The following is a 72,089-nucleotide window of genomic DNA, read 5'->3' on the forward strand; positions in this document are numbered from 1 at the left end:
GTCATCATATGTTCCGGTGCACATACATTTATTCTGCCCTACCAACGCGCCCAAGGTTCCCCCCTTGATAGCTCGGTGAAGCAATTCGTGTTTTGCCAACAGATGCCATCCGACCCTGCAAAGCGAAAAATGTGAATTCGTGGATCGCGAGATATTTTTTTCAGCTCACTCGTATTAAAGCTCGTATTTCCTCGATGCGCACATGCCTGTGTTTGCAGCATCTGGATATTGTGGATGGAGCGTCTTCGTACAATGGTACGAACCACCATGACGGCGAATTATGGTGGTGTAAAATATCTCTTTGTGCTGATACTTCTGAACCTTTTCTTACCGCTTCTGTACATAGGAGTGGAAAGTACCGAAGAGTTTGAAATTATAAGCGCACCCGCCGGCAGAATGCGGGGTGCTAGACGCATCGCACCAGAAGGCAAAAGCGTTTACGCCTTCACTGGCGTAAGGTACGCGAAACCGCCCATTGGTGAACTTCGATACCGCAAACCCCAGCCCGAACCGCCGTGGGGTAATGTCCTTCGCGACGCAACGCAGATACCTCCGTCTTGCAGTCAAGCGAGCGTCTACTCAACAAGTCATCTAATCTGGGTTCCATACCGTAAGTTTGTTTTGCGACCAGCCACACTCTCTCTACAATACTGCCTCTGATGAAAAAAAAACAGTGCAATTGTCTTAGATCATATCAACTTATATAACATGTCAGACTTATAACGGCAACATTTAAGCAAACGAAGAGACAGTTTAAAAATGAAACTGTCTGAGCACAGTGGCGTAGCTCCGCTTTTTCTTCATTAATAGGCATTGGTGGGTAATTATTTCGATCAGGCGTTCTGAGAAAAATACGGACAATTGTAAACCCTCTTCTGATTCGTCATTCCTTCCAGGCAAATAGTCATCCTTGATTACATAAAGAATCGTTAGTCCGATAGTTTGCAAAAGAGAACAACAAATAACGTAAGTCAGCCTTTCTGTTCACCAAGTGTGGACTATGCATGACATGTTGCGCGACTGCAATTACAGACCTCATTTCATGATGCCAGGAGGTCACCGTAATGTACCGCCTCATCCTTCCGATTATATGTATGTGTTAGCAATCTGATTGGTGCTGTGAGTGATATTTCAAGTCGTTTTACGGATAGATAAAATCGATAGATATAGTCCTTTCTTCATGTGTGTGCACGCGTTTATATGCCTTCAGATATATACACGCACAAAATGCTCTGGTGGTCGGCTTTGGACCACTGAAACGACCACTCTGGCTACGCCACTGATCACTGGCGGCAGCGCAGCTCTCCACGTCCCTGCCCTTAGAGTGTCATTGTACCAATCCCCAATGTATGTCAGCTTCATGTCAAAAGGGTTCTTTTAGGTCGGTCAGTAAAGCCGCATTCCCTTGTGGAATTTACAGCTACGTTGGGCCAGCAAGCAATTGAATTTGCCATTCGCTGATGAACGCGACAATGACGATGACGTTGCTGTAAGAAAAGACCACAGCATATCAGGTCGACTTAAGGTATTTTACACCGTCATCAGTGAGAGGTGCAAATTTCATGTCGAGAGAAATTTGTCACTTTTATATTCCCTCGCTGGATTTTTAAAATTGGCACATAAACTTCTGAAGTAACTTCAGTCAAACAGCTTCAACAGGTGAATGATGCTATTTATTCCCAAAGGGAAGGCTATGCTGATGGTTTTCTTACGTGTGTCGCAACTATGCAGATGTAAGTACAAGCGAAGACTGCGTCTATTTGAACGTTTGGACACCGACCTTGAATAACACGGCAAGCCTTCCAGTCATGGCTTGGCTACATGGAGGCAGATTTCTTGTTGGCTCAGCAGCGATGCACTTGGACGATGGAGGAAACCTGGCTGCCCTTGGAAACGTTGTGGTCGTCACCATTGGCTACAGGTACCGTGATTTGGGTGGATAGAGTTGAAGGACTTGCTGTAGAACTATGTATCCTGACTTGACACAATACACGAAAAGCATTCCTCTAGAACAAAGGAAGTGCTTATAACTCGAGCACAGCTAGACAAAGTGCCAGAGTCAGAGCGGTAAATTGGAATGATCAACACATTTCAAGGTATAGGTCTGTTTTACATCTGTCTAGCTGTCCGAGATTCGGGTAACGTGCCCATATAAAATATTTGTGCTAGGAAAGGTATGGCGTAAGTTTCCACGACTTTAATGTTCGATTAACCAGATATCTACCTATTTCATTCGAGGTAGGTTATTAAGCACTCATTTTCGGGTACATTTCAAGTCACAAGAAGAATTTCCCTGACATCTTGTCATGGGACCATGGTATGAGTTGCATGTCACGTTTCTACGAAGTTTAAATGCCACGTCAACGTGCAGGCAAAGACTACCTGGAAGCAAGAAGCAACTTGGCCACATTAAGCACGACACTCACTTAGCCGGAACCACAAGCGGGCTCGCCAAAGGTTCTACAAGATCAGCGAGCGAGTTCCGCAGCAGAAATAACCAGCGTTGAAACAGATACGAACGGCATAAGGTACACAAAAGTGAACCTAGTACTATTCAGGCAGGCGGAAAATACCCAGGGCCCTGATATTCGTCTCGCTCTGAACGGAGTACACCCTAACCTCTCAAGTGTTGAAATAATTTGCAGTAACATCAAGTATTGAATCAGGAATGAATGTAAACGAACGCAGCCAACAACACACTGTAACGGAACGTCCCACGAACCAGCACAACACGCTTCACATGCTACAACCACTAGATGCAGCACACAACCCACCGTAGTGACAGCACAAAAGCGTCTACTCAGCCTGTGGACGTGGAATTAACACCGGCGACAGAACACACACAACAAGCAGAGGCAACAGCTACACGCACTTCCCTCACGGAGATACCTACAAACACTAACAGACAAACAGGTAGACTGTCAAGCTGTTTATTGGACGGCACTCAGCGACAATGCGCAATGTCGACAGTCAAGCCAAAAGCATGGACTCTGAGCGCGAGCGGCGTTCAGAAGAGGACGACCCACTAGAAGCCGCTGGGCAACGCAACCGTTAAACAGTATCAAGGCTTCGCCACAATTACTCCGGGTACGACAGGGAACCGTCCGGCGACCTAACAGCTCGTCACGATGAATGGATGATAGTAGGCCTTGAAGCACTCCACGTTGAATATGTCACGCCCTCGACGGCGCATGTCCGAAGATGGTTCGATACGTTCGATCAGGTAGTTGACAGGGGATGTCGGTCGACGACCCGGTAGGGGCCTTCGTATTTCGGCAGTAGTTTTCAAGAGAGGCCAGTTCCTGTGGTAGGGACCGAGAGCCACACGAGCGCTCCAGTGGGGAACGTGGACTCAGAAGTGGTGGTGCCACCGCGAATGCTGTTCTGCCGCTCTTGTTCGTGCGTTGTAAAGGTCTTTGCAAGCTCGCGACACTCTTCAGCAAGCCTGGCTCTCTCAGAAATAGGCGCACATTCAGATGGATCCGGCATGTAGAGAAGTATCGTGTCAGTGGTGTGCGACAGGTGCCTTCCGTACAATAGGAAGAAGGGTGAAAAACCAGTAGTGCTCTGAGGGGCGGTATTATAGGCTTAGGTGAAGAAGGGCAGAATGGCGTCCCAATTTGTGTAATCGGCGGCGACGTACATTGAGAGCTTGTCGCCGAGCGTGCGGTTCAAGCGTTCAGTTACGCCATTCGTCTGCGGGTGGTAAGCAGTAGTTTCGCGGTGAGCAGCATGACACTCTTTGAAAATAGCTTCGACGACTTCTGACAAGAAGACACGGCCTCGATCGCTGAGAAGTTCCTGGGGTGGACCATGACGCAGCATGAATCGGTTTAGCAGGAAGGAGGCAACATCACGCGCTGTAGCCTCTGGGAGGGCGGCGGTTGCGGCGTATCGCGTTAGGTGGTACAGCGACGATGGCCCTGCGGTTACCAGCCGACGTCATATGAAGTGGTCCATACAAATCGAGGCCCATGCGCCAGAACGGACGGTCAGGGTAAGGTACCGATTGTAGATCGAGCGGTGACGCGTGCGTTGAAGGTTTTCGGCGTCGGCAATCGAGGCAGGAGCGGACGAACTTCTGCACGTAGCGGTACATCCCTCGCCAGAAGTATCGTTGTCGAATGCGGTGGTAAGTTTCGGATACCCCAGAGTGCAGGCATTGCGGATCAGAGTGGAAGGACTCGCATATTTCAGAACGCAGACATCTGGGTATCACAAGTAGCAACTAGCGGCCGTCGGCTTTGTAATTGCGTCGGTGCAGTAGGTCGTCACGAATGGCGATGTGGTGGGCTTGACGACGCAAGGCGCGAATGGTTGTTGTTGCCGGCGGATCAGTGAGAAAGTCTACCAGCGAGGCGATCCATTTATCTTCGCGCTTCTAGGTAGCAATGGTGTGAACGTCGATGCAAGAAACAGCAATGTGAGATACTGAGCAGGGGGCATTGTCGTCAGGCAAGGTGGAGCGCGAGAGGGCGTCGGCGTCAGCATGCTGGCGTCCGTTCCGGTAGAGCACGTGGATGTCGTAGTCTTTCAGGCAAAGTGCCCAGCGGGCGAGACGGCCGGAGTGATCCTTCAGTGACGACAGCCAGCATAGTACATGATGGTCGGTGACGACATCAAATGGGCGACCATACAAATACACGAACACACATTGGGCGCAATATGTGTTCACGAAGATTACTTCCCTGAAGACGAAGTCTGAGCAGTTCCTGAATCCCAGTCCATACCTAATCCCGAATAATGACACAAGCACTTCGTCAGACGCCCGGTGGCACATCTTAATCGCAACTAACGTCCATGATCGTGATTAATCCTTTGTGGTAGCTGAAGTAGTTATCCTACACATGATAGCATATGGTGAATCACTCACGAAGATGCCTTCAACAAGTACATAATGATCACTGGTGCTCTATGTGCACTCGTCAAAGGGGTTGTCATTTGAGGAGGGAAATGGCGAGGTCTGCGCTCCCAATAATTAGGGAAACTACGTCTCTGCTCATGGGATTTTCTCATGCATACACTGCCACACAGTACTTCAGGAACGCAAGGGGCAGAGTTGGTAGCTTGAGCCGCGAACGCATCAAGTCGTTCGGCTTCCCGCTGGCGTGTCGCCCTCTCTGCACCGAAACACTTACACCGCGACCTTTGCCTGCCCACGTGATATCATTTCTGCGGCACCTAATCCAGCACTCTTCTCAGCCAGTGCCGTCGAACTCGAAGCAGCCCTATCGGAAAAAACAGCGTTTCCAGTGCCTCCCAGTGCCTTTCAGTGCACTGGGTGGCACTGGAAACGCTGTACAGTGTGGCCCAGTGTACTACAGCGCGCTGGGAGGCACTGGGACAAACTGTACAGCGTGGCCAGTGCCGCCCAGTGCGCTGAAAGACGCTAGGAACACTGTACAGTGTGGCCCAGTGTCTTACAGCGCACTGGGAGGCACTGGCCACGCTGTACAGTGTCTGCTCGCGCACTGGGAACACTGCCAGCACATTGGAAAAAACTGGACGCACTAAGTGGAATTCATATAAGATTTGGTATTGGGTTGCGAGAAGTCAAAAGAAAAACTTACGGAATATCTTGAAAATATTCTATTGTGTGTCCTGTACATATCTAGCTTTAGTTTTAGTTAAGCGACGGAGGTTTGTATACGCTGAAGCAATCATCTGTCGAGCGCTCGCGTGCGCGCTTTCTCTGAAGTGTGCGATCAAGTGTCGTAAATGTAGTTCATATAACTGCATCGAAACAACTTATCATTCCCAACACAATATGACATTATAGTATTAGTCTGATAATAACATCAACCTACGCTAACAGCTAGTCCTTCCATATGGGCTCGTACCGCTGAAAGTCGCACGTCACCGGCAACAGTGAGCCTATGTAACGCTCAATCTCGGAGTTTTTAGCTTCTGATTCATGTAGTCGAAGGTGCTAATATGACCTCGCTTGAGTCGAGTATGATCGAAACTACATTCTAACGTTTATTAGATTCTTCGTAATTGAATATCCACGTTCTTCACAGCGATCGCGGCGCACGGAGTACAGCTCTAAGCCTAACGGCCGGTTCGGCTAGGACTGCGGCTGTATAGTACGCGGAACGTAAACAAAAAGAACAGAAAATGTGTTCAAACGGGTGACGAAAACTAAAGCCTTCAGTATGCAGGTCAGATGCACATTATTGTTTACGTAGGTATGACTGACTGCTTAGCGAGCCAGCGCGATTGCCGCAACACATCTGCGGTTACGCTAATATATCTTGCGGCAGAACGGGCCAGACAGACGTTCCGATCCTAGGCAGCACACAAAAAGCAAATTAACTACCTTCCCTTAGGTTCTCGCGAACACGAAGAAACTGAAATCTGCGTTTGTAAACGAGAAAAATGAAAATACTGGCTAACGGAGGTAGTTATAAGATGAAGAAAATAGTCGGTGTCCCGTCTTCCAGGTGTGGTGCAGCGGTAACGTGTCAGACTCAGGATGTATGGTGCATCGAGGTGGTGGGTTCGACTCCCGCGCAGTGTCATTTTTTTTCGAGGGTTATCTTTTTTTTTGTCGCGGTGCTCGCGTATTAGCCCTAATTACGATCGGGGTATGACCACTGCTTCTAGAAACAATTTAAAAGCCCGATTTCGGCCCGTAACGGGTGGCCCAGTGTGCAGTGCGCCAGCGTCCAGTGTGCCGCGTGCAGCGTGCCAGCGTCCCAGTATCCAGCGCCACACTGGTCCAATAATCAGGTATGGCACTGGGACAGTGCCACTGGGTTTTCCGATAGGGAGTAGATGACGGAGAAACATCATTGCTACATCTGGAAGTGTCCTGCAATATTGTACCAAAAGCCACCACTGCGCTGACACTAAGAAAGTGCTCCCTGTCATCGCGCGTTATTGTCATGATGCAGTACTTCACTTCACCCCTCCTGGATTGCAACACTTCCCCCACCACCGAAGAGCGCTGAGACAGGCAGAAGCTGTGGTAGATATAACGTGCGTTTGGGCAGCGCCTTGCATGGGGGTCGGTAGCGTAGTGGGCAGATCGCTCGGCACCTATAGTCCTCGTCCGAGAGGTTGTAGGCTTGACGCCCAGAATAGGCGAAACTTGTTCTTCTTCTTTTCCTTTGCGTTCTGTTCGTGTGCAATTCACCAATATCATTTCCGTGACGGAAATGATGCCAGTGAGGTCTTGCTGGACCCCGGCATAAAACAATTCCGTGTTAAAAGTAGCCAGAAAATGGGCAAGTAGCCAACTGCTTTTTCAGTCACCATAGGCCCAAAAACTTCACAAGCACAAACCTAGCAACTTTCAACCACTACGACACATAAGCGTTGCGGCACTCCACCGTGTAGCTGCCGATGTGCCGCCGATGAGTCCGTGATTTGCGCTCTGCATTGATGGTGGAGATGATCATGACAGAAAAGTGCATAAATGAAAATAATGGGTGTATCTAGGGGCAAACTCAGTTGACATGTAGGGCTTGTATGGTCAGAATGGCTGATTGGGCGAGTTGCTGATTCATGATACTTGAAATACGAGCGCGTAACTTAAGCTGGGACCTACAGAGCCCCTCAACAGGTTTGACAATTTCGAGCTGACGACCGCAATACATAAATTGGGCGTTCATAATCGCGCCTGCCAAAATTTGCAACTCTGCGCGCCGCCGAAATGCGTCAAATTTCAAGCTGAACGCTGCTTGCCCTTCTCGTGGGTGCACCCAGAATGAGGGGATCACGCACACGATGGAATGACCCTGCGTAGACGGTAGTGTTGTGACGCCGGTCCTCTACGTAGATGACTGATCCGCCACGCTGTTCTAGTGGTTATGGCGCTTAGCTGCTAACTTGAAGGTCGCGGCATCAAATCCCGGCCGCGGCGGCTGCATTTTCGATGGAGGCGAAAATATTTGAGACCTGTGTAGTTAGATTTATGTGCACGTTAATGAACCCCAGGTGGTCGAAATTTCCGGATCCCTCCACTACGACGTCTCTCATAATCATATCGTGGTTTTGGAACGTTAAAGCGTTTTGGAACGTTTTGGAACGCTATTAATTACGTAGACGACTGTGCTCTGACGTCGCCAACAGTAGCACAGGACACTGCGATAATTACTTGACACAATATGCGTAGTTTGTGTAATATGTTGCTTGAATAGATGAATAAAATATGAGAGAAATAATGAGGCACACAAAGGGAATGTGCGTTTTTTTTAATTTTTTTTCCGTGAATTGCAGTGAGATCCGGGGCTAGCGCGCCTTCGTTTCACATGCGTTCGTGTACCCGCGGTTAGCGCATCGAGCAGACGCCAGCCCTTGAAACAAAAGTAATGTTCTTGCGTGTTCGAGTACTCATTAGGCTCATTTATTCTCCCGTGCCCAACTAAATGTTCATGCGGCACTGGCTCTTGAGACCGCTTCTCTCGTACTCGTAAAATTGTCGCAGCTTTCATGCCCCTCCCACAGAAACAGGCAGTACTACACAGAGAACGCCGACACAACGCCCACGGCTTCTACATAAAACAAAATTGGCCGCGTATCTGCGTGCTTCGCTGCAAATGTCGTCTAAAGACGATAGAAGAGGCGCTGCGTGAGATATGGACGCCATCTGGCAATACGTCCGGAAACATGAGTGCTGTGTTGCGGGCTGGTAGTCCCGGCGCAGCAGCAGGCGAAGACCGGCGGTGACCAACGCGACCGGTGGGGACGCCGGCCAGCCCGAACACGCTGTTTGGCGCGATGCGCCGAAGGAGAAGAAACGTCCGCACTCAACGAGTACTCTCCACAAACTCTCTTACTTACACGTCGCCTAGGTAAAACAGGAATGCCAGAGCGGCGCCCCCTGTCATTCGTACAATGCAATACTGAACCGAAACCGAAACACAACATGAGCTTGTGTAGAGGGCGCGGAGGAAGACAAGTTTCAGCGCAGTCGCATTTTCAGCGCACCTTAAGAAACTAGGGTTGTAACATTGTAGGGCGAGTAGGGCCAGAAGGACCGTCACGAGGAAAACCTGCCTCCTCAGTCGTATTCGCCTGGAACGTTGGTGTGGCTTCGCGTTCCCTCCTCCGCTCCTGTCCTTTCCACAAAGCTACTGCCTACGTACGAAGGCCCCTACCGCGTCCTACGTCAAGCATCCCCAGTTGACTATATGATTGAGCCTGTTCAATCATCTACGGACCGCCGTCGTCGCGGCCACGAGACTGTTCACGTCGATCGACTGAAGCCGCATTATGACCCACCAGTTGTACCTGTTCCTTAGGTCGCCAGGATGGCTCCTTTTCCGCGGGGGAGTGATTTGTAACATGGTAGGGCGCAGACAAGAACGCCTGCGAAAGAAGAAGACGAAGACAGTTGTTGGCGCTCGCGCTTGCTCGGCTTGGACCGCTGATCGCTTCAGCTGTGGCAATCTTTTAATAAACGCGTTACTGTCTCAACGTTAAACGCATACCATCAAGGTCTTTAAAATTTCGTATCTTTGTATTTTCTATTAAAGGAACACACCACCTAATACTTATCTAATGATGTTACGCCTCAGATATGCGTAATATTTACTTTTTGATCGACAACGTTCACAAGTATGAACAGCCGTACCAGTTCAAGATGGGTGGGCGGTAAGCAAGTGGTTCAACTTTGGCCGGTTGGTTGAATCGGGTGACGTGCCGACAAACAGAAAGACAGACAGACAGACCAAAATTTCTGCGTTTAAGTTCCCCAAGAAAGACTATCGTCTTTAAAAAGCTAGCGGCCGTGAAACGCCGCTCGCGTGCTCGGGCTGGCTCGGTCCCGTCATGCGCATGACGGGTTGATGGGTATGCGTCATGTGATTCGCCGGCTCTGCTGCCGAAGAGGGCAGGGGCCGTGTTCTCAAGCGATCGCAAAACGCGATAATCGCAAAAGTATCGCCTTTGGTGCGCGCTGATTGGCTATTGAGCAAAACCGGAAAAGTACGGCGCCGTCTAGTATTTCCATCGACGTGAAGGTGCTCTACGGTGCTCCCGACGTGCCTGCAATAAACGAACACACCTTATCACCATCGGTTGATGGTGAAGCCTAGCATTTCAGTGACATAGACGGTACCTTCTAGTATTCAAATCTCGGTGGATGTGCGCAGCATTTTTTACGCTGAAGCTTTCAGCGAGCATTACCTTGGGTTGTTTTCAGTTCTGGTTATTTGCCGGCGTGTGTTTTTTCGTGGTTTGAACATTCCAGGAACATGAACCGTGCGTTGTTCGCGTTGTGTATCGCGCCAGCCACATGTCGAGACGCACACTACAGCTGAAGTCTCTGAGTACGCCGTGTTAAACTCTCAACAAAAATACATTTCACACAAAGTTGCATTCTTTACACATTATACTGTGCATTAAACAGTTGCACAAAAAACATTGAAAGCACTTTCCACACGTCCTATATCTGAAGTAGCCACAGCCAAGCCTGGCCACTGCGTAGAAGTCAGCATACGCTCGAAAACGCCGCACCCGGGCCACTGTACGCTCGTACGGTACACTCACTTTTGTCTTGTGAGGCATTCGTAACACTAACGGCCAGTGCAACAATGACGTCACAGGCAAGTGTTTCTTCAGTTGTTGAACGCATCAGATTCTACAACACCGAACGTCATACTATCGTCTTGTGCGATCGTCTGAGAATACGGCCCCAGGGAAGGGATTTGGCTTGCGAAGGCTACACGGGGCGAGTGGCAAGGATTAGCAGCTCGCCTCTTCGCAACATGGTTTCGCGTCGCCACCAATTATTGTTTTTCTTAGCACGTAATGAACCCATTTGAAAAATTCTTGCGGCACAGTGCTCCTTATTCGGCACACAACAACTTCCAGCGTCTAACTAAAATTTGCTATGTGGCCTGGTGACGAGCCTTTTAACAAAACAAGGACAAGCGCATCGTACAGCCTACGATGCGCTTGTATAGCCTATTACCCTCGAGCACCTGTCCACAACCACGAGATCCCCGCATGGATTTGCCATTTTCCATCCATGAACTCAAGGCAGCACTAGCTTTGTGTGGACACGCGTCGGCACCAGGGCCCGACGGAATTTCGTACAGAGCCCTGTGTCACCTGGGCGAACGCGCGAGAACTTTTCTCCTGGAGTTGTACAACAAATCCTGGCAAGACGGCACGCTCCCGACAAGATGGAAGACTAGTCGCCTGGTTCCACTGCTGAAGCCGGGCAAGTCACTATTGGAGCTCTCATCCTACCGCCCCATCACACTGGCCAGTTGTGTAGGCAAAGTTATGGAGAGGATGATCCTCGGACGCCTGGAGTGGTACTTGGAGTGCAACAATACCTACCCAGGTGCCATGGCAGGATTTCGACGTGGTCGATCATCAATTGACAACGTAGTCGACCTGGTCACCTACGTTCAACACGACAAAGGCCGAAAGCGTCTCTGCGCTTCATTGTTCCTCGACGTGAAAGGGGCGTATGACAACGTTACGCATGAAGCCATCCTCAGCGCTCTCGAAGAGGTAGGAATAGGCGGTCGGATGTTACGTTGGATACGTAGCTATCTCTCAATGCGATCATTTTTTGTGAGCACCGAGGACGGCCAAACATCTCCACATTATAGCTACCGTGGCGTCCCTCAAGGCGACGTACTCAGTCCTGTGCTGATCAATCTTACGCTGATTGCCCTCCTTGAGCACCTGCCAAGCACAGTTAAGCTATCAATGTACGCGGATGATCTCTGCATTTGGACGTCCGCCGTAACACGCCTACAGTTGCGAGCTGCCACCCAAACTGCCCATTACCTCCGTAAAAGAGGCTTGGAAATTTCTTCCGAGAAGTGCGCTCTCGTGGCGTTTACGCGCAAGCCTATGAATAACTACAGCGTAATAATCAACGGTCAAGCTATACCGTATATTCGATAACACAAGTTTCTGGGTGTCATAATTGACAGAGACATATCATGGAGCCATCACGTATCGTACCTAAAAAAGCGGTTGATTGGCATCTGTCATCTGTTGAAGTTTTTCGCTGGGAAGACTTGGGGAATGTCCCCAAGTGCCATGCTACAGCTGTACAGGGTACTTTTTCTCGGCTTCCTGCGGTACAGCTTGCCTGCATTAACCAACGCCAGCAAAACAAGCCTACGAACGTTACAAAGTGTTCAGGCCCAGGCACTCCGGATTTGCCTAGGCTTGCCTCGTAGTGCCTCGACGGCGGCTTCTATAGCGATCGCCGGAGACCATCTCATCAAGACACACATTGACGTTGAAACACTCAGGACACATATAAGGCATCTGGCTCGGACTCCCCGCCACCACCTAGCCTCTTTACCAGCAGACAGACCACGCGCATCTTTTTTGCCAAACGGTAACCGCGTATCGCGAGTCTTTACCAACATGTTTCATGCCCGCCGCGAGACCTTCGATTCCTCCGTGGTGCCTGACTCAGCCCAACATCAGCCTAACAATACCTGGCATCCAGAAAAAAGCTGATATGTCGTCACCTGCCCTTAAACAGCTCGCTTTACTCCTGCTATATGAGAACTACCAAGGCTATGTACACGTATACACTGACGGCTCCGTTTTGCCAAACAGCTCAACTGCAGCAGTTGTGATACCGATCAAAGCCACAACAATTAAATTCAAGACCTCCCACCTTACAACATCGACGGCAGCAGAGCTCGCAGCACTTCGTGTCGCATTACATTTCATAAGTGATGAACGGGCACAAAAATGGACTATGTTCAGTGACTCCAAGGCGGCACTACAGTCTCTTCTGTCACCTTTACGACGCGGCCCGCACGAACAACTTGTATTTGAGATTGCAGAAGAGACGCACCATTTAACTGAGAAAGGGCATGAAATAACTTTTCAGTGGCTTCCAAGTCACTGTGGGATTATCGGCAATGAACTGGCCGATCAAGCTGCCCGTTCCGCCCATACTGAAAACAATCAACACTTAATACCGCTCTCCAGAACTGACGCTGCACGGAAGCTCCGCGTGTTTGCTCGCCAACTCACCATGTCGCAGTGGAACGAGCCACACTTCCAGCACGCGCGACTATATGCCCTAGACCCAACACTCAGCCTTTGGTTTCCCCCAGGACTTCGTCGAGGTGACGCTACTCTTCTGTGCAGGTTATGGTTGGGTGTCGCATTTACCTGTGCGTACGCGTTCCGCATAGGAATGGCCGACACCGCAGCTTGTGACCACTGCGGAAGTGATGAAACAATTAAGCATATTCTGTGCGACTGTCCCCAGTACTGTTCGCAGAGACAATCGCTTTGCAAGCGCGCTTGCCAAATTGGACGACCGAACTCTTTCGGAAGAAAGAATCCTGCGCTACCGACAGGACTTTACGTCTCAGAAGAAGGCTGTACAGGCGCTAATGCGCTTTCTGCGTTCAACCGGGCTATCAGAACGGCTGTGATAGGACGTCCTGCATTTGTGTGCATGCGTGCATGTTTTGTTTGTTGTTATGTTATCTCCCTCTCTCTCTGTCCTCTTTCTGACCCCTATATCTCCACCCCTGTGCAGGGTAGCAAACCGGTTGCTCGCACCAGGTTAACCTCCCTGCCTCTTCCTTTTCATCTATTTCTCACTCTAAATCTCTCTCTTGTCTTGGCATGAGTATATCTCATAATTTGCGCGGCTAAAATGAATGCGTGACATACATGCTGCGGTTTCGTTGTCATTATTTGCATCGTAGAAAGAACTGCTGCGTCATGAGGGCTGTCCTTATTTCTTTTTAAATTTACTATTTTTATTATGCTACCACGCTGTTTTGCAAGATTAAAGGAACAAGCGGAAGCGCAATTTTTGCAGAACACCAACTGAATAATTTCGCTTTAATGCCCACTAGGACACAATACACTATTCTTACCTTGTTACACATTATGTGCTTGATTGTGCGACCTGTATGCCAAAAATGATGCAGGTTGCAGTCGTTTGGCCTCCTTTATGACGGAACGGAGGAAGCACCCGGAAACCAAGGCCTCTACGATCAACTGCTTGCTCTTGAGTGGATCCGAAGCAATATCGGTGCGTTTGGCGGAGATCCAGGAGAAGTAACACTGTTTGGATGGAGTGCCGGGGGCATGACCATCGGTTTCTTTCTGTCAATCGCTGACGTTAAACTACCGTTCAAGCGAGCCATAGTGCAGAGTGGCCCAGCGACAAGAAAGGGCCTGACCAAGAACAATACAATTGCTCTGAACGAGTCACGTGAGTTCGCTTCCATTTTCGGATGCGCTGAGAGTTCCCAGAACGACACATCATCTAACTTTGTGTCCTGCCTGCGGAATGTAAATGCGTCGTTAATATTAGCTGTGGAGAGGATCTATATGGACAGTGGTGGTATTTTCACACCAATCTTTGGTGACGGCCTTCTACAAGATAATCCAGAAACGGCCACGTTCAGGGGTGACCGGGACATCCTCATGAGACAAGTAGCAAACGAAGGAGGTGTGAATCCGTACATATATTTTCCGGATGTTTTCTCGAAGATTCTGCCACCGCGAAACGTGAGCAAAAGTGAAATGGTTTACTACCTGGGTGCACTGCGTGGGAGCCTATCTCTGGCTGAGATATTAGATCTTCACGAGTTGTACATGGGAAACATTTCTGACTTTGACTACGATCAGCTGAGACAGGCGTTTACGCAGGAAGAAGGAGATGTTCTAATTTTCTGCGCCTCGCTCGACACTGCTCTAAAGATCGCAAATTCCACCGCCACGGCCAATTCAGGCAAGTCCATACACTTTTACGAGCTGGACTACGTGTCCCGCTGCCGCCAGACCCAACCCTGGACTGGCATGGCACACGGGGATGACATGCCATTCGTGTTTGGAAGGCCATTTGACCAGCGCGGAGGCTGTCCTGAGGATATGTTTTTCTCGAGAAAGATCATCGAAATATGGAGCAATTTTGCGAGAGGCAGGTGAGTTCTATTAGTAAGGATGCCATGCAAATTACGGGCACCTAGATTGGTAAAAGCTGTTACACAAACGTAAAAGATAGTCGCTGCCGCTATTTTCTACTTACAATTTAAGGGCGAGAGCCTTAGATTATTATATTTGAAGGCTACATCGTGAGGTATCGAAGATATCACGTGAGCTCGCGAGCTGCACATTCACTTCGTCTTTGAGGCGTTCGCTTGATCACCAGCCCAGTAGGGGCTAACCAAAATTGGAATGGGACCTTGATGATATGCATTTTCTGAATATTAGGGTTAGTATGCGATTTTACAAAAGCGATATAGTCACGCCATTGCGCGTATTCATGTGCGTTTGTTGTGTGCTGAAGGAAAGAAGATTACTTTTAAGGGCTCGTTTTTCTCTGTTGCAAAAAAATTAATGAGAACTAACAGACAACAATGCCAAGGAAAGTAGAGGGGATGTTATTTGTAGTGATTAGGATATAAACGGGAAGAAAGTAAAGTGGACCAAAAGATAACTTGCCGCGGCAGGGACCATACCTGCGGCTTACGAATAACGCGTCAGATGCTCTACCACTGACCCACAGCGGTGGTCATCCTCCCGTCCACTTTAATAGGCTATATATGCGCATATAAACCTAGGCTAGTCAGCGCCGATCGCAGCCATGGCGGCGAGTGTGGAACACTCTTTTTCTGCCTGTTGGCGTCACATAGCACGTGATCTTTTTACGAGTGGGCAGCTGACCAATAATCCGTCGCGTACTACCTGAAGGCATCAAGTCTACCAGAACGACACCCTCGCTATGAATGAAGGAAATAAGCTTTATTTGAAGGGCTCGCTTTTTTATTTTTAAACACACAATATTAATGAGAACTAACAGACAATAATGCCAAGGAACGCAAAGGGCTACCATTGGGCTACCATACTGTGCTGCGGGGGTGTTGAGGGCAAGTGCAGTGGCGGCGCCGGGAAGAAGGAGAGAAATGGTGGTGGTAGAACGTTCTGGAAACAAACAGCACTACGCTCACAGCGTGTGGGCTCAGAAGGTTCAATCCACGTCCCTATGGGTTCGACTAGGATTTTGGCTACACGTTGTTGAAAAGTTCTAAGCATTCCCCATCATTTTTATCATATTCTTACAATATGACATTTTACGCACAGAAGGGCGTCCATTAACAACAGTGTGACGGGGTCGTAACCAGTCAGCGGCAGCCCCATTTGGATGGAGGCGAAATGCTAGAGGCCGTGTGCTTAGATTTACGTGCACGTTAAACTACTCCAGGTGGTCAAAATTTCCGGGGCCCTCCACTATGGCGTTTCTCATAATGATATCGTGGTTTTCGGACGTAAAACTTGAGACATTGCTATTATTATTATCATCATTATCACTCAATTGGCACGGTATTTCAAAACAGAAGGCCGTCCGACGCTTCACCCTATTTGGCTTAACCACTGATTTATCAATGCACTAACTCTTGGAAAGTGTTAGGATGCTGCATGCAAACCTGAAATGCTACGCGCTGAACGCTTTATGCGCGTAGGAAGTGGGTTGTAGTTCCACTGCAGTGATGGAAGTGAAAAATTTTATTTTTTCCGCCGACTTCAAATATATTGTTACGCTGAACACTACTCAACCCAGCGCGTATAGCTCACAATCAAATAAAAATAAACATTATAAATAAGATACGTAAAGCATGCGGATTTAAACGATAAAATTAGAAGTTAGCTGTAGAAGAAATAGAAGCAGTTTGCGATTGAGCTGCGAACTACAAATAGTAATAATGGTACGCGCGCGCACTAAATAAAAAATACTGTTACGTAGAGAGTGTGTGAGTACTAACGTATGGCCATGTGCAGTGCAGCGCGCTGGTGAAAACCGCATGACAAAATGCCCACACGCATTTTTCGTTTGCCCAAGTTTGTGCATTCCGACATTTATGCGCACTTCTTCTGCTAGTTAACCTCACTTTCAGCTGAAACGCCGCATAAGCGAGAGACCATAACTTACACCAGTGGTCCTCAAATGGGGATCCGCAAAAGCCATCCTCAAAAAAAAAGAAAATAAAAAAAGCCGTTGTTGTAGGCACACAATGTCGCGTGACAACGGCCCCTTCTGATTTTCGGTATGCTTGACCACAGAACACTTTTGCACTGCGGCGAGCTAACACGTTTCCTTCTGTACATGACATGGTTGTAAAGCTTTTGTTGCAGTTTACTACGACGCATACAAGCGAGCATTCTTTTTCTAGGCTTACATACGGAAGAGCAAACGTAGCTAGAAGCAGGTTGAATGGCAGAAGTGTAGATAGCTGGGTCAGTTGGTATGGATTCATTACGAAGCAGCGCGAAAAGTACGACGACGCACGCAGGGAGGAATGACCAGAACAAGCGCTGTGCTCGTGTCACAGCGCTTGTCACAGCCCTTGTTCTGGCCTATCCTCCCTGCGTGCGTCGTCTTGCCTTTCGCGCTGCTTACTTCCAAGGTTGAATGTGGCTCCTCACCGCACAACTTCTTCACAAGCTGTTGCAATTCAATTGGCGTGGCGCTTCAATGTGACCATTCTTTGTCAGGGAGAAATATGAGGCGCATATTTCGCGTTACATGTTTTGTAGCGTGAAATACTTTTCTTTTCTCTCACTGCAAGGGGTTCCTCCATGCCTACCACTGGTTCAAAACGGTTCCTCAAAACATCCATGGATGAGAGCCACTGATTTACACGGGTATCTTTAAGAGTGGAAGTCACTTAACAAATGGCAAATTCCGCAATGTTCACCATACCATATAGAAATGACGTCCGGTCAGCCGACAACAGTCACTCGCAAGTTATTTATCTAAACAGAACTTCTATTCTATGTATATTCCTTTCAGGCGCGAATTATAACGGATAGTTTGCAAATGTGTGAGATTCCGACATGATTCCAAGACACTCAACATTACATTCTAGCTATGAAAGTAAAGTAATATCTCGTTTTGCAGCTCGCTTACGACCTTTCTCTAATGCAATATTTTGACAATGCAATTTCCCGTAGTGGGCCAGTGCATATTTAGAAGCACGCATAATTGCACATATGCGGAGTTTATGACTTTGCGTCATGAAATACATCGATAAGGTACCGACGGAATGTTAAGGGAAGAAAAGGAAGCATTTTTGCCTGTAGATAATGCAGACTCTGAAGCCTGCGCGGAAATTACTTTTTAGAGCACACTGCACGAATAAATGTACTCTTTTTCTGGCTACAAATGCCAGGCACCCAAGAATTCATTGTTTTGTTGGTATTTCAGATTGCCTCCGGCACACAATGGCTCTAAATGGCCGCAGTTTTCAAGGGCATCACCCGTGTTCCTTCAAATAACAGATACTGGAGACAGCGTGTCCAAAGTCAACTATTTTGACCGATGCAATGCACTGAAAGCTATGGGCCTGTATTGAAAATAAACGTTTTTCACTGTTTCTGCTCGAAGAAATGTCTGAGCTCATGGACCACATATGCATATTTTGTTTATATTTCATTCTTGGTTAAAATATTTTTATTACTTCGGATGCACATGTTGCTTGGCCAAATGAATGATGCTGCCGCAATGTATATAGATTTTTATTAATATAGCTACGTAGCTAACCCATCAAGAGCCAGATATTCTGCATACAGAAGACGACAAAGAGGACTGGCCTGTCGGTCTGCTGTGTGTGCTGTCCTTCATCTTGACCGATGCTGTGCACATCAGTGCAAATACACTTGTAAATAGTCACGCCTCGTGTCATTTTACGTAACATCTTTGTGGTGGAGGTGCTGCTTGTTCCCTGTACTCATCACGAAGCTCCGCAACGGCCGTATCATCGCGGGTCACAAGTTGACGGAACATCGTCGTCACCGCCTGCCCCTCCAGTAGCTTCCACCTACGTAGTCCTACCTCCTGCTCGTGATCCTGGCGTATTCTCCGGACAGGATGGCGTTGACATTGACAAATGGATCAACCTCTATGAACGCATCAGCGCCAGCTATAGGTGGGACCCGACCCTTATGCTCGCCAACGTACTTTTCTACCTTGATGGCCCACCGCGGGTGTGGTTCGAGACGCACGAATCTGACATTACGAGCTGGGAATCCTTCAAAGAGAAGATCCGCGACCTTTTTGGCAACACCGCTGGACGGCAGATGGCTGCGCGGAATCAACTGGCAACTCGAGCACAGACCTCTACGGAATCGTACGTCGCGTACATTCACGACGTCATCGCCCTTTGTCGCCAGGTTGATGAGCATATGCCTGAGTCAGAGAAGGTATCGCATGTGCTGAAAGGTATCGCAGACGATGCCTTCAACCTGCTTGTTTATACCAACGTTGCCACCGTCGAATCAATCATCAAAGTGTGTCGACGGTTTGAACAAGCCAAGAGCCGCCGTATAACTCAGCGATTTACGCGGCTTCCCAACACGGCCGCAACCTCATCTTGTGAAGCCGCTCCCCAGCCGCCCACCTATGACAATGTCACACGCATTGTTCGTCGGGAGATTGAAGCTGCTTGTCCTGCTCCCATTCAACCACCCGTTTTTACGGCACACACCACTGACCCTTCACAGCCATTGGTGGCCCTCATTCAAGCTGTGGTCAGGCAGGAGTTTGCAAACCTCGGCCTTCCTTCAGCATGTCCCCTGACTCGCCCTGTAGTACCGCCTTACTCCCCAGGGAACGCTCGCCGATCCTCTCCTACAGTGCCCTTCCGCAACCCTACGGAATGGCGAACACCCGATGACCAGCCTATCTGCTTTTCCTGTCACCAGCCAGGGCACGTTTCTCGCTATTGCCGTGGCCGCTGGTCAAACCCACCACGCCAGACCTACCCTACCTACATGCGCCCTACCACTTCTACACGTTCAGCCGCTGCACCCTCCAATTTCTACTCGTCCTCTCACGTACCTCTCACCAATGACGCTACTTCGCCCGTTCGCCGCTACTCCCGCTCGCCGTCGCCGCAACGCCGCCAGTCCCGCTCTCCGCAGCCTCGACGCTTTCCCTCGCCGACCTTCTCTGGACGCTCGCAGCAGGAAAACTAGATATTGCAGCTTATGGAGGTGAAGCTGCAATACCGTCGACGCCTACAAATCCTCTACTGACGCTACCCACACACCACAGCCTGCTTGAAGTAAAAGTCGACAATGTTTCTGTGACCGCCCTCGTTGACACAGGCGCGCACCTGTCTATTATGAGCGCCCCTCTACGCCGCCGTTTGCAGAAGATTATGACGCCGTCCACGACACAGGCAATACGTGTTGCCGATGGCGGTACTGTAGAAGTAATCGGAATGTGCACTGCTCGTGTCAGCATTGCCGGTCGTCACACCGTCGTCCTTTTCGCCGTTTTAGCTCGTTGCCCTCATGACCTCATACTTGGCCTTGATTTCCTTTCGGCACACTCGGCCTTAGTTGACTGTTCTTCTGGTACACTCAGCCTCGATCTTCCTCTTCTCGCCGATAACTGTGAAAAGCCCGTCAGCCGCTTGAGCCCAACCACTTTTGTTCGCCTGCCACCTCGAGCAGTGACGTACGTCTGTTTGTCATCGACCCCTCCAGTTCCCGACGGCGACTACATCGTTACACCTATAACAGACGCACGGCTTACGCGCAATATTACTGTGCCGCATACCATCGCCACCATAGTGGATAACTCCGTCTTCCTTCCGCTCCTCAATTTCGGCCTCATCCCCCAAGTGTTGCCCTACCAGATGTCGCTCGCCCAACTCACAGCTATAACCGACGATGACATCAACGTTGTCGCCGTAACTGCTCCGGACCAAGCTGAAGTCTCACGATTGCCCGGTTCTGACGCCGCCATTTTTCGAAACATGATTGGATCAGACCTTTCTCCTGATCAGGCCGACGCTCTCTCCCAGGTCTTAGCCTCGTATAGGGACATTTTCGACATCCATGATCGTCCCTTGGGCCAGACTAAGATTGTCACTCACCGAATTAACACCGGTGACTCTGCACCCATCCACCGTAGGCCTTACCGCGTGTCTGCATCAGAGCGAGCAGTGATTCAAAAAGAAGTGGCCAAAATGCTAGCGAACGATATCATCGAGCCATCGTCTAGCCCTTGGGCCTCCCCCGTGGTATTAGTAAAGAAGAAAGACGGCTCCTGGCGTTTCTGCATTGATTATCGGCACCTCAACAAAATTACCAAGAAAGACGTGTATCCTCTTCCACGTATCGACGACGCACTCGACTGTCTCCATGGCGCCACCTTCTTTTCATCTCTCGACCTCCGATCTGGCTACTGGCAAATTGCTGTAGACGACATGGATCGTGAGAAGAACGCAGTCGTTACCCCTGACGGCCTTTACCAATTCAAGGTCATGCCCTTCGGTCTTTGCAACGCTCCAGCAACCTTCGAGAGAATGATGGACACGCTGCTTCAAGGATTTAAATGGTCGACGTGCTTGTGTTACTTGGACGACGTGATCATCTTCTCACCCACCTTCGTAACACACCTTGAACGCCTTTCGACCATTCTATCAATATTCTATCAATATTATTATTAATATTTTATGATGTTTTAAAATGATAAATGTATTATGTAATGTGTAAGTGTATATAATAAGTGTAAGTGTATATAATATTATATTGATTTATAATATTAAATGTTATAATACTTTTATTACTTCGGGTGCTAATGTCGCTTTGCCAAATAAATGGTGCTACTGAAATGGATCTATCTTTTTTTGACATTTAGTAAGATAGGCGTTGAGATCATGAGGCTGAATCTAATGGTACATGCGTCTGGACGCCGCCGGTAACTGATTCAGACTGCAAGAATGCGGGACCCGCTCTTCATCCGAGCCAGAGAGTGGGTGTGCGACCCCAACGTGCATCTGGACACCAGATCAATTGCAGGCCGGATGAGGGTACACGTCACCGTATCTTTCGTCGGAAATGGCGTCGCGGGAGCCACGGGATTAGTTGTCGGTCGCAATTCGAGGTTAAAGTGAGGGGGCCTCAGAGCTCTCTGAGAGCACGGTGCCCTGAAACAACCAGCGAACCGTAATTAGAGCGCTCGATTACGGCCAGCCGAGCGTGATGCGCGTCGCTAGAGCGCTCTGGAGCGCTCGAAAACGACCAATGGAATGTACCATGCAAGTCCAGCAATCTGGGACATCGACTACTGCAGCAAAGTTGATTGAAAGAAAAGCGCTCGTCGTAACTATATGGGTAGCATTCACTAAACAACAATTACTATGCAATGCCTCACTTTTTTCAAATTGCACTTAAAGCACTTAATCCGAACAGCGTTGTTATGCTATAGATCGCGATTAGTTTTAATCCACCTGCTCAATTTTTTTTCCCGGGGCGCTTTTGTACGTCCATTGCAAATGCATGATGTGATTATTGAAGTGTCCATTGTAGCGCAACGATCATTTGTTCGCTAATTGCACGTCACAAGCATGCACAGTAGGAGAACCATTCTATGTGCGTGCAATTCGGTGTGAGTACGCTGGCTGAATTTTTTTCTGAAGAGCTTTTCGTAATTGATGCTGCGGCAAGGCAGCCCTACGGGGGTAAAGAAGTCGCCTCTGGCTAAATGAGCGAGAAAGTGCATGTCGATCACATTAAAATTCTGGAAAAGTGCGCAGATGTGATGCATATTAGCACTCTGAGGTATAGGGATGTAGTAGTAGTAATAAATACCAGTAATAAATTCAACAATTTATTCGAATTTATGGGGACAAGTTGTCAGTGTAGAAGCACATGTATAGTAATGATGGTACTTCAGTGCATACAATTATAAGATGATAGATGCCATTAGCATATGAGGGATTTCTAGAATTTATTATTATCATTATTTGTAATCAAGGAGAATTATCATCAATTATTATTGTAACCTAGTCGTCATTGGTGAAAAACGAAGAGTATCCGATATGGCATGTAGCTTTTTATTAATAGTACTGATATTTGTATTTATTTGTTAATGATCGTCATCGTCACCATAATATTTTATATGCACTGCAGGACCAAGTTCTATGCCAATAATGGCCAGTTTACTCCGTCCTGCGCGACGTCATTGGACTTTATGCCTACAGTTTTTTTTACCTTCGTTACCCCACCTCAACCGCCCTCGGTAGAAATTCCTATCGCGTCGCACTAATTAATTAGCAATTCGGGGTAAATAATTAGGAAGTTAGGATCGTGTTTTAATGTATCAAACGAAAACGTATAGCAAGAGGATGCATGCATCGAAAACCTTAAGGTGATAAATAGAAATCCGAAGTCTGAGTTTATTTAGGGTAAATAATTAAAAAACAGACAGGATTGTTCATTATAACTGAGAGTGAAGAAGGGTTATTCGGCAACAAATAAGCACAACTGTATCCTTAACTATTGGGTAAGCCAATGAATGGTAATAATCAATTCAACAATTTGAGCGGGGACAAACCGAACGTTAAGGTGGTATTTTCAGCCCCCAACAAGATTCCTGGTTTGGGCAAGAGCAACTACATTCATGCTAAGAAGTCAGGATGCCAGAAAAGGCGCAGTGAAAGCTACGTAAAGTGTGCGCACATTGTGGCGTATAAGCTACTCTTGTCTTGCGGCAAAGCATACGTATAAGAAAAACGGGCACGTGCGCCAACGACAGGCTGCGGGAGCATACAAAATATGTGAGAACGGGAGCCGCAGCTAATAGGAAAAAGTGCGGTGCAAACTACACGGCAGATCATCAAAGCATTGGAGATTGCAAGGTTTGGAGATGCGTCTGTTAGCACGCCATCTATTGAATCAACAAGTAAAGAAACTTAATTTCTTAACAAAACGCGGACAGCGGCCCGACGGCGATGTCAAATCTTCAGACCTCATCATCTCGCAGACAAACATGTTATCTAAGATCCGCTGTCAACAATTGGTCAACCAAGATGTGCATGTGTTTGTAAATCCTTTCTCTTTTTCATTTCTTGTTCCTTACAAATGGGCCTGCGTGAGCTGCTTTTCAGCCAATTTATTGCTGTGACGCCTACTGAAATCAATCATATGTTGGAAGTTAGCGCTGTGTCCTCTGTCTTGCTTAACAGTGCGCTAAAAGAGTATAATATTAGTCGTGATATCTATAGTTAATTAAGAAATCTGGCAAGTAATAATAGTGATTTGGACGATCTCGTTGTGACGCGTTAAATGAAAACGGAGAGGACGATGATGAATGCAATGTGAACCTTAAGTGGCTAATTAGCAGTTGGAATGTCCTTATGCTTAATTGTGTATTTTCTTGCAAAACATTAGAATGACTCTGCATGATTCACAAAGAATAAGAATTACTCAGCAGCATTTATTCGTACTCGCTCTGTGATGTTAAACCTAGTGGCCAATGTAAATAAGAAAATTACTAATTAGAAGTATGCGATTGAAAGCTGTTAGTTTAAGATGATATGTACAATATACGTACCTAGCATTTCAATGTGAATAAATGTAATACCAAATAACAGTAATTTATTTAATTTGATACTGATATTTAATTATGACTTTATTCACATTAATTACTATAAACCAAGCCTCGTATTTTGACGGTATTTTCCTTCAAACAGAACATCGAGTGCCTCGAAATAGTGTGTAAATTTGACGCATTTACAGCCCCTTCTTGATAGACGCTGTCCGAAAGGGTTAGTGCAAAGGCGTGTAGTGTCTCGTTGAGCGGCTCCTTGTGCATAACACGGCAGGCGACTTGAGTGTTACTGAAAACAGCGTCACTGATGACGTCATGTTGCGACGTCATGCTGACTTCACAGACAGTTGAAATTTGTGACAGCACCACGCCACGTCATAATGACGTCACAGATAGCGGCAGTTGGTGACGGCGTTCTGACGTCATGGTGACGTCGGCAAGTGACCTCACGTGCCAACGTCGTAAAATAAAATCGTCGCTTGGTCACAGGTGGCCCGATTACGAAGGTAATGCAACGCCACGCGATGTACAGGCGCTCCCGGAATAATTGGGAACGCGCAGCCGCTCGCCAGCGGAGAGTGGTGGTGGATAAATACAGGCAAGGTCTGCGCATGCGCGGTCTCCCTAGAGAGCACGTTTCGCTCCCTAGTTCATCTACATTGCTGTTGCTGCAAAAGGGTCGCGCCATTGGTGCCCTTCGGAGAAATGGCAAGGAATGCTGGACGAATCGGGGCCTGCAGCATACTACGCACTGTAATTTAGACATATAAAAGCTTGTCTATTCCTTGCAGCCTGTTCTCGCCGTTGTCCGCGTCCATTCTGAGAGACTACGTTCTAGTGAGGCGGCATGGCTACAACGGCATCGCTGCCTTCTTTTCAACCGTCTTAGCCTGTTCTGCGAAGCATTAGTTCTTGCTTAATTATCTTCCGATCCGTGTTAGATATAGCTCGGTAATAAGGGGACGATTTGCAAAATTACATGCCTACTTCCTTAACAGGTGTGTCTGCGACAGCTGCAGTAAAACAGTTTACAAAATGAAATTAGGAATCACGCTTATGAAGGCGAATTTCACGCAGAGGAAGTGACTTGCATAGTCTTGCAAGCTCTACACGACTCCGCAGTCTTTTAAATGCGAAGCATTTCTGAGCGAACTTCTGCGACTTTCAGCGTATCTATCTATCTATCTATCTATCTATCTATCTATCTATCTATCTATCTATCTATCTATCTATCTATCTATCTATCTATCTATCTATCTATCTATCTATCTATCTATCTATCTATCTATCTATCTATCTATCTATCTATCTATCTATCTATCTATCTATCTAGCCACCTACGACGTTGTGCCCTCCTGGCCGCTTCGTTGATTGGATGTACACTAAAATTGGTATGGCGTAACATGACTGTATGACGAACACAAATGTCAGGTCATAACATGAAAACCATGATATGCATGTCATGAACGACATGATTTACATGCCACAGTCTTTGTGCTCTTGCGGCCGTTTCGTTAAATTGATATATACCAAAATTGGTTTGGCTTGACAAACGTGTATGGCGAACACAAATAACAGGAGTTAATATGCAAATCATGGTACGCATGTCATGTAAAGCATGACCACGTGCCACGCTCATGGTGCCCTGGCGGAAGTTTGGCTAGCTTGATATACGCCAAAATTGGTATTGCGCAACGTGACTGTCTGTCGAACATAAATGACAGGAGTTAATATGAAAATCATGACACGGATGTCATGTACAGCATGACTTATGTGCCACGCTCATGGTGCGCTGACGGACGTATCGCTAGCTTGATATGCACCAAAATTGGTATTGCGCGATGTGATTGTGGGACGAACATAAATATCTGGAGTTAATAAGAAATTCATGACACGCATGTCATGTATTACATGACTTACGTGCCATGCTCATGGGGCGCTGGCGGCCGTTTTGCTTGCTAGATATACACAAAAATTGTATTGCGTGACGTAAGTGTGTGACGAACATAAATAACAGGAGTTAACATAAAAATCTTGACACGCATGTCATGTATTACGTGACTTATGCGCCGCGCTCATGGGGCGCTGGCGCCCCTTTCGCTAGCTAGATATACACCAAAATTGGTATTGCATGACGTGACTGTGTGACGAACATAAATAACAGGAGTTAACATGAAAATCATGACACGCATATCGTGTACAGCATGACTTATGTGCCACGCTCATGGGGCGCTGGCGGCCGTTTCGCTAGCTAGATATACACCAAAATTGGTATTGCGCGACATGACTGTGTGATGAACGTAAGTAAGCGGAGTTAACATAAAAAACATGACATGTATGCCATGTGCAGCATGACTTATGTGCAGCGCTTATGGGGCGCTGGCGGCCTTTTCACTAGCTAGATATACACCAAAATTGGTATTGCGCGACGTGACTGTGTGTCGAACATAAATAACAGGAGTTAACATCAAAACCATGACACGCATGTCATGTACAGCATGACTTCACTGCCACGCTCATGGTGCACTGACGGACGTTTCGCTAGATCGATATGCACCCAAATTGGTGTCTCACGACGTGACTGTGTGGCGAACATAAATAACAGGAATTAACATGAAAATCATGACATGCATGTCGTGTAGGGCATAATTTAGACGCCATGCTCATGGTGCGCTCCCGGCCGTTTTGTTAACTGGATATATACCAAAATTGGTATGGCGTGACAGGAGTGCGTGACGAGCATAAATATCAGATCACGCATCATATATATTTACCAGAATATACGTTTCATTAGCATGGCGTATACCAGATGGCACATGCATGCATTCATGACAAACTTGCGATATATAGTGAACTAGATGTCACAACATGAATGACTTCGTTTGCATCAATGACAAACAAGACGATGTATGCAGCTGTTTGCCGGCTGCTTCGCATTACACCGATTCCCACATTGCGTGGGATCTGCCGTTTTTATTTGCGCACAGCGCTATGTGGTTCGAATATATTTGTGCACCAATCAATTACGAAATGGGGTCGCTTGGTAGCGAGCGTTCTTGCATTTTGATCACGTCTCATCGCTTGCTGGCGCAGACACTCATTTTATTTGGTCAGAGGGATTATACAACGCTTATCAAGGGTTGGCTCTGTGGGCTTAAGTATATTTCTCCGCACATCCATCGGCACTGTTTTCCGCATGCTGTCTGGATAAGAAAAGGGCGAAATTGTTCTCACTGTCATGGTTTAAAAATGTCCGTATGTCACTATCAATCGGGCCGCTGATCTGCTCGCGGTTGCATCAGAGGAAAACGCAGTCCATTGCCAGCGCTAGTCAGTCACCTACCATAAATAGCCCGAACAAATTATAAATATGATCCACCGTAACAAAGGAAAAATTACACCATCTCCAGCTAAGGGGACTATGGGATGATGCGAAGCCCGAGCACTTGCACGATCGCGTTCCGATGGCGTTCGTTGCGCATGCTACCGACATCGGTCAGATTGTTATCGAACCAAAGTCGGTCGCACACTTTGCAGCTGTGCCCGATGCTCCGGTCGAGGAATTCGCGCTTGAACCGGGTATTGGCAGCGTCGAAGCCCGGGCGTCGAAGTTGCCTATCGAGGCGTTCTGCAAGGGCGTTGGACTCACGTCGTGTGTCCGCAGCCGACGCGTTGGCTCGACGCTGATGCTTGGCTTCAATTTTTTTTTCAATTCCAATTTTTTGGATGGAAAAAACTTTATTTCCTATCCGACGTGTTTGTGGGCTGGGCTCCGACCTAGGTGTCGCCTAGAAGGTCTTCCCTCCTAGCGGCTTCCTCGGCCCGCTGGATTGCCCAGAGCTGATCGTCCAGAGCTGAGCTGAGCAGCACGGCCCGCCAACGCACGCGGAGGCTGTCGGTGGAGGTCGCGTTCTCATCCCTGTGTATTAATCCCTGGCATTCCCACAGGATATGTTCTAAGGTAGCTCATGCTTCGCAATCTTTGCATTGATCGATCATGTATATATCTGGATATAAAACATGCAGTAGCGCGGGATTCTTATATGACCTGGCTTGTACCTGTCGCCATTGGACAGACTGCGACCTATTGAGTTTAAGGTGAGGTGGTGGATAAACGCGCCTCTGCAGTTTATAATGTTTAGTAATGTCATTAAATTTAGTCATTCGGTCCTCCCACTCCCACACATCAGAAGACTGGCGAGGAACCAACATCGATCATAGCCCGGAAAGTGAGTCCTCGGGCTACGTTGTGTGCAGCCTCGTTAGGGTTGACCTCTCCCGTAGGGTCGGGTGTGTGGGCTGGGAAACATAGAATGTAGACACATCTGTCGTGTTGGGTTGTTTTGCCTGTTCTAGGAATACGCAGTGCCTCAGGGGAGATTCTGGCATTTGCAAAGTTGCGAACTGCCGTTTGTGAATCGCTAATTATATAATGGGCGTCAGTTTGGCCTATGGCCATAGCTATAGCTGTCTCTTCTGCCGTTTCAATGGGTGTCGTGTTTATTGTCAGACTTGTGCTGCATTGTTTATTGTCATTAACCACTGCCGCCACAAAACAGCGTTGTTATTTGTAACGAGCGGCATCTACGAAGACCGCTCCTTTGTTGTTTTCGGAGCTCTTTATCATGGTTCTCGCTCTGCTTTGCCTTTTGCCTGCGTGGTGTACGGGGTGCATGTTCCTGGGTAACGGTGGGACTGTGAGCTTAGCCCGTATGGTTCGAGGAATATCGCATTTGGTGCCATATTGTGTGTCATAAGTGATGCCTAGTTTCTCTAGAATGTATCGACCAGTCTTGGTTTTAGAGAGGCGCTCGTACTGTGCAATACGTTGCGCCTCTATCAGTTCCTCAAGCGTGTTATGTAAACCTAGCTCTAGGAGCTTCTCTGTACGTGTGCTTTGCATGAGTCCTAGCGCTTGTTTGTAGAGTTTTCTGATCAGGCTGTTCATCTTCATTTTCTCTGCTGCAAACCATCTATGGTACGCGGCCACATACGTAATTTGGCTAATGATAAACGCGTGGATAAGCCTTATGGCATTCGCTTCTGTCATGCCACTATGCTTGTTGGTGATTCTTTTGATTAAGCGCATCGTTTAAGACACCTTCGGTTCGAGCTTGCGAACCGTTTCCCCGTTGGTGCCTTTAGCCTCTATAATTAACCCCAGTACCCTTATCTTGTCGACAATGGGTATGGAGTGTCCATCTTGTGTTGTAAGTTGTATGTCTGTGTATGTACGTGTGTTGTGGTGCTTGGGAGGTCGGCCTTTTAATGTTGGCCTATATAGTAGGAGCTCAGATTTTTCGGCTGAGCACGTAAGACCAGTACCTTGTAAGTATTGTTCTACGGTGTCGATCGCTTCTTGTAATCGTTGTTCAAATAACCCATCGCTACCGGTGCTTACCCAGAGAGTAATGTCATCTGCATAGATTGTATGGTGTAATCCTTCGATCTTTAGTAATCTGCTAGGGAGGCCAATTAAGACTAAGTTAAATAGCATAGGTGATATCACCGATCCTTGTGGTGTCCCTGCACTGCCTATGGATATTTCTTCAGATGTAAGGTCCCCTACTATGATTTTTGCTTTCCTATTCGTGAGGAAATTCCGGATGCAATTGTATGTCCGCTCACCTAAGCCTAAGGTACTGACATGATTCAGTATGGCTTGGTGGGTGACATTATCAAATGCTTTTTTGAGATCAAGCCCGAGGACGGCTCGAGTTGATCTCCCAGGGTCATCTATGATCGGTTGTTTTAATTGTAACATGGCGTCCTGTGCTCAGATTCCTCCGATATCCTATCATTGTAAATGTGAGTAGGTCGTTGTCTTCTAGGTAGTTAGTGAGTCGGGTGAGTAAGACGTGTTCCATCAGCTTACCTACACAGGATGTTAGTGATACAGGTCTTACGTTTTCAAGCTGTAGGCGCTTACCAGGCTTGGGTATAAGAACGACTTTCGCCGTTTTCCATTGTGGCGGTACGTGGCCTTGTCTCCAACATTCATTAATAAAGTCTGTTAATTTGCCAATAGACGTATCGTCTAAGTTCCGCAGTGTTTTATTTGTAGTGGCGTCAGGGCCCGGTGCCGGTTTAGTATTGAGTTTCTGTAAAACTGCTCTTATCTCTACCTCACTGAATTCTTCATCGAGGTCAGTATTCGGCACTCCTAAGTATTCGGGGTGAGCGCATGGCGGCGCCTGGGATATGTATTTAAGTTCGAACTCTTTGAGGAACTCTTGTTCTGTGCCTTTATATGCATGCAGAATTTTGTTCATATTTTGTCTATGCACTGTTTTTGTGTCCTCCGGATTTAGGAGGTGCCTGAGTAAGTATCATGCTTTGGCTAGGCTCAATTGGTTGTCCATAGTGGTACAGGTTTCTTCCCATTGTTGGCGGCAAAGCTGTTGTGCATATTCTTCGATTTCCTTGTTTAGTGTGGCTATCTTTTTTCTTAGTGTTCTGTTACGTTTCTGCGTTTTCCACCATTTTTGCGGCCCTTGTTTCGCTTCCCACATATGTAAGAGCCGGCTGTCCATCACTTCAAGCTGAGCTTCAGGTGGGACTGTTTGTGTTGCCTTTGAAATATCCTTTCTTACATTGGTTGTCCATTGGTCAATGTCTGTAATGTTTTCTGTGATGCCCTCTCTTATATTTCTGAATTTAACCCACCCAACGAGCTTAAGCTGTTTGCCCTTGTATTTGGTGGGGCCTCTATAAGCTGTATTTCAATAATGGAGTGATCGCTCCCGAAGTCTTGCTGTGTATTAAGCCATCGAGCTGATTGCGTGTTCTTTATAAAAGTGAGGTCGGGCGTGGAATCGCCACATACACTATTCCCTTGCCTAGTGGGCATTGTAGGGTCAGTGATGAGGGTTAGACCTTCCTGCTGCGAGTCGAGCCAAAGATGCCTGCCGTTGGGGTGAACATGTTTATAGCCCCACGTGGAATGGGGAGCATCAGTCACCTGCGATTATCACAACTCGGTCGCCCGCGATGGTAAGCGTTCGCTTAAATAGTGTTAGCAATCTGTGTCTTGTGAATTTCGGATTACTGTACACATTTAGTACGAAGATACTATCCGCTGTTTTTTTTGTGGGCATGATTTCAATTAGTATATTATATATATCAGTAACTCGTGTGCTGTGTTGCACTGCCGTGTGGTTCCTCCGCACTAAGGTCGTAAGGGCTTTAGTCTCCCCCTCTGCACTGCCGATAGACCGGTAGCCTGACAATTTAGCGAGACCGTGCGCTTCTTGTAAGATAATAATATCTGGTTTTTCCTTATCTTTAAGATACTGGTGTATAACGGCTTTCTTGTTCCTGAAACTTCTACAATTCCATTGCCATATTGCATATTTGTTGCTTCTCTCCATGGCGGCAGTTACGAATTTGATTGCTTAGGAATCGCTGGGGTCATGATAGCCGGCTTTAGCAGTGGGGCTTTGGTAGTTACTATAATGGGTGCTACCCCGCTAGCTTGTAGGCCTGTAGCAGAAGTCCACGGTTCGAGTTCTGTTACCCTAGTGGATAAGTTATCTAGTTGCTGCTGGTGAATTTCCTATTGTTGAATAACTGTATTAGTTTGCTGCACAATAGCCGTTCCCCACTATTTGCTTTGCGCTCCCATAGTTTCCTTAATTTCGTTCATTGATTTAATTTCGGTTTTCATAGCTTCTTCAATTTGACTTATTCGTAAATCGACGCGTTGTTCGAATTCCTTCCGGCGTTCGTGCAACATGTTAGCGGTCTTGGTTTTCCTAGGTTTGCTAGTACCCTCGTTCTTGTTCTCTACAGCCTTACATTTTGGGAGAGGGGAATCAATGTTCTCCTCCATACTTGTTACAATATCCTCTGTTATAACTGTGGCGTCACTGCATTGCAGCTTGCCGTTTTTGTACTTGTGAATTTCTTCCGTTAATTTCTTATTCTCCTCCCTCATGGCGACAATTGTCTGATTGTTTTGCAAAATCATTTGTTTAAGTTGTGCTAACTCTTCCTCTAGTTTAACGACTTTCTGATCAGAAGAAGGCTCCGCGCTCGCCCCCTTGACCTTGTCTGCCCAGCTCACCCTGAACGATGCATCGGCGCCGGTGCTTTGGGCTTCCCTGGACCTTGACTGGGAGCGTGACTTCGACCTGGATTTCTTCCTGTACCTTGAGCGGCTTCTCCTCTCGTGCGCCAACCTGGGGAAGGACTCCGATTGGTCGCTCGCAGAGTCGGCGTTAGAGGGCCTTTCTTGTGCTGCGTAGAACGTGTTCGCTTGTTCTTGTCTGGATCTTTCCCAACGGCGTTTCCTCACTAGGAATGAAGCCTTATACCTTGCCTTGCAGGTACGATCTGCTGTGGGGTGGTCTTGGTCGCACAGCTGGTACCTGGCCTTGCATTCGTGGTTTTCAGGAGGATTTGGCATCCTGCATCTTCGGCAAATTTTGTGGTTAGGGTTAGGGCAAACATCTGCCCTATGCCCTAAGCGTCAACAGTGGTAGCACACATCCAGTTGTTTTCTGTAAAAAGAACAGCGTATTAGGGTCCCTCCATACTTCACGTAACTTGGGACTCGGTAGCTGTCGAATAGTACAATCACGTTGGTGGTGTTGCCCATTCGCTTGGCCACGAGCGCAGTTGGGTTTCTGGGGGTTATGACGTTTGCTGTGATATCTCGGGTGGTATCGTCTAGCGGTATTCCTCGGATCACTCCGTTGGAGGTGTCTTCTGGGGCTGCTTCATAGGCGCTGGCATCAAATACCTGTGTGCCTATTTTGATACAGGCCATTCGCTGGTATCTGTTGGCGTGTTCTTCGACTGGAGTGCTGACCACAATGATGTTTTGTTGGTAGTTGGGGCAGATCGTGTCTTGCTCTCGAGCTTCTCTGGGTATATGTATATCGGCGGCTTGGTAGACGCTGTTGGGAATGCGGGCGGCTCCGTGGTCGCTGACGCGAAGTCCCCCTCGTGGTCTAACAATGATCTTGTAGTCTTCCCTTGGAAGGTGCAGCATTCTGCTAGCTCTGGTGATTTGGCGAAGGCGTTGTTCCTCTGTTTCTTGTTGTTTTCCCCTATCGGATGCTGCTCGCTTCGTTGCTCCGGCATTGGCTCCATAGGCTTGCGCTGTCCCACCGGTCGCCATCCGGTGTTATCCTCAAATTCTTCTCTCGAGACGTTTTCTCCCTCCACAGTCACTTCCATCTGGCCAAAAAACCCGAAGCAAAAAGCGCGTAGGGCGCCGCGTTCCTTGTTGCCCTTCGCGACGCCCAACTGTGTCGCCGCAGTTGCGGCGGAGTTTACGGCGATAGCTATGCAGGTGCCTCTTCCGCCGGCGTGTCAAACTTAAAAACGGGCGAAAAATGGTCGAACATAGATTCTCCCACCTGATTTGGTGTCAGGGTGATCGTGGTGACTTGTGGCGTCGATTTGTGACGAGAAATCCGGTCGATTTGGTGATTTTCCGTCGAGAATCATTCAGGAAACACGGAGCCGACGCGATGAGTGACTGCTCCTGCCGGGCCTCTCGAGCGTCTCTCCAATTTTTTATTTACCAGAGAAAACTGGAAGGTCGCCAAGGCTAAGAGCCGTGAGAACGGCTTGACAAAGGCCTCTTCGAAACGGGCGGCGCAAAAAAAAAATTACAAAGAAACGACTACACACCACAGAGCGCCTTCTCACACCTAACTTTATTAGAAAGAACATACACTATTTAAACCTTCCCCAAGTATCACGTGCTCTTACACCATACTTGAGCACTGCACGGGCTCGGGCCTGCCCGAAAACCCGAGCGCGGCCCGGCTCGTGGGCCGGGTCGGGCCGGGTAAAATAGTATTCCCGGCGGGCCTGGGCCGGGATCGGGCCTGAAGCTCCGGGCTTAAGGTCGGGCCCGAGTTTGAGGTGGCGGGCTCGGGTCGGGCCTTAAGGCCAACTCCGGCGATTTTTCGAGGTCCATGGATCTCAATAAAATTCGCTGGGTACGTTCCTTTTCACGTTCTCGTTATATGTGCCAAATTACAAGCTGGAGACATACGCAGATTCATTGCAAATGAATTTTATTGATTGCCCCGACTCTCCCCACCTCGCTTCCCAAAATTATTGGCAACATTGGGTGCGTGACGTCATTGTTGTTAAGCGGAAGTGACGGAACCGAGGGGCCCTTGAGCGTCTGTTATCCGCAAGGCAACAATCGCGAGTGTTTGGCGAGCGCTTCGTTGTCTGTACGTGTGAATTTCAGTTCCTTGTGGTAATGCGTGCGATAGGTGGCAAGTGGTGTCGCGTTGTGGGCTGCACCCCATTCCCCGTTGTCAGTCACGAAACACTCGCACCTAACGATTACCCTGCCTCTTTATATTAGAGTGTTTTAGTTAGCAATGCCGGTTTACCGCACGGAAAGTACGGTAATACCGTACCGGCTAAAGAATGCACATGCGTGGACACCACGGAAACACTTTCCGTAGCATATACAGAAGTTGCGCATTGTGCGAAGCAACGTAACCTAATGGTGCAAAAGGTGGCTCATACTTGGCTTATATTAAATTCCTTCGGCCGTACCAACGCGATGTTGAACGCCGCTATTGCCAAACTTATGCATTCATCCCATAGCAATATTCAGAAGCTTTAGTTAGTCCGCGAACTTCTCAGCGATAGCATTTTACCCGATCACGGCCCCACAAACTTGAGCTGCCTGGACAGGTGGTGCCATCTGGCGTTGGAATGTGCAACCAGGCAAGCAAAGAGCTAAACAGGTGTGTTACACTTCATCGAAGAGGAATGACCATTACAGTTGGCCTCCACATGCGTCGGAATCGCAGCTGTCATTTTCCGACAGCTCAGCTTGTGCACGTGACACGGTCAGTCACACACAAGATTTCCGACGGAGTCACCTTTCAACTGAGCGTCTGCTCTTCGCCGCTTTCGCAGCTTTCATACTACGCGCTGGCGGGACCGGCATGCATTGATGATTTCCGGTTTTGTAACCACTTATACGTCACGCGAAGACAGTATGCTCGGTTGGGTTTCGGTTTCAGCGTTGCGCTTTTTTGGTTATTTAAAATTATTCTCCAACTTGCCGAGTGTTTCTGCTATCGGACCCGTGACTGGAGCGTCTCAGGAATATAAAAGCACCATTACTTTGACATGGCCAAAAAGTCGCCGGAGTTGGCATTTAAGATTGTTCTGAAGATTGTTCCACATATTGTATCTTGAGAAAAACGCTTTTTTATGCGGGGCAAGCTATTTGGAGAAGTATTATGCGGGACAAGTACTCAACTTCTTTTGCTTCTTGCACAAGGGACTGCTTGACATAACTGAAACGGGTGAAATAAAAGTAAGTAGACCAGGCGCTTGTATAGTGGCATCTCAATATTCTGTTCTTTAGTAGTTGCAGTCGCTATTATTTTATATCACAAATGTTATTTTGTATTCGCAGTAATACATCGAATACAATAAATTTGTATCTATAACTCTAAAGCAGGGTACTGTAAATGTTATTAAAGTTCCAGCAGTCCACTAAAACGAAATGTCTGCGCGGGGTCTCCTTACACAGAACCACTATAAAGACACATTCTTTTTCCGTGGCTCCGTCACGGCTCCCAGTGGTCATGTGACGCGACATAGACATGCACAGCCCGCTTTGTGTGGACACATTGCTAACGGCTGAGCCTTCATCCTGTTCCGCTATATGGTGCGAGAGCTACATGATACTGCCGCAACATCGTTGGATTGTGCAGGAATAGCATAGGTCCATTGAACAAGGCGTGGGGCGAAGTACATTCACTTGACGAAATATCTGGCTTGAAAAAAAACAGTTACGAATCCCGTGCCTGGTGATGTCCCCTTACCTCGAACGATATGCAGGCAATGAGTGAGCTTCCAGAAGCTTATTCGCGCTTTTATTAGCAAACTAGAAGGAACCCCGAAAATAGATCAAAATCTCTTCGTCCTCCTCCTGCCAGTGCTACCCACGTAGTCCTATCGCTACCTTCTGCCGGTACAACATCATTAACAGGATATACACCATTATGATATGAAAAAAAGAGCGCGTTTACAGTATAAACCGCGCATTACATACGCTGCTGAAATCTGCAAGCAGAAACCCTCTGCAGAGTTTTATAGGTTATATTGAAGAGGGGCACGACGTCGGTAACAAGAGAAATGAAGCGACGAGCTAGGCAACTTTGTTCATTCTGCATAGGTCCGCCGGGACGCCTGCAGTTTGCTCCAGTGGTGGAAGTCTAAAAGCAACAACTTCCGACGCCTTCACAATTCGCAAGGTAGATTGTGTGCGCCCCTGCGGCTAGCGCAAACAGTTCAAGGAACTTTAGTGCGGGAGGATATCTGATCGAACAGCGCATGGCGTGCTTACAGCCGGAATCTCTTCATATTTTGTCTTTTCGCACAATAAGATGTGAAGAAATGAACTGTAATCTGTGCCACAGAAAACTGATAGACTTGTTTCCATCCTTTCAGTTGTTTATACATATTTCGAAAAAAACACGCAGTGCACGGAGTTCGTTATAATTTTGATCTAGGTTATCGTTTTTACAACAAAGGTAATAAATTTGGATTTTTTCTCTATTACTCTTGCTGTGGCAACGTGAAAGTATATGCTGAAGACAGGGGCTACATATCCAGAAGGGTGCACAATTGGGTTTCTTGGCAGAGCATGCTTTAAATTTCAATAAAGAGCGCAACAAAACAAAGTGAAGTGAGCGCTCTGTTCTCTGTCTCCTCTGTTTATACGCTCCCTTTTTAAACTGAGCTTATGCTGAAAATCACTTTTCTTGCTGCAATATCTGCTACCAAACTCTCTCGATGATTCCCATTATATTTGTGAAAAAAAGGTATAGAATAGCGCTGCCTAGTAACCGTTCATCGTACCCAGTAAGTCCTTTAAACTGTTACCACAGTGAGGCCCTTGTGTACAGTTAAAAAGCGTTGATTAAGGTATACTTGTTAGCGTAGCATGCGCCAACAAAACGTAGATATTTGTCTTTGGGCAACCCCACCTAGATTATTACATCGGGCCCGTGACGGGCCCAATCTGCGGGGGGGCCGGGTGGGGCTGGGTAGGTGAAATTTTTTCTCGGGTTCGGGCCGGGCCCGGCCGGGTTCGGGCGTGTAAACTTCAACGAGTACTGGGCCCGGGCCGGATCCGGGCCGAGAATCACGGCCCGTGCAGTGATCTACATCATACATATTACATCAACTAATAAAGTTAGTTGTGAGAAGGCGCTCTGTGGTGTGTAGTCTTTCCTTCGTCCTTGTTTTTGCGCCGCCCGTTTCGAAAATGCATAACCAATTCCAACTTGCCCAGACATCAATTCTTCTGGTGAACTAGTGACCTGCACATACACATGATTTGAGGTACATAACATGAAGGTACAATATAAATCATGAAGAATACATACTAATTCAAAAATCATTTGACAAGTCATTATTTGTTTTGAGATACATATTAAAAATGTGTAAAAAAAGGGTTTCGACGTCGGCGTTGCGTATGGCGGGGTTTGCTTGCCGACGCTTCCTTTGCGTTTCCGCATGTCGAGCCCGCGTTTCATCCGTAGCAGTTTTCCGCCGACGTTGCAGTTTGCGTTAGGCTTCCCTCGCCCGGAGCTCGGGGTTCGCTTGCCGACGCTTACGTTGCGCTTCGGCGCGTCGAGCCTTCCGCTGCTCCACCTGATGCTCGGCGATCACGGCAGGCGTTAAGGTGTTACTGCAACTGGCGCCGACGTTGACGGTGGAACTCATGACACCGGCGCAGCAGGCGCAGTCACTGGGCGTGTGTACGACCTAACTCGAGCCTTTTATCTAAACAAGGAGGGGGAGTAGAGAGGAGGTGTGTGGAGATGGTTGGCGCATGCGCAGTAAGGGTGGTCACGCCGCACACCGTTTCAACTCTGCGATAAGATGCTTCGCATCTAAAAAGCCATCCAAGCAGACGAAGACGCAAGCACGAAGGCTTATGCTCCGACTCGAGTGCATGCGCCGACACTGCTTGTCACTGACACGACCCACCCAGACCCCCTTACCAAAGCTCTAAGGGGCTCGTATAGGGTTACCCGGTTACTGTTTAGTAGCAACGCAACGCAAATCAAGGTGCACTAGGGAGCAACGCTCGCTTCCTAGCGAGACGGCGCACGAGCATACTACGGTACTACTTCTCGGCGGGCGCCCTCCGAGGGAGAGCTTCGGCGTGTCCGGCGTTTCGAATTATTTTGGGAGCGCCTGTACGTACAAAACGCTTCAGGAATATGGAGGAACAATGCAATGGAATGAAACAGTCGACGCAATTTAATGCGTTGTGAACAAATGGTGAGAAATTTAGAGTACTCTAATGTACGTCGTCATGCACGGGCAGTAAGCCGTCCCGGTAAAATCAAAATACAACGAAACGCATGTAATCGGACGGACGGAAAAACTTTATTAAGAAAAAAAACACCTGCAAGGTTGCCGGCTCGGGTTCAGGCCACCCGGGCATTATGTGCGGTGAGGCATAGCCTTTCCACCGCTGCCCGGGCCCGCTGGATTGCCCACAGTTGTTCTTGTAGATCTGAGCTAGTTAGAGCGCTTAGCCATCGCTCCTCGAGAAGGTCCGGTCCTATGTTGTCGTCTTTGTATATTGTCTTGATCCGTGTGCATTTCCATAACAGCTCGCTTCTGGGTATTGTATGGGATTTACTCCTACTATTCACTATCGGAGCCAAGCGATGCACGTACTGCGAACATACCTTAGCCTAGAGAGCCCCCAAGAATGCTCGGACTGTACGGAAAGTTCGTCGTGTGCAAATCTCATTAACGCTTTTACATACAACATATAAGTAACTAAAAGAGAAATATCTTACCCGATATTTGTGGTTTTTATTCTAACATCTCACAATAATACGCACACTGTACGTCGAATTCTGTAACATTGACTAAAAACACTTTTATTGGAGTCCTATTTTACCCGTAGACGGTCACCTTGCGTTTTGAAGCGAAAGTAATTACAGAGTTTGAGACTTAGAATAACAGAGAGCTGAGCTAGTTGGTAAGTATTCATTCCAAAAAGACAGGGCGTGCAAACACGGACACAAGAAAGAAGTCAGGACACCACAAACGCCGGCGTTTGTGGTGTCCTGACTTCTTTCTTGTGTCCTTGTTTGCACGCCCTGTCTTTTTAGGAAGAGTTTGAGAATTGGGGATCCAAGACGCTGAGTTTAAAAGCTGCGTTGGGCAGCCTGCGCTTGCGTTCGGATGATCAGCGGAGTTGAGAATTGGGCCAGCACAGGCTGCGCGTTGGGTCAAGCGAATGGAGCGCCGCCCGTGACGAAGGTAAAATCACGCGAGACGCGGGCAATACTGCGCCGTGGCCCGCGAAGCGTCAGTGTCTTCTCGCTGGTGACCTAAGAGACGCCTTCGTGACCCGAGCTAGTTTTCAGTTCTTGCATCTTGAGTCAACGCGGGCGCAAGAGCCCAATAGTGGCTTGAGTTCAGCGCATGCGCCCTGGCGGCACGCAAGGTTCTTGAATCCGCAAGCTCATTGCGGCCCCAATTCTCAAACTCTCGATTAGCTGGCCATTTATTTTCTTGTTTAGCTGCTTCTTTGAGGCAAACGGGGCAGGCGAATGAAGTCCTAAAAAAAACCATTTGACCTACGCCACTAACGACCGCATGTTATGGCGTAACATTATAATATCATCATATCGCATCGTAACTTCATCAAAGGTGCTCCGATCCCGGAGGCAATATAACAACACGGCAGGTGAAGGAAGCTACAGTGGAGGGGTAAGGAACATGGGAATTCACTGAGAACATCACACTATTTTAATACGCGTCTCCCACGCTGCGGCAAGCTGTCTTTGAAGAAGTCTGGTCCCTGATTGTACAACTTAACGCATCACCAAGTGTGCAGCATGATTTCGCCTTCAAGTGCTGCAGAGAGTAATACTGTGCCGAATTTTTAACTGTTGAGTGCTTTAGGCGCTCGAGCTGTCGTCTCATGTGGTCGCCTGGCGTCACGCTCAAAGTTCCGAAATAGGTCAAGAGCGGGTGCCCCCTTAATCACAAATGAAGGTTTCCTTTCCCGCCATGGACGCCTAGCAGGCTGCATGTTCGGAACGTGGGCACGGACCTGCCCGTGGACGCCAACGTCACCGAAGGGCTAATTCGTCTGTCCGAGCCAGCGAAACGCCAGCGCCGGGAGACAGACGCAGACCTACTGAAGAGAAACGCGTAGGCGAAACGCCAGCGAGTGCGAGGTAACCCTCAGCTACAGAAGACTCAGACGCAAGCTGAGCGCCAATGGAGACCGCAGCTTCAACTCAGACTAACACAAGCTGAGCGTCAACAGAGGCAGGCAAATCGAGAGCACTGTTCAGCAGTTTCTACAGTTTTCACGTTGCGGAATTGGCTGGATTTCTTTTTTTTTATTTCGGCCACAACACATCTTTTTCTTCTTAAATTTGTCGTGTATATCTTGTCTGCCGTGCTTTGCATTCTTGGGCGTATAGAGTCACCAAAAAAAAAAACAGCGCCACATTGAACGACGTCAAACCAATTGTGTGGGATTGCTGATTCGTGCGAAATAGCAAGTTTTCGTGAGCGTTTTTTTCTGCAAGATACGTCGTTTTACACTGCCTCCGCAATAGGGGGCATTGCTAGATTTCTCCAGCTCACTTGGCTTTGCACCGCCTCCTTGATCGGCCCCCTTGACTAAGCAATGACGGCATGATTGGGCGCCATGATGGCTTCATGATTGATGTCAAAAATTTTGGTGATCTCAGAGGTCATGACTGCATGTGGTGAGGCCATCATGAGATGATGATTTTTTGCATCACTCGTGTTGACACAGGCGACGGCGACGATCAATTTTTGCGCTTGCTGAGGAAACTGAGCTTTTCGCCTTGTATTTAGCCATCGTACATTACGACATGTGAACAGAGCGGTTTGTGTGGGCATTTGGTGTCAACTGCTCGAGGCAAATCCATCGGCTGAATTGCGCGATACACAGTGCGAACAAACAAATAATTTCATTAAAATGCGTTAAAGCAAAAAACTGAGAAAACGAGGCACCAGAAAGCGAATTATTTCTCCACGCGGGACTATACTACTCGTCAATGCAGGCATTTTTCTCAAACCTCCAAAAAAGCTTGTTTTTAATATATTGCTAACTTCCTTGACTAAAGACAGAAAAAAAATTGAAGTTCGTTTCCGTAAAGGAGCTTCGAGGCTTACATGGATAGCATTGCTTAAAGAGGGTGACAATACGGGCTTCAAAATTTTCGAGAAGGCGAACGATATGAACAATGAACTCAAGTATTTCCACTGGAGCGTGTTGAGCCCACGGGGTCGCACCGGGTATGTTGCGAATTTCTTTTTGCTCTTGTGGAATCTAATAGTCATTTTTACAAAGGTCGTGACTCCTATGGCAATTATCGCTGGTGTAGAGAGGTGTCTCCATAGCGTAATGTTGTTGCTTGTGAAAGAAGGCAAAACAAATGTGCCAGATTTGAGTGAGAACGCCGCACGTGGTTAGACCTTTGGCAACAACTCTTCGCGTATACTTCAGGGCATGCGTGCCTTTGGTAGACTTGCCCAGACCACATGACGTCACACACCGCGATGTAAAATTTGTGACGTCATAATGACTACACATAACGCGACGTTACACGATGACGTCATCACATGATATCGTCTCTTGGTCAAACGTGGGTGGATCCTGGAGGCACTGCGAAATTACTTGAGGGGCAGAAAGTTCGTGACGCATCTTATCTCGGAGGCATTACAAACCCTCGTTAGGGGCAGCAAGGAAGTGTGGTGGGAGGGTTATCATCACAGCCGACGGGGAAGAAAAAGAAAATGGCTTCGGCCTTCGATTCGTTTTAGGCGAATCCACAAGAGACCATGTCAATTTTAATCCGTTCCTTTCCTTTCTTCACTTTGTTTGCTTCGGGGTAGCCGTATTGGGCGCCGAAAAATCAAGAGATTTGGTTGTTTTTGTTTCTTTTTTATTGTCAGCGACTGTACATTTTCTTAAGCCGCGTTGTAACTCCAGATATGCGTATTGATACAGATTACCTCTGTTGTAGTCGCACATTTGACAGGAAACCGTCTGTGGATGTAAAGCACGGTACGGCAGTTGTAAATCTTGTCACTGGCCAACAAGCAACGAAATTCACATTTTGGCGCCCGTAACAAAACCTCTTTCATAAAAAGCTGAAATAATTTAACTGACGATTGTTGTAAATTTGCATGCAATCTTGAATACGAAGACGGAATGACTTCTTAAACATGATCGTCAGGATCGCTGTCTATTTTCTAACGATGTTGCCAGCACAATCAATAATGAGCAATTCTTTAGAAAAAACCTTGATGCCGCGTTGCGAATCTCTCGCTAATACGAATGCACCGTCCAAGAAACGGTGCACCCAGACAAACAAACGTGCTCTTCAAAACGTTCGGTCACGTGGTCCGCTCCTTTGACGTCACATTGGACGTGGCTGCAAACTTCTGTACAAACTTTGTGGCTTCAACTATTTACGTGAATGTTCTGTCTCCGTATGGTGTTTTAGGGCATAGCACCAGGAAACTGGCACCAGAGGTCAGCATCTTTCACTTCGTTAAAAAAAGAAAGAAAGAACCTAGTTCAGCATACAGCCCGTAGCTAAGGTTTTAAAATTTGCATGCCCATCAGAGCATCGCTGCGGCAGTTTGGACATGTTGGTCATTCATTTTTAAGAAATGTTAAAGTGTACCGAAAAGATAAATGAAAAAAGGCGCTGAAGAGGCGCCTGTGTCTGTTTATATGTGCTTTCTGTGCTCTTTTACCTTCCTTAAAAGCCATCATAGCAGCAATACATTAACTATCATTCCTTTTAATTTCGTCGATCGTTCTCGAGGTATGCAATTTCTTTATCGTTTAATCACCGTGTTCCAAGACAGGCAGCCCAGCTCGTCCGACAATGGTGCCAGATTTTCTGATGGTAACTACAAAAACGACGGTCTGGTATTACATCCGAGCATACCGACTAATATGTCGACCGTTTCGCTGCCTTATCCCTAGACCTTCCTTGAGGTCAAATGCTCATCGACACCCGCCGCAGTGGTTTAGTGGTTATGGTGCTTGCCTGCTGACCCGGTAGTCACAAGATCGAATCGCGGTCGCAGCGGCCGCATGTCTATGGAGGCGACATGCTACAGGCCCGCGCGCATAGATTTAGGCGAATGTTAAAGAACTCCAGATCATGGTCAAAACTTCCGGAGCCTTCCACTACGGCGTCCCTTATATTCATATCGTGATTTTTGGACATAAAACCCAAATGATGCTGAAACGATTCTAGACACTAAGGTGACTGTTTGGGCGTATTCGTTGCATCAGATGAATGGTGTCAAACTAGGGTAGGAAGGGATAATGCTGGTGGCGTGGACAGCTCATCTCGCGAGAACACGATTCGCAATGATATGAGTTACAAGTTCGTTGAGGCTGTTACCTCCCGGGTTTTCTTGTTTATCTATTTCTTTCTGTGCCGTTCAATCTTTATTCCCCCTTTATAACACGAAATTTTTTTATGTCGGGGTCCACCAAGACTTGTTTGACGTATTTGCGTCACGGAAATGACGTCGAAAAAATGCACGCGATCAGATGGGAAAGAAAAAAAAAGCTGAGCAAAAAGTTACGCAGACGAACCCATGATCTCCGGTCCGCGACAGCAGATGCCAAGCACGCTATCCACTACGCCACCGCCACATAATGAGCCGCCTTTACAAACGCATCTTTTATATCGCACACTTTCCTCTCACAGTGATCTTGGTCGGTGGGTGGTGTCGCCATCGGGGAGCGATAAAGTGAAGTAATGCATCAGGACCGTGGGCTCCGTTAGTAGCTCCTGCAATGCCTAGTTGCTTTGTGTCCGCCCCATTCGGCGCGTCTCCAATAGGAAAAGTGCCATTTTGTCAGCGCCTTAACACACCGCAAGGTGGCGACCATAGCAGCCCAAGCGTCGGCTACGCTCATAGCATCCGTCCATCTTAAATATAGCTCTGCGACACGTGCCCCACTCGCCTGGCCGTAACACCGCGTTCCCCGCTTACGCTCGCCTCGAGAAAAATCGCGGCAAGGCTAGAGGGAAGACACGACGCGCGTTGCGTTTCCCTCTAGTCCACCCGTGAAGTTTTGTTTACTCTTTGAGAAGCCGCGGGATAGTGACATTAGCCCATGTTCTTCGTCCAATGCGCAACGCTCTTCTCGCAGTCACACCGCTTTTAGGGGCGAAGCTCCTTAAAGCGGCACCCATTCGTCCCTCGTAGTTTTCGTAGTCGTAGTGCGTAACCAGTCGTAATGCTAGTACCAGATCTTGACCTCCAAGGTGGTGCCGGTGGGAGATTTTTCCTGTGCGTTGTTGAACAATAAAAAATTCGCAGCGTGCGCGTTAACTAAAAGCCGAATTCTTCTGTATCTCATTCCCCATTAGCAGCCATTGGCATGTTCCAGTAGGAAACGTTAGTAGAAGTAGAAGTGTAAGTGTTAGCTAAAAGCCGACTTCTTCTGTCTCTCATTCCCATTAGCAGCCATTGTTTTCCTCCAAGGTAGTGCCTGGTGAGCTTTCTCCTGTGCGTGATTAAACAATAAAAATTTTGTCCAAAACGCCGTTGATTGATGAAATAAACCAACGAAAGACGCCAGATGTTTTCTGAAAGCAAAACGAAAGAACGCCAGTTGTTTCTAAAGCAAAACGAAAAGACGCCAGCTGCTTAACGAAGGACGCCAGATGTTTTCTAAAGCAATGGTTTTCTAAACAATGAAAATTCACAGCGTATATGTAAAATTTAAGTGTGCTGCAAGTCGTCATAACTCATCGAACCTTTAGTATAAACGCGCCCGATCTCACGTCGGTGATGATGTACTGGGCAGAATTCACGGAAGATTCACGGTTTACCGATGAACCTCCGCAGCTTCGCCCGCTCATCATCATTCACTCCGTGGATATGCTGTGATTTTTTTCTGATTACGCTCTCACCGTCAACTACTGAGGCTACCGCAACAAATGTTTGGTCAATAATTGATGATGGACGTTAGTCGTCGGGCTACACATGGGGCGCCAAGCGTCAGCGTAGGTACGTACACGTTAAAGGGTGCTACCATACATCAATAGACATTGTGCAAGCTCTCTTATATCACTGTACAGTAAAAATTCAGCTACTTCTATAAAGACACGTTGAACTTTCGTGATATGCCGATTCCTATTTCTTCCTTTTCTTTCTCATTTTGTCTCTCATTTTCTTTCTTTCATTTCGTTTTCTGTCTCTCGCTATCGGTAGTCTTTCTTCTCCGATCCAAGTTATTGCCGTAGTAGAACAGCGCCGGCGAAAACAACAGACCAGACGAGGAGAAGGACACGTAACACAAGGCGCACTAACAACTGAAAGTTTATTCGTTATCTGCACAGAATAAATACTGTCTTCACATGAATAAACAGAAGAAAGAAGGTTACAAAAGCTATGACACTGTATCACGTGGTCACTCCTACTGTGCGTGCAAAACGGTTCCTGGAAGAAATCTGACATCCTTCTCTGAAAGCAAAACAGAAGGCATGCTGACACAAGATTCCCCGAGCTTTTTAATCTCTAGGGCTTCAACAGGGCTGGGCAGTATCGCGATACAAGAGTATCGCGATAGTATTTCAGAGATACTTTTGAGTATCTGTATTTCTGTATCGAGATACATTTGAAAAATGTATTTGTATCTCAGTAGTGAAATACATTTACGATGTATCGCCTGTATCGCGATACTATGCAGGACACGGGTATCTCGTTACATTGTTTTTTGCGTCGGAAATGAGTGGAGGCGCGTTTCCAATGGGAGAATGACGTTTTTTTCTTCTTTTTTGTGCCAAGACAAGCAAAGGCGCGCCGCCGGTCGCCGACAGATAGGGCGGGGATGGTTTCCCCTCAAGCACAGAATGGTCCATGTGGTAAAGCGCGCGACAACGCAGGCGGCAGAATCGCGGAGGCAGTGTTGTCGGCCTCTGCCGACGAAAGTCGCTGTCTCTCAAGGTCAGTGCAGCAGGCCTAATTTTTTTTCGGGTGGCAAGCCATTACTTCGCGATCCCCGGCGCGGATACCGCCTTGGAACAGGCTCTGCAATGCTTCGCGGGCGTTCAGTCCTCAAAGCGGCGACACTTCCAAAAGCAGTTCCCGTAGTCGCGGCCGAAGTGACTAGAAGATGGCTCTTTGACGCGCTTTCAGCCACCTCTCCAATTGTCAAGGTGCGTTCCTAATTGATGACATGCCTTGAAACGGTCTTTTGTGGTAGCAGGCTCCCCCACCGCCGGAGCCGACTTCGCCTGTTGCGGCTTTCTGAAATGGGTGCTGGTAGCGTCGCTGGTGGTGACAGCTTCATTGAAGCCGACAGGGTCAGACGGCTGAGGATTCCGAAGATGGGGACCGACTTTGGATTCTGAACAGTCAGAACAACCCAAGTGAGGGCGGAAGTGTTTCGATATCTAGATGACCCAAGAAGAGATATCGCCACGCTGCAGGGCAATCCGGCTATGAAGGCGGTATTTATTCACTATAACACGAATTTGTGCTCGCCTTCAGCGGTAGACACACTTTTTTTCTTTCGTGAGTCTTGTGCTGAGGCTGAACCGACGTTGTTAGAAGACAGCCTATTTGAAAGCCTACACAGCAACCTTCTTAGCAAAGCAGATCTTCAAAATAAATGTGTGCTTTTTCTCAAATCACTGAGGTTTATTAGTGCACTAGAAGAGATTCATTAGTGATTCGAGTGATTTGCTTAAAATGTGCTATTTCTAGTATAGTTTAGTTTGTTCACCAAGAATGTCGAATTCGGTGTCCAATCCTTGTTTTGTTGCTGTGAAATAGCGTATTTTTATTGCAATTGATACTTTGAATTATGTCATTATTACTAATTATGTACTTTGCCCACCCCCTCCCCTGCAATTTCTTAATGGCGTTGAGGGTACTGTAATAAATAAATAAATGAACTGAACGTTTCGATGCGCTGTAACTTTATTTACAACATTATGCTGCACTAATAAGTGTCTTTGCGTAGTATGAGCATCCTTGAAATAAAAAAAAAACTATTCCAGTATCTGTATCGCTGTAACTGTATTCCGGAATACTTTTTTCGTCTCATTGCAAAAGTATCTCCGAAATATCCCGTTACGTTAAAGGCAAATGTATCTCAGTATCTGTATTTTAGGCTTCCAGTTCACGTATTTCGATATCTGTATTCCGGAATACTTTTCTGAGTATCTCTGCCCAGCCCTGGGCTTCAACAACCTCCCTTGTTAACCTGTCAGCTGACTTGTACATGACGCCAATGCTTTCACGAAGTACATTTTGACAAGTTACATCTCCCCTTTCCCTTTCCCTACATGGCCATTTCCCTACATGTGCACTACGATTATGAACCAACTAGCCCAAAAGTACATTTTGCCACGTTATTGCATTGCAGGCAGGACATATCGGTGCAGCTGGGAAGCGCGCGCCGAACGCGCTTGTTCGCGGTGCGAAGGAGACGATGAAGAAGTTGGTCATGCTGATGAAGAAGATGACGAAGACAGCGCGTGCCGGCATGATGATGATTGTTTCTTGTCTGCATTGCAAACCGGACGAGCGGCGGGCACAACACCTATGCCAAGGACAACTCGAAGCAAAGCAATGTTGACTGAGGCAACTCTTTTTCTTTCTTATTTTCAAAAGCCTGCAAGGCGCGGAACGCGAACGCTGTAGGTTCGGGCCCCACTGACGGGAAGGGTGATTTGTCGCCTCCTTTAATTCGTTTCCATGTAAGTCATTATCGTTACGCAATATTTAAAAACAACGAATATTGTCCCCTACGCGTTCTTTGGCCTAACTGTCTGTTGATTCATTTGTTGTATAGATCGAAGAAACGAGCCCCTCGAGCCATTTCCCTTCTCTCTCGTACAAGACGTTTTATGTTGGACAAAAGGGGAAAGAACGCTTAATGATTAAGTCATCGGGTTTGTGCGCGGGAAGAGTCAGGTTCGAATTGGTCATTTGCCAAATATACATTTTTTACTGTTCGTGATCACCGAGACGAAGCGATTTAGTAACCTCCCCCCCCCCCACCTACCACCTGCAATCTGCATGCACCCCCTGTCTCGATTAGCCAATGCATTTTGTCACGTACGCCGTTCATAGTTCTAGCGTTTTGCCGAGTTGCGCTAGATCTGATGCAAAAGTAGTTAACTGCTTAACTACTAGCCTTACTTCGTAGCACATCGCAATTTGTTGCTACGACATTGAGTGCTTCGCCCTTGCTGTGAAACTTTGGCCTTTTTTTTTCAAAGGTCTCTTTGGCGCTCTTTGCTGATTCTATTATATACACAGTTCAGATCTGATAAGCTGGAGGGACAGAATGCAGCGGATGACAACGAAAATAACGATGAGACAGTCTTGATTTCTAACTTCTACGGACATATTAGAAGGCATGCCACAAGAACAAAGTTGGAGAGAAATGTTCTTTCATTATAATATTTCTTCGGGGGTTACGTCCCAAAACCCCGATATGATCATGACGCATGCCGTAGTGCAATACTGTGAAAATTTTGACAATATGTTGTCCTTACCGTGCACCTCAATCTGAATACACAGTGATCAAGCATTTCGCCTCCATCGAAAATGCAGTCTCCACGGCCGGAATTCTATGCCACTACCTTAGGGTCAGCAATCCAGCACCATAAACAAAATGTTCTTCCGCAACATTTACAAATGTATTTGTTGCTGGCTAAGCTCTCACCTAACGAACTTCTCAGGTTATTTCATGATACGCTGCTACAGATTGGACTGGCCATTCGCTAGAGCTTGGAATTTATTGAGCTGTGGCAGAAGCATGCAAAAGTTACGGCCCATGGAGCGTTCAAATTCAAGTTGCTAACGAGCGTGAGAGGATACGTGAAAAATTAAATGGAACTTGCTTGCATAAGCAAGCGCGTAACGTTGAAACTTTCTCAATTGTGTCAATATTGTCTCGTTTCTTGATTCGGTGCACTAAAGATTGTGTTCACGAAACAAGCGCCGTTTTCGTAGAAATAACAACACTCCACTGACGCTCTAGATTCTTTTCGGATAACCTTTCTTAATGTCTGTCTTATAAAGAACTTCGGTGCGATATGGGAGATAATCTGATACTAATATTTTGCATGTTAGAGGCAAGGAACAGCGGATTCGTGTGAAGCTAGTCACGTACGAGGCGGTATTTCATGGCGAGCCGCTTCCGCGCTGTGTTGAGAAAAGGACAGTCAAACAATAGGTGGCACAGGGTTTCGATCGCGCCGCAATCGGTGCAGTTTGGTGCAGCGGCGCCTCGAAGACGATGCCTGCGTTCCGCGGGCCACACAGAACCGGTCCTCAGGGCAAGAAGTGCGCGCTCGCGGCGAGTGATACCAGTGGCTGGGATGGGAGGAGGGGGCTGTCCGGAGGCGACCCGTGCGTCAGGATGCTCGCGCACCAGCTCCCGGCGAAGGTTGTTGCGTGCCGAGTCGAACGAGCTGGCGTAATCCGTCAGCGAAGTCTCGGCGGAGTGTGCTCGTTTTGCGAGTTCGTCTGCAGCCTCGTTGCCCGCGATGCCGACGTGTGAAGGGAGCCACAGAAGGACCACATCACAGCCTCGTTCCTGGAGGGCCAGCAGGCTGAGAGCGGCACGCTGAGCAAGAAGGGGGCCTCGTTCCTCCCTCGCGAGCTGGCGGAGGGCAGGTTTCGAGTCGCAGAAGATTGCTGCGCTCGTGACGGCCGGCGAATTGCGCAGGAGGTCTGCAGCCAGCTGGAGCCCGATTAGCTCAGCTGTTGTTGAGGATGCACAGTATCGCAAGCGGCACTGTCGTTCCGAGCTGAGCTGAAGGGCTATGCAGGCGGCCGCGGCTGAGCGATCCTGCAGGACGGACCCATCGGTGAACACCCGCGTCCTACCGGCCAGGTCCTCATACATCCGCGCCGCGGCCTCCTGAGCAATGGCACTGATGGGGGTGTGGCGTTTGGATCGAATGTCCGGAAGGTTCAAGTTCACTCGAAGGGGCACTCGACGGTGAGGTGGTGGCCAGCGCGAAAGGCGTGCGGGGTCGTCAGCCACAACACCGTCATACACGTCGATAAGTTGGCCGACACGTGAGTTTGGCACAGCACGTAACCGCGAGAGGAGGGGACCTGCATCAGGCGCTCGGTGGAGACGCTGCAAGTGGCACAATGCGCGCAGGTCCGCCGTTAGCGACGCAGGCCACGCACGAGCCTCCGCGAGGGTCTCTGCCACACGAGAGCCACGAGGCATTCCGTGGCACATGCGGATGACTCGGCGGTGGTCCTGGTCGATCAGTCGCCAATGTGGCGCCTGGAGTTTGCAGATCGGCAGTGCGTAGTGGATGGCAGACAGAGCCATCGCCTCATAGATGGTGCAGGCGAAGGCAGCGGGGCATCCGTTGCCGCCTGCGAGTAGTTGGCGCACGGCCGATTCCACGCGACGCGTCGTCTGTCGTACACGTCGCACCGCCGGGAACCATCGGAGGCGATTGTCTATCGTCATGCCGAGGTAGCGGACGTTGCTCCTCCAAACTATTGGTGCACCATCCAGCTGAAGGCACGGAAGACGTCGTCGGACTTCAGCACGAGGGTGGACGACGAGGGCCTCGGTTTTCGGCGCCGAGATCGCGAGTCCGATGTTTCTCACGAAGGCGGCCACACATTGGAGGGCCTCCTGCATGCAAGCGCGCACCACCGAGCACTTTCGGGTCGGACCACGCACATACAATGCGACGTCATCAGCGTACACCACTGCGCGAACAGGGAACACAGCCGTTTCTGGTAGGCACTTGACGAGCGGCGCGAGTACCAGATTAAACAAAAACGGGCTGAGGACGCTGCCTTGTGGGACGCCACAGCTGACAGATCGCGGCGCACTTGTCGCCCCGCCCACGCGCACAGTAAACGTTCGGTCAGTGAGGAAGGCCTGAACGTAGTTCAAGAGTTTGCCCTCAGCACCGAGCGCGCGCACAGCACTTAGGATAGACGAGTGGGGGAGCGAGTCGAACGCCGACTTTATGTCAAGGAGGAGTAGGATGGCCATTTCTCCATCGTGAAGGGCCTGCTCGAGGGTGCTCACGACTGCAGCAATGCAGTCGATGGTCGCGCGATGTGGCCGGAATCCACACTGCTCTGGTGGGAAAGCGTTGCGCACCTCCGCGATCCACGGTAGCCGCTAAAGAGCCATCTCCTCCATAGTTGTGCCCGCCACAGAAGTGAGAGAGATGGGCCTGTATGACGTCACCGATCGCGGCGGTTTGCCTTGTTTGAGGACAGGGATCACAGTCGCGGAGCGCCATTCTTCCGGGAGGACAGCACTGGAGAAAACTCTGTTGAATGCATCCAACAAGAGTGGGCGCTGGGAGGCATCCAAGTTTCCTCAACAGCTGATGAGTGATTTTGTCCGCTCCAGGGGCGCCGCGCTTGCGCTTTCTGAGGAGAACCCGTTCCAGTTCGTAGAAGGAGAAGTCCTCCTTGCAGAGAGAGCGAATGTCAGCTGAGGTGATGGGATCCACGGGAGGGAGCGGGGGTGCGGCGTTTGTCGTGACACCGCCAGCGCTCCCCGCTCTAGGAGGGGAAGGAGGCGCGAAAGAGGCGGCAAGCAGTTCAGCAAGCTCCCTTTCAGTGATGCCCCGCGCGACGGCTATGGCGAGCACTGGGTAGCGCGACACTTTCGGGTTTATCAGGACGCGCATGATGTGCCAGCCGCGGCGACGTCCTCGTGGATCACTCAGAGAGGAACAGACGCCCGTCCAGCTGCGGTCGCGTAGCCGCTGGGCGTGCCGCGGGCACACAGCGTCGAGTCGGTTGTACTCTGTCCATGCGCCGGGGACCGAGGAGCGCAGCGCCCGCCGCTGTGCTCGTTGGCGCACTGCGCGGAGCTTAAGCAGCTTGATGTCAGGGCAGGGCGTGCCGGCGGGAACAACACAGCGCGTTGTGGCACGCTCAGCACAGTCCACGAAGCGCGAAAAGAAATCATCACTGCTCTGCACGCTCGCGCACAGGTCACGGAAAAGTGGCCTCCGTACAACACTGTATTCACGAACAGCACCACGACTGGGGTGGCACGGGAGGAGTGTGATGGGGTAGTGATCAGAACCAGCAGTGTCAGCGTGGCGTTTCCACTCGTAGGAGCAGCGTTCTGACACCAGCGCCAGGTCAATCACTGTCGAGGCCGCACTGCGACGGATGAAGGTGGGTTCCCCGGAGTTTAGTACGAGGAGTCCCACCGAACTGATCGCGTCGCATAGGTCCCTACCGCGCGCATCCGTGGTACGGCAACCCCAGCTGACGTGGTGCGCGTTGAAGTCTCCACACAGTACGTGGCCACGCGCGAGCACGGCGACAAGGCGCGGCACAAACGCGCAGCTGGCCGCGACAACTGGGCGCACATAAACACTCGCGTCAGAAGTGTCCACGCCGTCCACACGGACCGTGGCAGCAACGCACTCACTCGTCGCACAGCATAAATGTTCTGTGGGGACAAGGGCGTGAGCGAGTGTGTCACGAATGTACAAACCGGCGCGCGGCTTCCCGGGCGGGTGGGCGGTGTAACAGCACGGCGCATTATTGCACTCAGCCAGCGCACACTGCGTGGAGCTGCTGTAGCCGATGTAGCCGGGCAGCGAAACATCCTCCACGTGAACATACGTCTCCTGCAAAGCAAGGACGTCGTAGTCGCGCAGGGGAAGGATCGCTGCGAGCTCTGCTTGTCGGCGACGCAGTGAACGGCAGTTCCACTGCAGTATGCGTGGCCTAGACTCGTGTCGATCACTGACCATCATTTGTTAAAGCAAGGTGGGTGGCCAGCGCTGCAGCACAGAGTGGGCGAACGGGGCAGCCGAGAGGGAGAAAATCCATAGCGGCTGTCAGCGCTGCCGAGAGCACAGCGATCACAGAGCTTCTCTTGTCTGTGGCGGTTTGTGAGTTCTTTGCAGACGGAAGACCAGCGGCCGCCGCGTACGAAAAGTTCTCGCAAACCAAGGGGTGGGCAAGGGACATGGTGGTAGAGCCGGGTGTTGCTGGGTCTCCTGTATTCTGTCCACGCGCGATAGCGAGCGCCTCATGGCGCGAGATTGGGAGCGACGATTCGGCGCGCACTTCCAACAAGCGCCGCTCTTCCTGCCAACGAGGGCAGCGGGGCTCGGTAGCAGTGTGAGCTGCGCCACAATAGAAGCACCTCGCCTTCTTCGCGGTGCACTCACTGAGGGAGTGCGGTCCGCCACAACGCACACATCGCCGATCAGACGGGCACGTTACGTCCGTGTGCCCATAGCGTCCGCAGAGCTCACACTGGGTTGGTCGAGGACGGCGAGCACGCACGGGCCGGCGCTGTTTGAAAAGTTCCACATCAGGGGGAGCCGTGATGCCGGCGAAGCGCACAATAACGTGGCGACCAGAGCGAGAGCACTGAAGAACAGGCAACCGTGACGCGATGTTGGCGCGGATCGAATCCTCGTCTAGCGCGGGGTCGACGTTATAGATGACGCCGCTGCAGGTGTTCGTCGACGCCTGCTTCGCGCGCACAGCAATGCCGCAGAAGTCAGCCACAGCGAGCAGGGGGTCGACTGGAGTTCCGGCGGTAACGTCGACCGCGACGACGTTGCGATCGAAATTTACGCGGACGCGACTGACGCCCTCCAGAGGAGCCAAACAGGAGGAGATGGCTTCCTGTGTGGCTGTTCGGAAAGTTTCTCTCCTCACCGCCGGTCTGTAAAGTACCGCCTCCAGCTGGGTGCCGGGGCTTGTGTGCCGCGGGGGCCGGGGGCGTAGGTCGCTGGCAGCGGGCTTCTCAGCACGCTGAGACCGACGCCCGGTGTTGATGGGAACACTTGGTGCGCAAAGCTCTGTAGCGCTCGGAGCCCCAGTGGGGGAGAGGGTGGGGAACTCTTCAGCCGTCAGCTGTCCGAGCACGCGGCTGGCGCGAGGGAGTGGGGAGGAGGGCACGCCATTCAGGAGCCCCTTTCCCTCAAGAATGGGCAATGGCTCGCCTGACCTGGCTGTGCACGTGTTAGCGGGAGCTGGGTTCCCTGGAGTCAGCTGTGCTTCCTCCGTGACGTCAGCAAAAGGGGAAAGGGGCCTGGTGGCTTCATTCAACGAAGCTGGTGAGGCAGTGATTTCTTCGCTCCCCCCTGCGATGGGAGGGGGAGGGTTCTTGTTTGACAAAAGGCATTGTCCCTCCTGGTTCCCCTCTGGAATGCCAATGCGGTCGTTACCCTCCTGATCCACCGTGACTTGCTCGCTGGAATCTGCCTCGGCGTTAAAATGGCCGACTTGGGAGGAAGGACGAGCCAAGATGGCAGCAGCGTCTTTCTCGACTGTGGAGGGAATGGCGCCCGTGGAGTTGAAGGGGCCGGGGCTGGATGGCGGTTCGGGCGCCTGGTTTCTGGAGCCTGGCACAGACGTGTGCCGTGGTGGAACAATGAGTGCAGAAATGCGCGCAAAAAACAAAATAAAGCATGGAGGCTGCTTCGGAACTCTCCCACAGCCGATAATCTAGACAGTTTCAAGAAAATAAAGTCCCAAGGCAGAAGAACGCGCCGACAGGCAAGAAGGGAAAGTTGGCAGAAATTTTTATCGGGCATTAATTAATATACACAGGAGGCCAAAGTCTGGAACATGGTTAGCAGGGCAGCAGGCCGACAAGCGCATTCACTTCCTCTAGTAAACACACAAGGCGACAGCTTGGAAGATCAGGCGGACTTCCTAGGCGCACACTTCGAAGAGGTGTCGAGCTCGTCACAATACACGGAAGCTTTCCAACGACACAAAACAAAAATCGAAAGACAGAAACTAGAGCGCAAATCCACAAAGCACGAGGAAGCATACAATGAACCTTTCGGCTTAGCTGAGCTACATGCATCGCTGAACTCATGCAATAAATCCGCCCCAGGTTCCGGCCGTGTTGTATATGAAATATTGAAACACCTGCCTTCTGAAATCCAAAAAACCCTCCTTTCGCTCTACAATGCTGTTTGGTTTTCCGACGAGATCCCCTCAGCCTGGAAAGAAGCCATCATAATTCTGATTCTGAAGCAGGGTAAGGACCCATCCTCAGCTTCCAGTTACAGTCCAATAGTGCTAACAAGTTGTCTGTATGATAAATCGGCAGCTCCTACATTTCCTCGAAGCCAGCAACTCACTTGACCCATACCAGTGCGGTTTTCGAGAGGGCAGATCTACCTTTGACCATCTTGTACGTATAGAGGCACAAATTCGCGACGCTTTTGTCCACAAGCAATTCTTTCTTTCGGTGTTCCTCGATATGGAAAAGGCTTACGACACCACATGGCGCTTTGGCATTCTGCGAGACCCCTCACATTTAGGTGTACGAGGTAGGATGCTGACTATAATTGAAAGCTACCTGTCCAATCGAACATTCCGTGTTCGAGTAGGCAACGTCTTGTCCCGAACATTTGTCCAAGAAACAGGAGTGCCGCAAGGTGGCGTACTGAGTTGTACACTTTTTATTATCAAAATGAACTCCTTGCGTCTGTGCATCCCGCGTAACATGTTTTATTGCACATACGTCGATGACGTGCAAATCGGTTTTAAATCTTGCAATCTTACAATGTGCGAGCGGCAGGTTCAACTTGGTTTGAACAAGGTAACTAAATGGGCAGTAGAGAACGGCTTCAGCCTCAACCCGCAAAAAAGCACTTGCGTCTTATTCTCATAAAAGACAGGCCTCCATCCTGACCCGGACATTGAGCTGCACGGCCAGCGGCTACCTGTCAAAACAGAGCATAAATTCCTCGGTGTAATTTTAGACGCGAAACTTACCTTCATATCACACATAAAGTATATAAAGAACAAGTGCATAAAAACCATGAACATTCTAAAGGTATTGTCACGCACTGCGTGGGGTAGTGACAAGAAGTGTCTGTTGAATCTCTATAAAAGCCACATACGCACGCGTCCAGATTATGGGGCGATAATTTATCAGTCTGCGACACCAAGCGCGTTGAAGATGCTCGACCCGGTCCACCACTTGGGCATTCGCCTTTCTACGGGTGCTTTTCGCACCAGCCCCGGGGAAAGCCTCTACGTCGAATCAAATGAGTGGTCGCTCCACCTGCAGCGATCTTACATGTCCTTTTTATATTATCTCAAAGTGAACGCAGACAAAGAACACCCGTCACACTCCACAATTAATGACTTGTCCAGCTCTGTCCTCTTTTACAACCGTCCTTCGGTGAGACTGCCCCACTAACTTCTCGTGAGGAGCCTAGCTGAGGAAACGTGTTTGCCGCTTCTTGAACACTGTTTGATGGCTCCTGCCGCTCATCTCCCGCCGTGGCAGTGGCAGCTCATATAATGTGATGTATCCTTCGTGGAAGTTACGAAACACGCCCCCTATAGCACATATCCGTACATACTTCCTCGAACTACAGCACAAATACAGCTGCCCAGAATTCTTTACCGATGCCTCAAAGTCCAAGACTTCTGTCTCTTACGCAGCTGTTGGTCCATCTTTTTCTGATGCCGGCGTTCTGCACCCGAATACGAGCATCATAACAGCAGAAGCATATGCCATACTGGCGGCCGTAAAACACATAAAACAATTAAAACTTCAAAGCGCAGTAATATTCACCGATTCCCTAAGCGTGGTAACAGCCCTCAAAACTCCGAAAAAACATAAAAACCCTGTCCTCGTCTCCCTATACTCACTCCTATGCACAGTCTGCGCACTCAAACAGCGCGTCGTAGTGTGCTGGGTACCAGGGCACCGCGAGATCCAAGGCAACGTGTTGACGGACCAGCTAGCAGCCTCCGCCCATGAAAATGCTGCCGCCAATACACTCATTTCCGTTCCTCCACTGGACTTAAAACCTTTCATTAAAAGCAAGCTCAGGGCTTATTGGCAGAACACATGGGACACACACACACAAAACAAACTACATGTTATCAAGCCACATCTGGGTAATTGGCCGCCAGTATTGAAATCACGCCACACAGAAGTAATACTTACAAGGCTAAGAACAGGGCACACACACACAGTACACACTCACACCTTCTATCCGGTGGTGAACCACCCATGTGCGAAAAATGTGGTGAACCACTCACCGTGCTTCATATTTTAATTCAATGTACAGAATTAGACACACTACGAAGAAAACATTTTACATTACCATACCGACAACAATTACCATTACACCCAGCTATGTTCATCGGTAGGGAACCTATTTTTAAACGTACCTCATTATTCGCGTTTTTAAAAGATATACATAGTTTTCACGTCATCTATCCAGGCACCCGTAGCACAACCACTGAATAGAGGTAGTGCCTGCGGCAGCTAGACTAGAAGAGCACCTACCTCGCGGCCCTTGGACACAAGGGCCGTCGACGAGGTATTCGTGCTGATGCCATCTGTACATAGTTTTATTGTCACGACCTCTTGACATTGATCCTGACTGCACACATTTCACGTCACTGTCATGATTTTAATACCTCTATGTTTTACCCGCCTTTAGCGCGAGGAATTTTAAGGCCCCTATACAGCCATTCAACACAATCATTGTTCACATCCTTTACATATCGGAATTCAAGAATCAATGTTACTACTTTCATCACTGTTCATGGCACTCTTTAGCCAAGCATGGCCCTTGCGCCATTAAACTCCACATATCATCATCATTAGGGTAGCCAACCGTCCGGCGCGGTAGTGTAGCTGTTACTGTGATCGGCTGCTGACTCGAAGGTCGCGGGGTTCGATCACTGCCGCGGCGGTCGCATTTCAATGGAGGCTAAGTGTTAGGGGAACGTGTACCCCGCAACATCAGTGCAGGATAAAGAAGGCCAGATAGTCACAATTTCCGAAGCTCGGGATCAGGTACGCCCTAGTTTTGGCGACGTTACGAGCACGTCTTTTGAATCGGGGCCCCGCGTGCGAGAGGGAATAAAACAACCTGGGTCCAGCGGTATCATTTAGGGTGTGACGCAGCAAGCAAGTTCTCCTCCCAAAATTTCTACGAAACACTCGCCTGCCAAGCGCGCATTATACTGACAAGAGTGTGCCTCCTCAGAACAAAAAACTGGGGAGGGGCGCGCCTGTAGGGAAGGCTGTCTCAGCTCCACTAATGCGAAACCTGTGGAGGGGCGTAGCATTCAGTCTGCGCCGGTGTTTCCCAAAGTAAAATCACTGCTAATGGGCAATAAGAGATAGAAGAAAAATCAGACACAGAGACCTGGAGTCCGCTTTTAGTTAACGCGCACGCTGCGAATCTTCATTGTTCAACTACGCACAAGAAAAATCTCCCAGCGGCACTACTATGCAGGTCAAAATCCAGTGCATATATACCGGGTGATCAAAGTCAAGCTTCAGGCTTAGGTTAAAATTAAGCACTGGGAATAACGTGAAAACCACATTTGCAGATAACTTATGTATCCAGGGGGACACACAGTGAGACAATATTTATCGGTGTCAGTCGCCCAATAAAATATGATTGAATAATTAACCCACAGTTGGAGGCAGGCGCGTTTCCACACAGTTCCACTTGGAAGAATTGTTCTAGCACATCTGTGCCCCGAGATATCCCGCTGCTAAGTTTAATTGTTTGCATGATTACGCATGCAAAACAGTGACCACTGGCGCATGGTGAAGTGCGAAGGCGCTGCAGCATAATCTTTAACGGGAACGCGTGGGAGGGTGTTCCAATTGATCACAGGCGCCTTATCACCCAGCGCGTGGTTTTGATGCTTGTTTTGTGATTTTCTTTATTCAAACTGTAAAGACGTTTATTGGCGGGCACTGGGCGACGATGCACGACAGAGACGGTCAAGGCAAGGGCAGACTCTCAGCACCAGCTGCGTTCTCTCCAAAAGGAGCCTAATAGGCCGACCCAGTAGAAGGTGCTGGAAAGGACGACCCACTGCTGGAAAGGATGGTGCTGGAAAGGAGGACCCAGAGCGAGAGAGAGCTTTTTCTCATAGTTTCTTCAAGCACAGTTAAACTTAGCTGGGAGACCCCGCATGGGCACCAGCTCTGTTTTTACGTCCTACGCCACCGAAACGTGACAAAAATTTGTGTATAAGTGATCAGCAACTGCTAGTGCTTAGAATTCTCTTCTTTCCTGCTTCCCGCTTGATGATCGATGACGTTACAAGGGCTGCCCTGTGGTCACACTCGATTAAGGCGAAAGCCTTAATACCTTGTCAAACACGATAACTGAACGTCGGCGGTGTAGGGTCAACTCGACGTCATATGAAAAAAATGGCGCAGCTCGCACTAGTGGTGCAAGGCTGGAGCAAACAGCGGACCTGGGCGGCCTTCTTTGTTTCTCTTCATTTTTCTTTTTCTTTCATCCTCTCTTTCTTTCCCTTTTTCTATTTCTGCTTGTTTTTCTACCTGTTTTTGTCTCTGTTACTTTCTATTTCTTTCTTTTTCTGTATATCTGGTAGCGAAGCGTTTGAACTCTAATATGGGTCGTCCTCTCGAGCGCCTTCTAGTGGGTCTTCCTCCATGCAGCCAGCGCGCAAGGTATACACCCTACAGCGGTGTGCACAGCCTACGTCATGATTAAGAATGTTCTGTATGTCGTCGAATTTATCCTAATACCTGCATGTTCTGAAGACCTCATCGTAAGATCGGATTTTCTCTCCCGCCACGACGCCGTAATTTATTGCGCACCAGCCGAAATAGAGCTCTCACGATTCTCTGATTTAACGCCAGCAGACAGCCTAGCGGCTACGAACAAGGTACTCGTCAAAGACGTTACGAAAGTACCTACAAACTCGTCTACGGCGGTGTCAGTCTACTGCGCCAGTCTCTCCGACATCGTTGCACTTCTCTCGCCATCTGACCGTGTTTCCACGAGGAGAGGCTTGCTGGTGCCTTTCGCGACTGTGCAAGTCACTCAGATGAACCATTTTTTTGCAACTAGAATTATCTTGTCCACCTTCCAATCTTGCGGCATCACTCCAGATGACAGGGATTGCTGAAAGATGTGACATAGGAAGGTACTGGTGTCGTGTTTACTATTGTTAACAATTTAGAGTTGATCCGGCCATTGCCAGCTGAAGATGTTAAGCGTCTCAATTAATTTGTTAATGCCATTTACTTCAAGCGTTATATCGGACACTGGTGGGTGGTCTAGGTAGAGACATTCAGGAAGATTAGTGCAAGGCTCATAAGTGAAGACGCTAGAAAAAACACTGTTGAGTACATGAACTACGGTATGATCTGGAATAGGCTTAATATCGTCATCAATTAGTGATAATGGCTTGTGTGGCTTTGGGTCAATATATTTCCAAAATTACTTCGTGTTATTTCACAACATGGAAGACAGCGTTTCTGAATGAACGAGCGTTTAGCCCTTGCGGCCAATGCGTAAAACTTTTTCTGCTATTTTATATTTTTTCCAGGCAGAAGCACTATTCAAAGAGGCCATGACACCCAATTTTTCATCCTAATATGTGTTATGTGGATTAATCCTTGTGCATTCACAAATAAGCTGGAAAAATTTTAGGGCATTTTGTCGAGACAATAATTTCTATTCGAATATTTTTATAAACGCGTGATCGGCCAAGCATCAGGCAACACTGGTGCACTCGCGATCCGTGACGTAACAAGCAGCTAGCTGTGCGAGCTTCTGCATTGCGGCGAGCGATTATGTTCCGTGGTCAGCTGCACGTGATATCGAGATATTTGAGCTTTCTTCAGCTTGGCACTGAAATTGAACGATTTGCAGCGGCTGAAACTTTGGTAGAACACGACGGCTCCGTTCCGTGCTGCACGTGGCGTCACACGCGCCATAGCAAAATGGCGGTCGCCGGCGGTGGGCGGGCTTTACAGCCGGCGACTTCTAGGTCTTGTTTTCCACTGAAATAGTTTTTACGGCTCACATTTCTAATCCGTATAGGCATAATAAACCCGCTACTTCTAGTTTTTGCTGAAAACCACAAATCTTTGGGCTTCCGTATCATGGCCCCTTTAAGCGTTTGGCATAAAGGAATAACCTTTTCTTTTTGTTGTCTAGGCGTTTTAGTGTGCTGTTGAACCATGGGGATGAAGCTTTTCGCGAGTTCTAGTAGTTATATCTTTGAAACCGTCCAATTTATTTCAACAGTGCGCTTCGGAAATTCTGTTATGTACTGGTTGTGGAAGTCTGTCAGTGCGGCATTAAAGCTATCATAATCACTTTAATCTTAAAGCAATATTTTCTTTGTAATTTTTCTGCTCATGGACAGGTGACAAGTTCAGCATGAAATAAAGGATGATCACTTAATCCTGGAATGTGTGCTACGGGAGATACACTATCAAGATGAGACGATAAAAAAATCACAGTTTCGCCGCAAGGGCGAAGCAATGAATGCGATAGCGAGAAACTAATGCTATACGAAGTGAGGATCGCCAATGGATACTCTCAGTTTGAACAGCGCTCCTGTTACAAAGGCGGCCGAAGCAGTCAAGGAAATTAGCGTGCTTCAAGTGTCGAGCTGTGACTCTTGATATTTCGCGCTCATCTTCTGTTTGTTCGTTTAGCGGCGTCGCTTAGCGGCGCTCGGTAACATGAGCGCGGACATCACGGTTAAAGCTTGAAACATCCCTCTTGCCCTCACCACGAGAAAACTGTGCGAGCAGACAGCGGAAGGCCAAGGTTCTCCTTGCGCAACAATAAGAAGCGAGCGAGCTCGCCGACGACTTCTAAATGCGCTCGTCGCGCTCCTAGCGCCATCTCGCTGGCAGTGAAGAAACGCTTATGAGCGTCGGCCATCTCTGAGTCCGTCCAGCGGCACAGGGTGTGTATATAACGCTCGCCGTTAGCGATGCGGAGGACCTGCGATCCGTGGCGTAGTGGCTATCGCCACTCGCTGCGGAGCAAGAGGTCCCTGGTTCGATTCCGCGCTTCGGAAGCATTTTTCTGAATTATTTTTCTTTGGGGCTTTTATATATATATACATACTTATACATATACGGTGCATGACGGCGACGGGGGCGGACATTTTCCAGCCGAGACTGTCCATATAATTGCTATCGCAATAAAATGAGATCGAGTATGTTCGAACAGCGCCCCGTTTTTCGTGTTGGGGTCAAGTTGTGCTAATCGAAAAGTAAGGCACGTGTTAAGAAATGAACTTTCAGGGGAACGTGGAAAGAAATTCTTTGGAAGCATCATTGTAGGCTCAGACCAAGTAATATCATGGAAGTTCAAGTCGCCAAAAAGAAGCAACGGCGCATGACAGAGTGATGTGATTGTTTGCAATGCTTCGCGAAAATAAACGGGAAAAGAAGCATCTGCATCAGGTGGCCGATAGCATACACCGATAAAGGCTTGAGGGCACACGTTGTTGCACAAGACAAACAAAATTTTGAGGGGTGAAGTAACGCAGGCTCTGGTGGAAGGCTATCAGGACGCCGCCACCTCGTTTACCCTCACGGTCACGCCTAATATGTTGAAATCGGGAAAGATCGGACTGAGCTCTGTATCTTGGAGGGTTGAATTGAGCGGTGTTTCTGTTAGTACAACAAGTTTGTAGTCTGCGCAGCGCGAGCACTCGGTTTTTCTAATCAAGAAAGTCACTAGCACAACTGCCTGCGTCGGCGTTGTCTCTCGCGGGCGATGGCGCTTTCTGGTTCCTTGCGAGCAGGCAGGTCAGTGTTTATCACAGAAAGTGTCTCCATAGTCAACGCGCGCCGTTCGCTTTCTCTCGCCACACGACGAGCGCTGAGGTGGTGGCGTCCTCTCTTGCGCTCAAGAAAATGTGCAGGACACGACGATGCGCGCCCCAACAGCAGACGACGATGCACGCCGACGCGCCGAGTGCCGAAGGTGCTTCCCCCTAAAAATCAGTTTCGAATGCTCTAGAAACAAATTGCAATGTTATACGAAGTAAGGCTAGAAGATAACTGTTTTGGTTCGCATCTCGTGTAAATCTATAAAACGCTGGTGCAAAGGCGCATTCACACTTCGCCTCGAAGAGAGCGAAAGCGGCAAAGCACACCGGAAATTCACGCACTTCGAAGACTAAGCGGCCGAAAAACCAGGCGGCGAGCCTGACGTGAAAAAAATCGATCCGAGACCGATTTTTACGTCACGCGAAGGCGGATCGCCTTTCCGCTTCACGGGAAGACGTACATTGGGTGCACTTGCTTGAACCATGTGATGTAAGCAACGGCCTGCCGCAAATTCAATGTGGCGGCCAGGGAGTCGGCAGAGGCTCGCATCCGCGCACTTGCAAACTACCTGTGCAGCACCACGAAAGTCCCAGCCTACGGCAGGGTCGCAGCGACAACTCGGTGGTGCGGCGGGAGGTAGAAACAGACGCATTGCGAAGGCCGTAAGACGGAACGCTCTTGCATCTTTCCAGTTCAGCCGTTGTCTCATCTAACGCTGAGGGCAAAGCATCAGGTATATCTTGTCGCTTTTATTTAGATCAGTTGTTTGTTTTGATGCTGCTGGGACAGCCGAGGCGGTGCATGGCAGTGAAAGCGTTTTGATGTCAGTTGAGTAGATGGCGCAACAACAACAGCACCGGTGATTCTTGTTCGATGTGAAACGCCCTGAATACTTTTAATGATTGACTGTGCCATTTATATGCTGTTCCGCTCAAGAACGGTGCGTCATGGTCACTGAAAATGGGTCGACGGAACCTCTGGAGCGCTATAAGTAACATACCCAGTATTTTTGGAAAGAAGCGCGGTTATTGGCGCTGTGTTTGAGTGGTAAAAAAGTACATGGTTAACGCGCCACTATGAACGCTGTTATAAAAAGAACCGTGTTCCTAACAAACGCCACTGAGCGCTCCCTAATCAAGCGGGCTTCTGAACACAAACGAAACGGCGAGTTGGCGTTCGCGAAGAGGTTTTGATGAGGCCCTTGGCAGACGAGCCTGCGCGAGAGTGGTGCTGAGCAGACTAAGAGCGCAAGACGCGACGCGGATGAACACGCCTTGAGGAGCTTCCGCCTTTCCTATTCTCTAACAAGCCCCGCAGCTTCCACAGTGCTGCAAGGTACTTCTGATATGGAGTACAGAAGGACATATGAAACGTTTTCCGATACCTGCAGAGATAGCGCAGACGCGAGCGCGAGCCATCGCGCCTTTATCATGAAAGTTCACAATAGCAACACAGCACCCACAGCACCCACCCACCCTTTCCAAAGTGTCCATTCATGCTCCTTCACGACGAGGCGTTTATTTATTTATTTATTTATTATACCTCAAAAGCCCGCCAACAGAAGGCTTTACATGAGGGTGTGGGCAAACAATGTAGGGTTAATAAAACAATGATTCTATGGCATTTCTAAAGTTATCCGTGTTGGAATGATGGATGACACTTGTGGGAAGATCGTTCCAGTCCCTGGCTGCCTGGGCGAAAAAGGAGTGATGGCGGGCTGTGGTGTAAGCAGGGAAGGTAGACGGCCGTGTGGTGACGTGTGCGGGCTGAAGTGCGATGGGCTAATTGAATGGGAGAGTTATAATGAAATGTATGATACATTTTGTGATACAATGATAGTCTAGAAATCTTACTGCGTAGTTCAAGGTTAGGTAGACCTGCTTTTCTTTTAAGGTTAGTAACAGTAGTATGATATGAGTAATCTGAGTAGATGAACCTAACTGCGCGCTTTTGAACTACTTTGATGGACTTACATTGATGAGCAATTGACGGCTCGTCTCGCATACGTGGTTATTTTATCGCATACACCCTCCGAGCGACGGAGATAGCCGACTCGTTTCATCCGAGACACGTTTCACCTCAGACGCGTCTTGCTCCAGCGCTCCCGCGCTTTTACTCGCGAGTGAAACGCAAATCAGGCGCGTAAGCTAGCCGACCAAGGAGAGTAAGAAAGGACCAGAGGAGAGGGTGGGGAAAAGTCGGATCGGGTGTATCTGGCTCGCACTGAAAAACAGAGGACGCGCTGAACCGACTAAGGAGGGGAGTGGGCAATAAGCTGTCCCCATGAATTGTTCAGACATGCGAGTGTTTACGAAAGGCGGTTGACGATTCATAATCATTATGTAGTCTAGATGGCAGAACCTTGATCCCTCCCTTTATGCCTAAATACGACAACGCGACCTCTCCACCGCCTTTGGAGCCGAAGTATTTGGGCACGAGCTCCGCATTCCTATCTGCCAAAACCTCTTTAGTGGTTAGGGCTACACTGTTGGTTTCCGCAAACCTTTGAACCTACAACTATGACGGAGAAGTAAATCGTGAAATGGCCAAGGTTCTATTTCTTTCACAACGTGGTTTTTCCAATCAAACGCTCACAAGGAGCAAAACAAAAAATAGAAAATTCTGGCAGACCACGCACCTTCTGGGAGTCGATGTCATGTGAAGCAGTAGGTTAGTAGAGGCCCACACCGCATTTTTTGTCCATTGCTTTGAGCCAAGCGTTGCTATTTACACCGATTGCTTTTATGCAGTTTGGGTAGTTAAGGGCTTACCAGTCACATCACCTACAGTGAGGTCCAAAGGCTACCAAGGGTCCGAGCTAGCGCCAGCACTCACGTCAGAGCACAGATGTCAGTTTTATCAAAATGAGCTGCATGCTACGGTGCGATGATGTGCATATCATAAGCAGCAGATTTCGCCGCATTCCATCGGAATGAGCAATGGTTGACCATAGGTTGGCCAGTCACATGAGTTTATATGTAATGTTTATTAAATTGCTATGAAAACGATTAGCCAAGACTGCAACCGCGATTGACGCCAACCGACATGACGAGTGTACAGGGTCTTTTGCAGAAAGAGTTACAAGCGCTATCATGCTCTGTAGTCGAATGCTTGACTGCCACGCAGAACGCCTGGGATCGATTCCAGCGGCTCAAACCGTGATTTTCAGTCTTTCCCTCCCTCTAATTTTTTCCACGCCGATAGCTGCCGACGTCGGTACCAGATTTTCTGCGACACAAGCTCCTTATTGCTAACACGTTAAGGTTACGAAAGTCTGCTATTGTCCTTCCTGGGTTCACATAAACTGTGAATCACCTGTGGCTCGTACCCGCATTCAACGGACCGTAGTGTGCGGGTATATGTCATACGTGACTGATGGAAAGGGTGTCAAGACGTACGTGACAAGTATCTCACGTTAGTTATATAGTGACTTTGTTATGACTGATCGTCGCTGGCATCTCGTTGTCGCTGAGAGTGGGCTGGCGGTGGGTTCCCACACGACTCGGGACACCTTGATCCTTCCCAGAAACGGGCTCTCCGTAGCGGGAAGCAACACCATAACGGGAAGGGATTGGTGGGAGCTCTTTTGAACAGTGGGGCCACGTCAAAGCCGGCACCGTCTTCACAATGCACCGCTGTGGCTTGCTGCGCATGCTACGTCGCCGACTAGTCTCGGGTTTTGAAAACAGCAATTATAGGTTGCCGTAAAGCGTGTCCAACCCTTCAGGGGAGAGGCGGGGGAACTCGCCCGATCTCCCGTTCTGCCGGCTTACCCCCTGTGAGTGTCATTGACCGCAGGGACTTTGCTGCATCATCGAGTGGAACGACCCATTTCCGACAGTGCTATTGGTAGAGGCCGGATTTTTAGGCATTAAAAAAGCGTGTTTTAGGCGCCAAAAATAGGCAGGCAAAACAGCGTTTTAGGTCTCTAATATCGTAAATATAGGCGCAATAAATTTTCACATAAATGCAAATAATTTCAAAGGAAAATGTGCGTGATGTCTATTTACGGCAGGAAAACAAGAAATGTTCTTGTTTAAGGTGGCACACAGGCACCAACAGTTGAACGTAGACGCGTGCAATTGTCCTTTGTCACGCGCGCTTTGCAGAACGCGGTCTACCCGCTTATTTTGTAGCCTGGTGAGTCAAGCGTCCACTGTCGAATCAACACACACCTCTGTGCCTTTCTTTTCGGCATGACTGGATGGGGAGAGCGGAAGCAGACATCCAGATCGCGAAAAGACCAGAAGGAGGGGATTCTTCCTGTTGGCCGGGTCGAATCGCGTAGAACAATTGCTCCCCTGGCGGTGAACACCTTAACCCTTTCCCTACCGAGTTTTTTTTACCAAAAACAATACGAAATTCAGTATTTTTTGTCGCCGATTTTATTGTACGTGTCTTGAAACAACTAAAAAGCTAAAATTTAAAGGCGCTTTACTCGCAAGATTCAAGCAATTTTTTTTTTGAAAATATGCAGAGGATTGGCTTCACTGCACTTCCCCGCGGAAACTGCTCCAATCTCTGCAGTATTCGGTGCAGAAAATGTCCCCGAAATTAAAAAATAAGCGCAGGTACAAGGGCGCCCGTGAAAAAAAGGTTTGCACTCGTCGGTGGAGGCTTGTTTGCAGCAGTGGTTCTCGAATGGGGTTCTGCGGAGCCGTCTTAAGGGTTCCGCGACGCCACCGCCCGGGAAAAAGAATGTTTTTGGAGGCGAATTTTGGCCCTTTCCCAGTTTCACGTCCTGCTCCAGGAACAGAAACATTGTGAACAAGATCGCCTTGGATGCCCCAACGCCTCAATTAAAACCTAAGCCTGCTACATCAGGCTTAGGTGAAAGCCTAAACATGCGCCCAGCGGTTGTTTCCGGGAGTTGTTTATACTAGAGGACTAGGTTGAATCCCGTAGAGTTGCAAACAGTCAATGGTGCGCTGTAAATGAATAAGAGGCTCAATCTGCATCCATATTTCACAGCGCAAGACGACAACACAGTAAGGAACACAAGACACACGGAGCGCTGACTGACAACTGATATTTTATTGAAACCAGCGAGTCTTTTATACCACTGGTGGCGAGGAGAAACGGGCAAGGTACATGCGCGGAAGGGTCATTAGTGCCGGGTGAAAACAGACCTGCGTCAAACTTCACAGTCAAGATACTTGATTTCTTTTTGGGAGAATGCTACTGAGGGTGCGCTTATACACTTATCTTGCAACTTCGCTATCACATATGCCTCCTGTATTTCTCTTGTTAGAGCATCACGATGCTTGCCTATTACTTTGCTGTCTCCGTACATCGGTTCACATGGTTCGCCGTCATTCTCGTCAGATCGACAATCTCTGCAGTGTTTGGCAACGTGACCACAAGTGGCCACGCGTGCGACATTGTCATGGTGCTCTTTTATTCTTTGGTTTATGCATCGTCCAGTTTGTCCCACGTACTCTTTCCCACACGAAAACGGCAGGGAATAAATTACACCTTTCTTGCACTCAACAAATTGCTTGACATGCCTGACAGTACATCCACGTGATTCTTCATTCCTACGGTTAACCTTATTGCACATGCCAGCCAATTTCTTGGGAGCCGAGAACACGACTTCCACTCCCGCGCGTTTTCCAATTCTCTTGAGGTTGTGTGATACCTGATGGAGGTAGGGCATGGCAACAGCTTTTTTTCTTTTTTCTCTCAGTTGGAATGGCTCGCTGCCATCTCGAGTTCTAAGGCTATGCTTCAGTTTCTGTGCAACAGCGACCATAAGCTCGGAAGGGTAGCCAGCCTTCGTGAGGCGACTGACTTGTTCCTTAAGGCTTTGTTGCATGGTGTGTTCACAACACTTCTTTAAAACATTATAATTAGCGAAGTTGCAAGATAAGTGTATAAGCGCACCCTCAGTAGCATTCTCCCAAAAAGAAATCAAGTATTTTGGCTGTAAAGTTTGACGCAGGTCTGTTTTCTCCCGGCACTAATGACCCTTCCGCGCATGTACCTTGCCCGTTTCTCCTCGCCACCAGTGGTATAAAAGACTGGCTGGTTTCAATAAAATATCAGTTGTCAGTCAGCGCTCCGTGTGTCTTGTGTTCCTTACTGTGTTGTCGTCTTGCGCTGTGAAATATGGAAGCTAGAAACCAACTCGCCCAACATATAACCTTGTGGAACTCAATCTGCACTTGGAAGGGATACCTGAGGCTAAATAGTGTTCATACAGGGGCCAATTTTGAAAGTAGGCGTTTATAAACACTTATAGGCATATAGGCACGAAGGCCAAGAATAGGCATTTATAGGTACTATAAAAAAACACTATAAAAGCCCTCCTTATCCTCGAATTCATGATCATATATAAAAATGGCGCGATAGGACCGTAAGGAACAAAATAGGCATTTGCCTGAAATCCGCTCTTTAGTTATTGGCTGGCCTCGTGGTAGATGGCGTTTCTGTGTCATTGGCCACAACCATGAAGAAGCAGCCAGCCTAATTTGTTAAAATGACAGTGCTGAGTAAGACAAGACGCTCTGGAACCTGGGTTAATGGCTCATCCAGTTCGCTCATTGCTGAACACTTAACTTTTCACAATGTAAATACGTATGTAAAAAAGTGCCATTAAACCTGTTTGTCTTCGTTTCCCAACTTCTGAGCATCAGTTCCTCAACCCGAAGACTCAGTCATGCTAGCAAACGTAGCCCCGGTCTGTCGCAGCCCTAAGTCTGCACGCTGGGATCTGAAGCTACAAGCAACAACGGTCGGCCTGCGAGAGAGAAGCTATCTCGAGACCACGGTGTTAGAAGTATTATAGGTGGACCGACGGCGCCTCCGGAAGCGGCGAACTTCTGTCCGCGGTTTGTGGCGTCTTGTTCACAGGCCCCTAGATGGCGCTACACTACTGGTGGCTCAAGAGCGGTATCAGGCGTGGTCGCTTCAGAGCCGCGACCGCCCCTCGAAATGAATAAAAAAACTGTGCGTTCGCACTATAACGAGCGCAAAAATAAATACATAAATAATAGCTTCGAATAAATAGAAATTTGGACGATACAGCCGCTACCTGTTGAATATGTTGAATTTGCCACCGCGAAGGTTGGCGGTGGCAAATTCAACATATGCTTTCCTCGTTCGGACAATTAAAGATATGAGAGTGACGTCACGCTGAAATATGACAAAAATTAGTTCTATTTGTAGAAGTATAGTTTAGATAGTTAGAAAAAATACCGCATTAGCCGTAGTATTACAACAGAAAATGCACACTGTCTTTGCTGTCGCGAACATTCGAAGTAATTTGCAGTCGTTGATCGCGGATAATGAAATGTGTCACGAATACGACTTTTTAGCTGGTCGTGCATAAAACACTGAATTTTAGCGAATGCCAGCAGCTAAGTTTGAGGCACCGACGAAGGATATGAAAAAAACATGGTTGATCCCTCCGTCATAGGAATCGGAATAACACGAAAGTAAAGCGTGCCCTTACAGAAGTAACTGAATGCTTACTGTACATAGATATAAGAGAGTTTGCACAATGTATATTGATGTCTGGCAGCTAATGGCACCGTTTAACGTGTATGCACCCACTTTGATGATTTGTTGTACATCTCCATCCCGACGACTAACGTCAATTATTAAACAAAGCCTTGTGGTAGCTGTAGTAGTCAACGGTGAAAGCGTAATCAGAGAACGAGGTGTGATAGCCAGAAGAGCGTCGCATATTGGACGCAGAACTTGGTCGCCATCCCGCGGCATGTTAAAATGTGATTGAACACCACGGCCGGCTAGAGGGAAACGCAAAGCGCGTCGTGCCGCCTCGGTAGCCCGGCCGCGATTTGTCTCGGGGCGAGCGCGTGAGCGTGGAACGCGGTGTTACAGCCAGGTGAGGCAGGCGCGCGTCGCAGAGCTATTTTTGGTTTGTATTAGCGTGATGCTATGAGCGAGGCCGACGCTTTTACTACACTTGGGCAGAGGTCACCACCTCGGTGTGTGTTAAGGCATTGACAAAATTCAACTTCTATTGAAAACGCGCCGAACGGGACGGACACGTAACGCGTTGCAGGTGCTAGTCGCGGAGGCCGCAGCAATGACGAATTACTTTACCTTACCACTCCCAGAGGTCAACACCACCTAGCCGACCGGGAGAGTGGTAGATATAAAAGGCGCGTTTGTAAAGCCTCCAGAGTCTGTGACCGTGGCGCAGTGGATAGCGTGCCCGGCATCGGTTGTTGCGGACAGAGCGGTCGTAGGTTCGATGCCGTTGACGGTACCTTTTTTTCTTTGCCATCTGATCGTGTATATTTTTTCGACATCATTTCCGTGACGGAAATACGTCACTGAAGTCTTGGTGGACCCCGGCATAAAACACTTTCGTGTTAAAAGCATCCTGGTTTGGCACTGCGAGAAGGGGAGACATTATGAATGGTGGATATATGTTCCCGATTCTTCTGTGTTGCCAACTGAGGAATATATTTCACTGTTTATGTCTCGCATAGTCACCCGAAGACAGCGTTACTACTTCGTCTTTCAAGGAACACGTCGATCACGGTGTGCGGAGTCTTTACGAGCGTAGCCAGTCAACCGCGATGGTACACCGGTTACGGTACTCGGCTGCTGACCGAAGTTCCCTAGTTCGATCCCAGCCGCGGCGGTCGCATTTTGATGGAGGTGGCATGCTAGAGACCCGTGTACTCTACGATGTCAGTGCATGTTAAAGAACACCACATTGCCGAAATTTGTGGAGCTCTGCTACGGCGTGCCTCATAATCATAACGTGGTTTCAGCACGTAAAACCCCAGATATTCTCATTGTTAACAAGCGTAGCTTTCGCATGGAGAGAGAAAGACTGCACATGCACGTAGGTGTTAAAAAAAACTGGCCAACTCACGGCGTGGATGAACTCAAGACGATGAACTCAAAACGAACTCAATACTTCGTCGGCACGGCGTCATTAGCCAGGGCCGCCTTTCGTGATGTGCTCACACAAACGTGCCCTTTGTACACTGCTTCCCACGTCTTCGTTATGTACCTCGGCTCGAAGTGCTTCTCGCACACGTAATCAGTCGACTGCAGCACACGGTCCTTGCGCGGAATCGCATGGCGCCAAACATTTAGGCGTTCCGCATCTCGGGGTGCAGAAAAATCGACTTTTCAGTGCAGGTCTTGTACACAGAG

At 48.6% G+C, this 72,089-nt stretch overlaps 1 protein-coding gene across 1 annotated transcript; it reads left to right on the plus strand.

The window, feature by feature from the left end:
* Positions 1–396: 396 nt before the first annotated feature.
* LOC119403488 (acetylcholinesterase-1-like) lies at positions 397–32,746 on the plus strand. Its single transcript, XM_037670419.1, has 6 exons — positions 397–520; positions 1,732–1,921; positions 13,890–14,891; positions 30,622–30,632; positions 32,330–32,522; positions 32,638–32,746. The coding sequence occupies exons 1-6, from the start codon at positions 397–399 to the stop codon at positions 32,744–32,746; spliced, it is 1,629 nt and encodes a 542-aa protein (XP_037526347.1).
* Positions 32,747–72,089: the final 39,343 nt, after the last annotated feature.

The sequence above is a fragment of the Rhipicephalus sanguineus genome, chromosome 8, assembly GCF_013339695.2.
Source record: "Rhipicephalus sanguineus isolate Rsan-2018 chromosome 8, BIME_Rsan_1.4, whole genome shotgun sequence".
Taxonomy (NCBI): Eukaryota; Metazoa; Arthropoda; class Arachnida; order Ixodida; family Ixodidae; genus Rhipicephalus; species Rhipicephalus sanguineus.

What these genes read in the sequence shown, in the direction of transcription:
- LOC119403488 (XM_037670419.1), top strand. Translation starts at nt 397, where the DNA reads ATGCGGGGTGCTAGACGCATCGCACCAGAAGGCAAAAGCGTTTACGCC. An exon ending in CCAGCCCGAACCGCCGTGGG is followed by an intron (nt 521 to 1,731) that starts GTAATGTCCTTC and finishes GCAACTATGCAG; the next exon opens with ATGTAAGTACAAGCGAAGAC. An exon ending in GTCGTCACCATTGGCTACAG is followed by an intron (nt 1,922 to 13,889) that starts GTACCGTGATTT and finishes AAAATGATGCAG; the next exon opens with GTTGCAGTCGTTTGGCCTCC.